Source organism: Corvus kubaryi, unplaced genomic scaffold (genome assembly GCF_017639235.1).
Source record: "Corvus kubaryi isolate FWS band 111438036 unplaced genomic scaffold, C.kubaryi_AGA036_p1.0 124, whole genome shotgun sequence".
Lineage (NCBI taxonomy): Eukaryota > Metazoa > Chordata > Aves > Passeriformes > Corvidae > Corvus > Corvus kubaryi.
Genome location: NW_024580659.1, coordinates 1,811,052 through 1,883,140, shown reverse-complemented (window position 1 = coordinate 1,883,140; position 72,089 = coordinate 1,811,052). Strand labels below are relative to the sequence as shown.

General features: G+C 42.9%; 1 protein-coding gene and 2 long non-coding RNA genes across 3 annotated transcripts in view; all 3 read right to left on the bottom strand.

Moving 5' to 3' along the window:
- SFMBT1 (Scm like with four mbt domains 1) overlaps window positions 1-3,119 on the bottom strand; it is a 117,593-nt gene extending 114,474 nt beyond the window's left edge. Inside the window, exon 1 of the mRNA XM_042019172.1 lies at window positions 2,936-3,119. The gene's annotated coding sequence lies outside the window, so the exon portion shown is untranslated. The remainder of the gene's footprint in view (window positions 1-2,935) is intronic.
- A 192-nt stretch (window positions 3,120-3,311) lies between these two features.
- Window positions 3,312-18,168, bottom strand: LOC121660124. Its single transcript, XR_006014551.1, has 7 exons — window positions 17,141-18,168; window positions 16,695-16,835; window positions 15,579-15,724; window positions 14,224-14,322; window positions 11,405-11,489; window positions 6,210-6,297; window positions 3,312-3,372 (listed from the first exon to the last, which is right to left on the bottom strand). It is a non-coding gene; the product is annotated as an uncharacterized LOC121660124 (long non-coding RNA).
- A 6,094-nt stretch (window positions 18,169-24,262) lies between these two features.
- On the bottom strand, window positions 24,263-52,029 carry LOC121659652. The gene is made up of 3 exons (XR_006014408.1): window positions 51,694-52,029; window positions 35,958-36,183; window positions 24,263-24,385 (listed from the first exon to the last, which is right to left on the bottom strand). It is a non-coding gene; the product is annotated as an uncharacterized LOC121659652 (long non-coding RNA).
- Between the last annotated feature and the right edge of the window lie 20,060 nt (window positions 52,030-72,089).

Here is a 72,089-nt window from a genome sequence, read left to right as displayed (position 1 = left end):
GTCTGTGCTTTGTGTGGGGTGTCGTAATGGTAAAAAGGAGTTGCACTGTTGTATTTGCTTTGTGCAGACATTTCATTATAGGCAGCTTTATGCATGGGCCATTCAGAATCTTGTGCCTTGTGTCAATAAAATCCAGGTTTCCTCATCTTTCCAGACCTTTCTTTAAGATATTTGCAGACTGTGGTGTTCAGCCTCACATGCAGATGTAGAAATTGGGCATCCAGAGGGTCCGAGCATCAAGAACCACCAGCCTATGGCTCAGGAGGTGGTGACCTGGAATTGTGTTTCATCCATCAGCTTTATTTCAGTATTCAGAAGGAAGAACTCCTCTTTGAAAAGAAAGCAAAAGTGCTTTTCCTTTATTCTTTTCCCAAGCATGGTTACACACACACACACAGAGGGTTGCAGGCAAACCAAAGCACTGGTTAGAATTTCCCCCTGAACACATCAAAGCAGGGATTGAGGAAGCAGCTGATCATGACAGCAAGTGGAGCAGATTGTCAAGGGAAAGAAATGTTTTGGACATTTCTAAAGCAGTATCTCACTCTGCACAGTCCTTTTTTGCTCCTTGCACTTTTGTGCTGCTGGGTCAGAACATAAAACTTCCTCCAGCTCTCACGAAAACTTTGGAATCTTTATCAAACCCCAAACTTTCAATGCAAGGCTTTTTCCTTTTCTCAGGAACTGTCATTTCTCATGCAAAGCAGAAAGCACCCACCACAGTCTGCAGTTCTGTAGGAACTCCCTTTCCCAGTGGAAAGAGCAGGTTTGAGCTGATTTTAAGCAATGCTTTTCCCTTGGCAGGGATCTGATATGCTATAAACCTACATTACTTGGGCTGGTTTTCTGTCAGTAGGAAGAGATGAGAAAATGTTCTTCATGGCCATAGTTATCACCTTCTGGGTAGAATTTCCAACACTACAATCCCCTTTTGAGTGCTCATCTGTTTAATGGATGAGCAGGATTGCCCTGTGCTAACAGACCCTAATCTGTTCAGCACAGTCCAATCGCTCCAATCTGAGAAAGCAGTCAATTTTATGGTAAAATACAGAAGTGCAAATATCTGAGATTATGAAATTTCATGCCTGTTCATGCTCCACTACTGACAGACTGAAACAGAAAATGCAAAAAACTTTCTTTACAGATCACCCATCCTACAAATCAGGTGCGACATCTACCTACAAAGTCCAGCAACACCAGTCTCCAAATGCATCTTGGGAACTAAGAAATGTGTTATTTTTCTCCTTTCTGTCCTATCTTTGTCTTCCAAGATCTCTCCAGATCTTGCTTCTAGCACTGTAACAAGCAATGGATGGATAAAGAGAGCAGGAAGCATCCCAAATATAACCCTGGTTCCATAGACTTGACAGCCAAAGAGGATCTGTAGGGATAATTTCATGTCTTGATGTAGTGATGAACCTTTGAATGCTGAAAATTAGTGGCAAACCTCATTAAAAATTGGTCTATTCTTTAAGAATAGGAAGAAGGACAGTGACAGCTCCTGCCCCAGGCGGTTGGGCTGTGGATGCTCCACACCAGCAGTGCTGGTTCCAGTGCTGGGTGCTGTGGTCTCACTGGTTCTCTCACTCTTTGTAGGGACAGGAAACTTTTCAGAAAACTGCCTCTCACTCAGCTCTGGGTTTGCTCAGCTCCTGCTGCAGCAGAATATAGCCCCAACCCCAGACACCAGCATGGTCTGGAGATACAAACAAAACTTACAGAGCCTTAGCAGCGCTCACCAGGGTTCATATTTCTACTGCAGGAAGAATTATGGACTACATTTTGTACAGCAGTTAATCTAAGAATACAATTCTGAATAACCTGATTTTGTATTTAAATAAACCAGTATTCCCCCTACCAGTGGTTCCTTCTTCTCCAATACAATGTAAATAACACTTTATACATTTCATTTTTATGGTGTCTCTGATTGTATCTTCCACTTCCCTTCAACAGCAAAAATTATTCATAAATAATAATACATCTTCCCAGAAAAAGGAGAACATTTAGATTATTTTTTCCTCCACTCTTTCAAACACCTTTACATTGTGTGACAATTACCCATTCACTGGACTCCTGCTGCTGGAACAATTTAATGATTTTATTTCCTTGCACTTCTCCAGCTCAGAGGGAAAGAAACCCAGTGCAACATACAGATACCTGTGAACTCAGTTCTGCCAGTGGCCAGTAAGGACAAGAACCCTGTGCAAGGGAATTGTGCCAATACAGGCTCCTTCCCAGGGAATGCTGAATGCACAGACCCACAGAGTTTCAGAAATTACTTTCCTGTCATTTCCACAGAGAAAATGTGTCTCCTGTCCGTGGGCCATTATCATGAATAATTATGAAATTTGAGGCATCTCTGAGCAGATCACACCTGGAAGGACTCTCTATCCCTTATATTCTATGAATGATACCATTAGTACAGTGACCAGAAATCTTCAGAGACAAATGTCACACAGAGGCCTCAAGTGTGGCAACATCAGGAAACATCAGGTGGCACCTTCAGCACATGTAATTCTGTGTGAGCAAACATATTACAGTTGGGTACCATTTTTTGTGCTAAAAAGCATAAAACGAACACAAAATTAGAAAGCACTGTGCTATTAGTCCCCACCCCAGTAGTCATTAACTTCTTTAAAATGCTCCAACAGCAACAGGCAGCTTTCAATTTTAAGTGATCACACATTTTCCTAGCAATGTACATAAATATTTTAAGAAAGTGTTATATTAGAGAATGATAATAAATAAATCGTGCTGAAAGCTCCTCTGATCACTGCACGGAAACACTTGCATGGATGCAAAAAACCACACTTGAAAGCCAAAGCTTAACTGCTGCAGGCAGGACTGGAGAAGCCTGTAAGACTTCATAATAGAGAGGTGTGGGAGACACCAGCACAGCCCAGCCTCCCAGGCAAGATGGACAAATGGAATTTACCTGGCAGTGGGACATGTTGTGACCTTACAAAACGCTCTGCTGAGTGTTGGTGAGCCTCAAGGGACTGGTGCTCAGGGAGCTGGGTCCCATCTAAGTGGTGGCATCTTGACAGCATGTGCCAAATCCTCAAGACAAAGAGTTTTCTTTCCTCTCCATCTCTTGCTGCAGCACCCCTCCAGCAGAAGAGAGCCGGAAAAAAAAAAAAAAAAGAAAAAAAAGAGAACATGTTATGCTATTAGTATAGCTACAGAGACATTTATAAACCAGCACAGAAAAGGGAGCTGCTTTTGAAGCCTGTTGTCTCTTGCAGCATTGCCAAGAATTGGAATCAGAAAGGGCTGATCATATTTATTTCCACAAAGAAACCCCCACCCACCTTGGGCTGAGTGTCTTTCAAGGAAACCAAAATTTTCTACTGCCAGTAACGGAGCTTACATCTGAAAATCAGAAGGGAACAAGAGAAAAGGTTTTTTGTCATGTGATGGACAACCTGCACTTCACCCAGACCAAGTGCTCTCGGTAGCTCAGAACACCCCAAAGGAAAAGATGCCTACATGGAAGGTCATCACTTTTCAGAAAAACTGGGGCCAGCTTCAGGTGCTGTGCAGGAGTACAGATCAACCCCTGCAGCTCTTCCAAGTGTGTCCCTGCATGGAGAAGCACCACCAGCTGCCTGCCCACCTTGCCTGGCTGTGCTGCTGCTTGCTCCTCCCCATGCACCTGTAAAGACTGAACAAGGCAGAAGGACCAGGGGGTTAAAACCACTCCAGCAGCAGCTGTGTTGGATAAAAGCATGGAGGATGTTCTTGCTTACATCAGTGTAAATCAGCAAAGCCTGATGTAAGACAGACAAAGATTCTGTCGGGGTGAACAAGGCTGGAATCAAGCTGACAACAATTAGGACTCTCACTATTTTTCTCCTCCGCTCCAGTTGTTTGTTCCCCGCCTGCTCCCTGCTTCTGACATGGCAACTAAAACATATCTGTTCACAGTCTCATGAATCCTTTCTTCAGAGCTTTCCTAGAAATGTTCAGATTTCAGATGGTCACAGGGTTTTGCCTTTAGATTTCAAGCTCCTCGGGGCAGAAACAATGTCAAATCAGTGTGCAGCATTGTGAATGCTAATGAGGCCACAGAAACACCGACTGTACATACAGTTAACACATCTCTTCTGAGCCACATCCTTTAAGCACTTTGTAATCCAAACTGCCAAGAATCAAGGGCAGGAGCAGGGGCGTCTTGCTCCTTCCATTAGATTTTACAGCTAACAGAGTACTTCTTCTGGTGTGCTGCAGCACATCCAGCTCATGCCCAGCCGTACACTGCTCTCTGTAATCAAGAAATCTTTCTTCCCCTCTGCCACACATCTTAAATCACTGACTTCAGTCACTTCCAATGTGCCACTCCCTGGCAAAAGTTAATAAGACTCCATAAAAATGCTGTAATATTACAACTTCTGGCAGTGGCCCATCTATACCAATCACCTCAATACAGGATTTTTGGCAGGTATTTACACTTAATTCTCTACTTAAACAGCTATTTTATTAACACTTCACATGTAGTTGCTTGGCATTTCCCTTGAGCAAGGATGAACTTGGAACAGACACCTCCTGTGGCAGTGGGTGCTGGGCTCAGAGCAGACACAGGGGACGGCAGCACCCAGAAATCCCAGCCTCCCACTCCAAAGGATGAAGAGCAGGAGATTGTCAGTGGAGCTACATCCCAACCTGACATCATAACTTTAGGTAGGCATGATGAGCAATCCTTCACTGAACCCCTCAGGATTTTGGGATGGGCAGCTGAAGACCGTGTTGTTCAGGAGCATTCCAGCCTCCCACATGGCAGAAGCTGAGTGAGCTCCTGTGCTGCTGAGGTGACCTTTTCTGCTGGCCTGAGTTCATTCTCACAGGTTCGAATGTTGGCACTTTAATATCAGAATCTAACGCAAGCCAGCAGTTCAAAGGTGAAAAGCATTTTACAACAGAATGAAAATCATAACAGTGTTCAGGAGACTCAAAATGACTCATTTCCCACTGGGAAATTATTGGTATTCCCTTTCCAGCAACTCTGCTGGTATCAGTGTCATTAAAAAGAGGGAATGGGAAGACAGATAAACAAAGTCTTAAAAAGCAAATATGTTCTGACTAGTGGTTATCACCACACTTAATAATTAGGGTTCTAATTAAGAGGATAAGTAACACACTAGCTATTAGCTTCTAGTAATTAGTGTTTTTTTCTCTAGATAATAACAAGCTAAAAAGAAAATAAAAAGACCTGAATCCATTTCAGCATTCACCCTGTCCACATCATGAAAACTTATTACACATATTAATCATGAGCACCATGGAGCAACACTTTCAGATTTTGGATGTAGCTCAGTGTTTAAACGTGAGGCTTTTTACATGAACAGATTGGACCTTGATGATGTCTAATGGGGTTACCTTTATAAGCACAAGTCAACTCCTTAAACCACCCAGCCTTAACTCTGGCATGCCAGAGATGCACACACAGAGATCCAGAGCTGGGCAGCACAATGCTGCCATAGCAGGGAGGAAGCACAAAGAAATTCTTGCTGAGAGCAGGGCAAACATTTTCCAGGGCAGTGCTCTCCTGGGTGGGAGAACTGGATTTAAATACCTGAAGCTAAGTCAGACAGGGAGTGAGGTTGAGTTGTCCCATATCCCTGTCAGGTTATGCTCAAGGATAATTTACCCCATGATTCACAGCCCTTCTGTCTGACACAGGATTTCCCTGTCTTCCTCCTCAAACCATGGCCCTCCAAGTGCTGTAAGAAGGAGAGAGCAGTGCCCAGGTCCAGCTGTGTTAAGGCTGGAAGAGGGGGGTGATTTCCTGGCAGGACACAGCAGAGGCTGCCCTGCCCCTGCATTGTGGTTCTGTTTGTGCACTGGGAGCCTCAGTGGTGATCAGATATCAAATATTGGTCAAGAGCTGAGCTACATTCTCTGCGTTGGCTTTTAAAACAAACCTTTGTGTGGGTAGATTAATACTCTCAGATTTGCCCATGGATAAGAATATCCATGCAGCTCTATTAGCTACAACAAATCAATAACATAAAATGCAGTGTCTTGCCAAAGCACCTTTTTTTTCCCAAACAATATGTCAAATTACTGTATCTGGACACAATGTAGAGGTGTGAGATACCACTGAAATAGAGCCCTGCCTGGGGTAAAAGAAAACCACTTTAGTTTAGTTACACAGCTGTGATCAACGACAATGAAGAAATCATTCCATCTTGGGTTGCTTTTAGATTTACCTGTTACATGAATCTTCTCCCGAACTGCTGAAAGCCCAGGAATGGTTCATTCTCTTCTGTTCTCTTCAGTGAACTGGACTTTCCTTGACTTTTAGAAAAAACACAACACTTGAAACAATGAAATCAAGAGTTATTATCTGCTAAGCCACATTCCTATGCTCTCATACATTTCAGTACCATTTTATGAGCAGACACACACACACACGTGCACATACATTGGTCCCACTGGGGAAATGGGGTTGTTTTAAAAAACCCACATAACTACGAGCAAATATCAGCTTCTTAGAGGGTTTCTTTTAATTGGTCTTAAAAATGCATCAGTTGCTAAATTTAAAATTGTTGGTAAGTAAACAGTAGGTAGCATTATAGAGAGCCACTTCATAAAATTCTAATTATCCCTTTCCTATTTGTTGTGACATGCCCTCACACAGATTATGGGTTTGGACTGGTGCCCAGTCCTCGGCTTTGAAAATGCAAAGCAAGCAGGAGAGGTTTGTGTAACCTCCACTTGGGTTTCTGGGCATGATGAGGACATTTTGTGAGGCTGCTGCAAGAGAAGGGAGCTCAGGCTGCCTCACCTGTTTCTCCTCACCCCAGAGCAATCAGCATTTACCCCCCACTGCATGGGCTGCAAAGCCGAGCTTCTCCAGACCCTTGCTGACAGAGCAGGGGTGATCCCTACAGAAATGCACTCCAAAATCATTAATTATGGGTATTTCTCTCCAGATACCCTCCATGGACCCCGGCAGCATCCCCTCCCTCTGGCCTGATGCTGTCCATGCCAGGCTGTTGGGTCAATGCAGAGTTACTCAGTCACTGTCCTGCCCTCTCATGGGACAGCAGTTCCTCTGGGTGTTCCCATCCACTCCCTGGGATGTTGGAGAGTGAAATTCAAAACACTCCTCTCAAGTCTTTCAAGTTCCAAGCACGAAGTAAGGAAGAGGAAAGCCCCAGTGGGTTTGGGATCATCCAAAGCCCCGATGTTGCTTTCAGATGAGCACTTTCTTTTCATGCCCCAATGTTTTGTGTCCAAGTGCACAGGGTGAAAGCCTTCCCAGCACATTGCAGAGACAATCTCCCCTCAACTCTGTGAGCTGAAGGTGGGGGCAGTGCCCTGAGCACGCTCTGGGCTCAGTGGTAGGTGCAGTGAGATGGGCAAGAGGGACACCCTGGCAACAACCACCCCATCGGCTCTAACACAGTGTTGTGTACTTAACCTCAAGGCTATTACCATTATCCAGCTTAGCCAAATGAATGTAGTAGAAAAACATTTACAGTTGCCAGAGGATTAATCTTCTGAATGATGCATGGATTTTAGAGAAATGCCTTTGATTTATATAATGCTATACTAGGGGGTATAATTTCAATTAGTAATTGCTAATTTTGATTTAGTGTGTTACATACTGGATACAGCAGGTTTATTATGGTTATGTTATCTAATTTATTATGATTTATATTTACTTTAATGGGAATATATATTAATCAATAGATACACTGATTAACTAGGGATTATTAACTATCCTGCAACCCTGGAATAACACAATCAGGCCAGTAACAGACACAGAGTATCGTCAGATGCTGTGACTGATGCATCTAATTCTGAATTTTACCATGGAATAAACACAAAAAGTAGGTAATGATTATCAGATTCATAAATGAATATATCTGTTTTAACAGGCAGCATGTCAGATGCAGTAGCAAAGCTACTTGCCCACAGAGTCCAATTCTTCTCCAAGTGAATGATTTATATATTTTAATATGAAATGTATCACTCACCAAACAGCTTCTTTCATTGTGTGATATATAAATCCCACCTGTCAAGCAAATTTTGATATTGTAATATATCCTGTTGTCTTGCTTCTTTCAAGGGAGTCTGTTTCTAATTTCTTACATGTTTCCTGTCTCAGACTGACATCAGCAGCATCTTTCATAACGTTACTGTCACGATGGCTACACAAAACCTCTGCTCAGTGCTTTGCACAGAGGCTTCTAACTAGCTGAGGTGCCCTGGGGACATGGGGACCTGGCTGAGATTCCTGTTGTGCTCTGCTCCTGGGCATGCCCCATGCTGCTGCCTGGCAGCACAGGAAGCTGCTAAAGGAATAAGGAATAGGAAGTTTTATCCAAAAAGACACTGTGCCTCAGTCTCTGATGAAAGGTGTGGAGAGCTGTAAGACTGAGAGAAGAAGGACAGAACCTCTGACCCCTCCAAGCCCTCAGGAAGGGCTGTTTGTGAGCCTGTTCCACTGTTTTGATTACAAAAACATGTACCAAGCTAATGTGGGAATAAGGGCTCTGTTTGGATCTTTGGTTTGAAAGAATATCTGCAAACTCCAGCTGTTTTTCCAGTTTCAGTGGCACTCTACTGCCTTGATGGACACTGCTTCTGCACTAACACCTGGGAAAGAGCTTGTGAAATTAGGCAAAGACCCCTTGCTGCAGAGGCAGGACAAGCATCCCTGGATGCTCCCAGCCTGTGTGTTATTTGACACACGTCAGTCAAAGGAGCAGGACATTCCCAGTGTCAGATGGAAGGAAACCAGCACCTGGCTGTGACAGTCATTGACAGCTCCAGTCACATCAGTAAGGGAAGGGTCATCCCCTTTTGCCATCCTTCCTCTAGGGACCTGCTTCCAGAGCTGCATTTCTCAGCCTCTTTTCTGCTCAGGACCATCCACATGTCCACCCACAGGAGCTGCAGCCCTCTGTGGATCTCCCGCCTCTGCAGTTCCCTGGATGGAGCTTTCCTCAGTCTGTAATGACTCAACACCCTATGGTCCCAAAACCTGCTTGTTTAATTGCTCCTCCAAAAGCTCCACAACCTGCCTATCCAGCCCTCTGCATTCTCTCAACCCCCAACAGCCAAGAAGCATCCCTAATACCCACCTTGCATTTTCTTTGCTGCAAAATTTACACCCTTTTGTCTTGCTCTTATGGAGAAGGAGGCAGGGGACAACAGGGATATAGCCCCATCACCTCTGGGATTGTGTTGTCAGAGCAGAGACATTTCTTTCCTCTGCTGAAACTCTGCTCTTGCTCATAGATCATTGTTTCTGACCCCTCCTCTTTCTTACTGCTGATCATTTTCCCTGGGATGAGAGGGGAGAGCAGACATTTGGCTGAATCACAACATGCAGAAGACCTACTGTACCAAAAGGGGAGAAGGAATAGTCACCTGTGGACTTCAGTGATTATAAATCATGTCAATGGCAGGGGGTCTCTGTCAGCTGAGACCAAAAATAAGGCTCCAAATTCAGCAAAATTAATTGGAAAACTTTGGAGAAACAGAGGAGAGGGCAAACCACCCTTTGATTACCAAACCCAAACTCCTTAACTCCTCCAAGGCAGATCTAGAAAAGACAAAATGTATTAATCAACAGAACTCCCAGGGCTGAGTGTGCCAAAAAAGCCACTATTTGCAGAGTAAGCAAAAGCATATGAAGAGCATATGTAGCAGAGGAAAACAGAGGCTAGTTCCAGCGATAAAAAATAGTCAAAATAAAACACCCCCAGAGTAAAGATTTGAAAACCATATGCAGGTTTCTAGGTAACCAGCCCAATTTTTCTGATGCACTGAGGGCTGACTAGTTCCCACTGAAATCAGTAAGGGGCTGTTGATTGCCTGGTACTTTTGAAAATCAGGCCAATCCTCCAGGAGCATGAGCAGGGGCCTGGAACGCCTGATTATGCCCCATTTGAAGTCTGATACGCAGCCTGATCCCATCTGAGCCTCGACAGCACTGTGCCTGCTGTTCAGAAACTGGTCTCTCAACATGCACATCCTCTGCAAGGATGAGAGCAGAACCTTCCTGCCACAATCAGACTGGGGATGGAAACCTCTCTTTCCATCACCACACACTCCACCCCCCTTACGAAACTGAATATAGCAGCTGCAATTATGAAAAGAGAAACCTTTCATAGATGCTGCAGCACATCATCAAACACTTTATGTCATATAATGCAGGGATAAAGCAATGGAAACTTAAATTTACAGGTAAATGAAACCTGCATGTAACCGTGACCTGTCCTAACCTACTCACAGGCAGACAGTGAGCAAAAGGTGAGGAAAGGGTGAGGCAAACAAAGTTAAATACAAGCCTGACAGAATATATTTCCTAATTTAAAAACCCCTCCAAATATTGGCTGTGAAGTTTTATCTTTCCAGTGCTGGCTACTGCTGTGCTTCAGTGAGCACTTTGGATTTGGGGCAGGTTCTCTGCTCACCCTTCTTCCCTTTATTCCCATTTGGTGCCCAGTGGCTGCATTGGGAATTGTGGTGTGTCCTTCCACGAGCACCTTCCCACCTGAGGCAAGCTCTGGCACCCACAGGCAGTGATTTACTGCTGAATCACACAACAGAACTGCCTATATCCTTTATAAATTCATAAATCCCAAGTAGGACAGTTTTCCCATTATGGCTCAGCTTTGTTTCAGTGTGTAACCCCCATTGCTGAAGGAGACACAATAAATCCTGGGGCTGTGAAATCCATTGTATTTATATATGAGGCTGCTTTTGGTCTCCATTTCCCAGTCACAAATAAACTGAGATCTTTTGAGTTTGCCACGGGGGTATTTATAGATTGCAGATGGTGGCACATAAAATCAGTTGGCTCCTATATTTTCTTTGGGACATTTTATTGTTTCCTGTAAGTCAATGAATATTTTTCCCATCCCACAGATTCTTTTCCATGTGAAAAAAGTCTGGATGATCTTAGGTTTTCTTCACACTCTTCCTTTATACTTGTAAGGCTGTGATTTATGCATGCACAGCCCTGCCCTTCTTGTAGCAGAGAGAAGCAGCATGAGAAACTGTTTTCATTATAATAAAATGGTTTTTTGTTTGTCACTTTTCTGTGTTCTACCTTCTAATGTCTCTCCTTGAAGTTACTTGGATAACATAATCACAGAAATCCCTATTATGCATTTATAAAAATGATCAGCCCAAGCATTTTTGAGAGTTTTGGGCAGTACCATTTTATCCAGAGGTGTTAGACACAGTTCCATCACAAAATGAGTATTTTCCCAAGTCCACCACAAGTATAAACCTGCAGGTTTTACAGGAGCTGCAGCCACAGAGTGGTAGACACTCCTCTGGTCCCCAACAGTTAAATATCAATAGTCTTAGAGGACCACAAGAAGGAAAATTAGAAAATCACTCCAAAACTTAAGAAGAAAATGAAGCCCATTAAACTCACCTGAGCTGTGAGCTGTTTGAAGGGAACTTCTCTCTTTCCAGATCCAATCAACAAGGTATGCTGGGGAATGGAGTCATTCTATAAACTTAAAATCAGATGAAGATTGTAAAACCCAACACAGATCACATCAGTAATTAACTTGATGGAAACAACAGCAAAACAAACTAGTATCTTTTCTTCCTTTACCTCCTACCAATTGTGTCTGTAGGCACAATTCAGAAGAGAGGGTCTATCTGTACACTGTGAGTGCTTTGGGATACAGTCAGATATCAGTGTCAGGTACCATGCATGGACTGGTCTGTGGTAGGGTGGGACATGGACAAGTTCCTGAAGAACAAACCCCCCCCCCCCAAACTTCTGTTTCTTTATGTCCTCCTCTGCTGCCCAAAGGGCATATCAGGATTTGCTCTAAGTTCAGCTCCATACCAGGACAGTTTAGCAGCAATCCTGTCAACAGCAGCTGTACCAGCAGGACTAATTTACTAGGTGCTGATGAAAAACTCAAGTGTTTGAAAAGTGCTGCTTTTTTTTTTTCAGTATTCACATGCTCAAAATAGCAATAAAGGTCAAGGATTTTTATTCGTCTTCTGTTAAATGCATTTATACTAAAAAACTTGAAACAAATTTTGCTTTTTGCTGAAACAGCTTTACGTTCAAATTACAGAAGTCTGATAAATGAGTTGTTGAATAGTGTAGCTTATTCTTATTTCTTGACTTATTTACTACTTTTCTGCAGTACTTTCTAAACCTTACAAATAATTCTATAACTCTCCACAATCGTATTTCTACATGTGAATTTTCGTAGGGAGATCTTGCCTGTCTGTATACAGGCTCGATCAGGATGTCTGAAGAGTACCTAGAGCATCAACACAGACATATCTGTTAAAAAAGAAGGCAAAAAGCACTAATTTCTTCTGCATCTGTCAACCAGAGCTGCTCATTATGCAGAACATCAGGGACAAGAGCAAGAGGAGAAATACAGGGTGGAGTATGTGCTCAGGTTAAGTGAGAAGTGATTAACATGTTTTCCCAGTCAGATTCTGACTGGTTTGAAGCTCTAGTAATCTGCTGGCATTTGATTAATCTTTTCATTTCTAGAGCAGCGGCTGTAAAGATCAGAATTTAGACAGGACTACAATTGATGCAAGATTAGCAGGCCTTGAGCTCCTCATATAAAGGATATAAAGCTGCTAACAGGGTATAAATAGGTGTAGCCACACAGGAGGCTGAGAAAGGCTGAAGATGCTGACCAGGGAGCAGCATCACAAATCCAGGCTCCAAGAGATAATTCCATAGCAGAGGGGTGTAGAAGGCTCTGTTTGCCTGGCCACAGATTCCCAGCTCTGCATTGGGAAAGAAAGCAGGAATGAAGAGGAAAAATAATAAGGGGAAGTTGAAATAATGGTTTGATTTACCAGCTGGTGCTCTGTGCTGTAGACAATACAGTTGTGCTGTAGATTAGTTTAGCTCAGGACATAAGATTGTTCAGGAGCTGATTTGCTCAGAGTATCCAGCCAGGAATACCTGGACACATTGCATCCCTTTCTAAAACACCAATGGCCTCTAGGAGAGCTGTTCTGACTCCCAGGACTGCCTCCCACCCCATGTCTGCTGCATCCCCTTTGTGTCCCACATGGCCCAGCACTTCAGTCACCACCCAAAGCATCCAGGCCAGCTCTTCCTTTTCGATTCCTGCTTCTCTCCAAGTGCACACAGAAACATGCAGACAGCAGGGGCTCAGCACCTCTGTCTCACCTTTATCCTCTGCCTCTCCAGCTGCCAGGGCATCTCCAGCTGCAGCAGACACAGACAGTAAAAGCTAGGACCAAGGGCAGGCAAAGGGAATACAGTTGGAATTTTGGGCTCGCTTTTTAGCCTCATCCTTCCCAGAGACAGTGCAGGCACCTTCAGGTCTCCTAATTGCAGACCTAAAAACCCTAACCTCACCTCCCAATAGTCAAGTGAAATTAGCTATTCTGTAAAGCTCAAAAATGCAGCAATTAGACTGAACTCACTTTTAAAGTCCCCACTAGCAACTGATCTCTGCAGGACAAGTGCAGTATTTCCCTCTGATTTTCAGGTATTTGTAGGGTACAACAATAGCAGGTGAAAGGCTCGGGTGCTTTGTACCAGAAATACTTTGCCCATGCGCTGTCATGTCCAGCTCACACAGAAATCCTATGTTTAGAGAAAAATGTTTTGATAAAGAGCCAAAATGATCTGTTGCAGGTAGAGAAACACTGCTGGAAACCCGGGGCGATGAGAGAGCTGAGCCCCCAGAGCCGCGGTGCTGTGCTTGGAGCACGACCTCCCTGCGCCAGCAATGGGGGAAAGGTTGCTTTCCTTGCCCTGCCTCGAAGCAGCTGATTGGAACACCAGCCTTTCTTTTCATAGGACAAGAAATTAGGTCAAAACTTTCTAGGAAATTTCTGCTGCCTGTTTCAGAAGGCAGTTCAAAAGATCAAAGGAGAGGAATTCTATAGAAACCCGTGTGCAACCTCGTGTGGAAGTGAGGCATTAACGGGAAGAAATCCTGTGCCTGAGCAGTGCTGAGCTGACAGCCAGGGGCTTACCTGGAACAAAACCTCGGCACAGCTCTGCAGCAGCAGAAGGGAAGGCAGAGAGAGCACGTAAACTTAAAGCAGCTCTTCCATCAGCACCTGCCCCAAGGACAGAGACACCACTCATTCCATTAGCACTGTGGAATCGTTCCTCTCTGCTCCCAGCTCCACCAGCAACTTGGCTGCAAAGAGCCTCTTCAGGCTTTTACCAACAGCAACAAATCTTTCCCGAGCAGTGCAGTTTTTATCAGTACTTACAGCTCTTCACTTGTGTTCGGTATTGAATTGTTCTTCCTTCCAAAGCTCTATTTTGATTAGGTGATCTCTTCCCTGAGACAAAAAAAAACCCTAAACACACTTAGGGCCAGATTTAAAAAAAACTATTAGACTCCTGCTTAATTTAAATGCATAACAGCAGGCAACTCAGCCTAATTCTCAACTAGAGCACACAGTCTCCTGATTTATACACACAAGTGGAATAGCTTTTGCAGATGCATATTTTGCTTTTTGCTTTATCCTCCTTGTTTTTTAATAACTTACCTTTACTTACGATTTTCTTAATTCAGGCTTAAATTAGACAAACAGTCATTTGGGACCAAGCCTGCATTGACCAATTTCCTCCAGTGGCTTTGAAACTGGAGTTCACTGGACTCCTTTTATCCCAAGTCACCTTGTGGTGTTTTAGGGCAGCCCTATCTTAGAGAGAGAACCTTGGTGTGAGTCATGGGGGCAAGAGAAGAGCAGAGGGTTTAACTCCACACGTTCTAAACTCCTCCCAGACTCCCAAAGGGAACACTGACTTGCACACTAAGAAGACTTTCATCACCGATAAATCTTCTTGCAATTTCCACACTGATCTCTCCATAGGTTCCTTTGATTCATGAGGTCGTTTGTCTGTTGACACTTGATTGAATTAACTACTCTAGAAGAGCATTACTGTCCCAGAGCAGGTAAGGGGGTTTTAACTCTTTTTTGATAGCTGTAGCTGAAACAAGTGGTTGGACATGAAGCTCATCTCTACATGATGGATAGATTTCAAAACGTTCCAGAGACAACTCTCTTTAGAACATTCAAAAGACACAAAGAGCTCCTTGATCAATGAACAGTGGGTATTTTTGCACAGAGGAGAAGATCAGGTTGCAGGATCTAATATTAGATAAATATCCTAAGCATGTAATTACCACTGATTGTAATTTGTGCTGCAATACAGCTTGGCTAGCATCAGTTCCCAAAACATTTCCACCTGATCATGCAGTTCTTTCTAAAAGGACCCCAGAATGCAGAAACTCAACAACTGGTCCTTGAAAGTATCCTTGAAAGATACTTGCAGGTTGGACTCTTAGTTGCCACAGTGTTACTCTTTCTTAACGCCCTTAAACAACAGAATTTCAACATCTACTTGTGTAAAAGTATGCTATTTAAGCTTTTATTTTATTCAATATTGTATTACGTCTTTTAAGACATGAGTTGTACTCCATCATTAATATTTTCCTGTTTTTTTCCTGGCATTGATTCCCTGACTTTTTTTTTTTTTTTCTTTTTTGGTTCACAGCTCACTCTCAAGGCCAAAACTCCACAGGCAGAATTTCTATCAATTTTAGTTGGAGTCTCACCTGATTAGAAGCTGCAGCAAAAAGTTTTATGATCGCACACAGAGCCGGAGGTTTCAGCTTTTCCTGACGGGTTTTTTCAGATTTGATTTCAGTCCAAAGTGTGTCTTGCTGGTTGGAATTAAAACCCAGTTCATTTTCAAAATTCCCTGTAAAGGAGAAGACATTGAAATAAAATGGTAAAAAAAAATCCCCCTAGACTAATATTGAGGTAATTTGAAACAGTTTTTTATTTAATTGTTTATGTTTCTTGTTTGACCTGACTGGATGACACAGCAGGAACAGCATTGCTTTCTAATAACAGCATTAATCACAGAATAAAAATATTTCTTGGTAATGTATAACAGTTCTTCTGAGCTGAAAACAAAAAGTAATGTTCATCTGCCTACAAGGTTTAAAGTAAATAAAAATGAAATACTCTATTGGGATTACACCATGGGAGATGATTGGGAATGCTGGCGTGATTTGACATGTAACAGCCCACTTTGCTGGTATTAGCAGGCTGTGAAATCGTATAAAAATGAAAAAAACAGAAGAAAAAATAATGAGTTTCATAAGAAAAATTCACTTTTTGATCTTTTCTCCAAAAGAAACTTTCTGTTCTGCATTTTGTCCCACACCACTTTTAGGGTTGTTAAGAAGGAGCCTTTTCACCAACAGCACTAATTAGTGGTGTGGTTTAACCTGGCAGCAGCCAAACACCACAGAGCCCTTTGCTCCCCACCACAGGATGGGGAGAGAATTGGGAAAAAGGTGAAATAGTTTTCTAGTTTAATAGGTCAGAAAAGGAAGGAATACCAATAATAGTGATAAAAGAATATACCAAACAAGTGGTGCCCAATGCAATCGCTCACCACCCGCTGGCCAATGCCCAGCCATCCCACTGGCCAACTCCCCATTTTTTTGTTCAGTATATCCCTTTCTGTTTTGTCCAGAACACATACACATCAATTTTACTTCACAGGCTCTTGAAGTGTTTTTGTGGAAATGATTCAAACTTTCTAAATGTGACACCAAAGTCTGTTGTTTCATGGGTCTGTTTATAAAACCAACGAGAAGCCGCAGAGAGCTGCAGCCTGACACCAGAGGAAGCAGAGGGGTTTCACAAGCCACACTGACCTGGCCACGTCTAAGAGCTGGGGGCATGTGCAGGAGGACACCCAGTAGCTGAAGGAGCTTGTTTGGACAATCATTTCCCACCTGCACTGACTAAAGGCTCCAGCACGACGGGAATAAAGGTTCTCTCAGCCTGAACTGCCACTTCACAAGGAGCCAACAGCAGGGAATCAATCCAGAATATTTTTGTAGGATAAAAAGGAAACAGACTCTTTTAGAACCATTGCATTCTCCCTCATGTCAGAGACACTTCATCAATGTTTTGTAAAAGCAAACCAAGTCATTTGGTTTGAAAAGCACCACATTAGTACATTCTGGCTTTCAAACATGCATTTTTCCAAAGTGAACATTTTTATGCATGCAGATATTTTGAAGGGCAAGATTAGGAGAAACAACACTTCTTATCCCTCCCCCATTTCACCTATCATCAGGATGGTGATCTTTAATACCAAATGCAAGTTCCACTTCAGTCAGCACTGAGGCAAATGAGTATTGTCTGCTGAGCAACTTCATTATTTCATCAGCAGCTCCTCTGTTTCGTTTGGAAGCTCCTGACCAAGGCACTCCTTCTGCCTGGAGCCTGGTTAGTGCATTCACCCTGGTGAGACCACAGCAAGAGGCACATGAGCAAAGGTCCTTAGAAATGGAAATTACTCATGAGCTTTTAATGCAAATGAGAAGAGGTCAATCAAAATAAGCACACAGAGAAAACTAATTGGAAGTGAAATATGGACTCAAATGATAAAATATAGCTCAATTTTATACAGCTCAGTGCTCACATGCATTTACTTCTAACATCCAAGGACAACAGTATGAAAACATCAGCCTAAGCAGCTGCTTTACACTTTTCTTTCTGTCTGTAGTGATACCTTTGAGGCACAAAGATCTCAGGTGGGTAACATTATTGCTTGAATCATTTCACCATAACTTCAAAATATTTTCTTTAATTAACATCACACTCGTGTAGGCATCACTGACTACAGTAACCTGTTAGCCTACAAACCTGAACTCATGTCAGAGATAAGGCTTTTGGACACAATGACAGTTTTTAAAATTTGGAAAAAAACACACAAGGGAAAAAAATACCAAAAAACCCATACAAAAACCTTCCCAAACGTTGTGAGGATGAGGGCAAGCAAGCCCACATGGTGTTTTGTTTCCACTTACGACCCACATGAAGCACAAAGGTATTTTAAATTAGGAATTTTTATGAGAGCAGTTTGTTTTAAAGGTTTAAAAATTTTGCAGTGAACCTTCCCAACAGACAACCTGTGTTCCTTGGATGGATGGAGGAAACTGGGGCTGCCAGCTCCTGCCCAGCCTGAAGGCACAGGGAGGTGCCCAAGCAGCAAAAGCAGCACCACTGAGCTGCAGGGCTTTCACCTCCCTCCAAAGACTGAAAGAATAAGAGAAACAACCAGCCATAATTATGTGAACTCTTCAGAAATTCAGGAAATTAATCAAACCTAAACCCAAACCTCTGTTTCACACTGGACCCACATCTATTTTAGAGTCCAACCTAAGGCATGAAATTATTTTATACAACTGAAATGCTGTAAGGGAAGGTGCTGCCCAGGCTGCCCCTGCCCCAGTCCTCCACAATGAAAAGGAATGACCAGACTGCAGCAATGCTGGGGCACAGAGAGGAAGCACTCCTCTGTTCTGCTAATAAGTCATGAGCTGACTTTCCTGCAGGTACACATGTAGCTGTTAAATAAAGCAAATAAGAGCACCAGGCTGGCAGAGCTGTCCTTCGGAGAGGTCACAAAGCACTCGCCTTTCCAGCAGGTGAAAATCATGGCAGGAGAAGGGGGCTTAGCACCTACAGAGACACCAATTGATGGTGGGGAATGTATAAGCATCTGTTTTCATGAGCCAGATAATTGGGTCCTTGGGAAGCAAACTAACAAGAAGATGAAAATCTCTAGAATTCAGATTTTGTTTTAAGCCACTCACTTTTTGCCAGCAATCATTTTATACAAGAGCAGTGACTGAGTACAGATGCAATTGTGGTTGTCCTGTCAAGGAACCATCTGTATTTCCTGGGTCCTGCTCCCCTCTAAGGGGCATAATTTCCCAGAGATCATGGTGTCAGAGCACTAACACTTTTTACTGTAATCTCTTTTTTCCACCTTTTCTTTCTCCCTGCACCTACTGAAATCTGTGTGAACACCTAAAAATACATATGACTTGGCAGATCTTTGCTGGGGCTCCTCACACATCAGCAGTCTGCCTAAGGCATTGTGTCCAAAAGCTGAACATCATTATAAGTTATCCAACTAGCTGGTAAAATGTTACTTCATTTTTGTTTCCATACATTGATTTCCCCCTTGATGTGACAGCCCAATCTCCCACTCACTCACTGTCAGCCACTGTTTTCCCTTGATGCTGACACTCAGTCATTCAGTCTTTTCAATATACACCTTCCTCAGCACTAAGTGTACACTTGCTCTGGGTTTGGCATGCTGGAATTACTCAGGAAAACTTCCTTTCTTTTGTTTAAAAATAATCGAAAATATTTCTTCATTGTTTAAGGAAATCACTTCCCCTTGGAGAATGACAGTGTGCTGTCTTTTATACATATACTGTATATTGCAAACAAGTACCTTGTATATATTTATATTATATGTACCCAATTTTTATGCCTTTTATAAATATAGAGGCAAAATCTTCAGTGACCACATGCAGTCACCATGGACCCCTGAGCACCCATCAGAAGTCTGCACTCAGCTGCTTGCCCAAGTTCCAGTAAGATGATGCCCACTTTACCCTTGATGTCTCTAAAATTCCCTAGCAGAAAAGATGTGCTTTCCTTGCCCAGCTAAAGCACCTATCCAGCTCAAGGCATGTATTTTTGCTGGGACTCAAGCTGGCAAACAAGGAGGCACTGAAAGCCACCTGCAGGTAATTGCATCTTAAAAGAAAATCAGCATTCATAGACTGAACATTGTGTATTTGTTTGATTTGACATCTCAATTCTTTGCAGAAAACTGGGAATGTGTAAAGCACTGATGCTTTGATTGCTAGGGCTGACTGTTCTCTGCATTGTGAAGTTGGTCTGATACGTTAAAGCATCACACCCAGGCTTTGGATGATGAGTTTTCTGTTAGAGACTGATGTTCCTTCCTTGAGCCTTGTACCTAAATAAAGCTTTTGAAAGGGTCTTTCTTTCTACGCTCCAGCAATCCCAGCCCAGCCATTCACTGAATGTTTAAAGCTGTCCTTACTCTTTATACAAGACAAAGAGTATGGGCATCTGAAGACCAGACTCAGCTTGGCTGCTGAGTTCAACCATCCACCACTGTGAAAGCACAAACATCACAAGCTGTCTTAAAAAAAAACCCAAAATAAAATAAAATAAAACAAAACAACATCAACACTCCAAACATTTTAAAGAAGGAGCAGGGGATTCCACTCCCACTGCTCACCTTGACACACCTTGAAAAGCTGCATTTTCTCAGGATAAACACTGAGTCAGTTTCAGATTATTAACTCCTTTATATTCCATTTACTAAATTTTCTGTAACATTCAGAAATCTTCCTCAAGGAAATAAGCAAACTGATCTTTTTCTTATAATACCTACTTTAGGTGAGTTCTGATCACTCTCTGCTCCCTAAAGGGCACTTGCCACAACCCAGTGAAAGAAAAACCAATTCAGGTATGGCTGGGCAGTGAATGTAACTGCTTTCTAATCATAGTAAGTGTGATTAGAGGCAATGGTTTAAGTGTCAGATCTGGAGAGCATCTTCATGGAAGTTCACTACAAAACATATCTTCATTAAACAATGACCTGACCCCACAACAGCACTTTCCAACATTTCTCTCTGCCACCACTGTCAAAATTTTAGGTTGCTTCTTGACAAATATGGATGAATATCTAAAAATTTCCCTTAATGGCTTGGGGTTTTTTTGGATTATGGTTCTGGAATCACTTAGCACTTAAAAAGCACTTGGTTAGAATTAAAAAAATGAGGCAAATTTCCCTGGTACAAACCTTTAGGCATTTTTAAGAAGAGGGTGCTATATATTAGCCTGAATTTTGTGCTTGTGACTGGGGGAGTATTGCATCACCCCCCATTTGCATTTCTCAAATGTGATTGCTCAGTATCATTCTGTAGCTGCAGCTTGTTAAGAGGAAATGGCCACTGTCAGGAAACAGAAGAAAATTCCAGTGCAATCACAGTAACCCACTCCTGGTGCCTTTTCCTTACACAAAACCAAGGGAGGATGGGCACTGGGGTCAGGCTGCCAGAACAGCCACCTGAGAGGCCTTGCAGTCTGGATCTGGTATTTACTTTAATCCAATATAGCCTCAGTTATGGGGGACTTGGCATGTTAGGAAAATCCCAGGTTTTATAAGATTTTTTACAAGGATGTGCTTTACTGTACAGAGACAGAGGGTGAACAAGAGTTCCTGTCACTGCTGCTGGCAACCAAGTCCAGCAAAGGATGTGTTTGACAGCAAAAGAGATTTCTGTAGTGGCCCTTTCAGCCTGAGGAAAATGATATTGAAATCTAAACCAAAAGACTGAAGGTCAGATTGCAAAAGAGCTGGTATTCCTAATTGTAAACAGATTTTGGAAGAGCTCCATCTATATGGGCTGACTACATCTCAGTTTCTGACCACAAAACCAAACATTAAACTTTTTTTAAAACTTCTGATGCCTCGAGCCATGCTAGAGCCTATATTAAAAAATCCTCTTAATATTTCAAGGTTTTCTCAGTGCCAAACTATTAAATGTGTAGACTGATTTCCTTAGAGCAAAATCCTTCCCCAAAAACCTGGACAGAATGTCAGTCAAAATAGTTAATTACTAACCAAAAAAACCCCAGTAATTGACTGCATGGGTTTTAATTGTATGAGATAGTGTTATCCTTGTGAGAACTCTCCAAGCTGAGGCTGGAGAACAATGGCTCCCTGAACACAAAAGCAGTTCCCAAATCACAGCGGAGATGGTAAGGCTGAATTTGACCTCACTTGCTCCAATAAAAATTCAGGTTATCTCCATTAAAATGAGCAAGAAAGAGGTAACAAAAGGGGTGACAATGAGAAGAGAAGGGTCCTTTTGAGGGGAATTTGCAAAAAGCTATAGCTAAAACTACATTGGGCCTTTCATCAGCAATGCTCTATAGGAGGTAAACAGTTTAGCACACTGCTAGCTACAAAAAGTTACTATAAAAGCACCTCAAAAGTGGTTAGTAGACAGATTTCTTGCATATTCTTTCTTCCCTGCCCAGCAGTAATTGGTCTCAAACAGGGAAAAGTGACAATGTAAGACCTCCACACCGGGTGACAGGTATTCCCACAAAGAACAGCAGTGCCCATTGTCAACAATTTATCTCAAGTTTCACGCCTGGATTTTTTTTCTAGAGGCCCTGCATTTATATAAGAATCATCAGGAGAGTGTTTTAAAACTATTATTAAGGCTCAGAGTTGTGGGGGAAAGCTCTGAAGCGCAACACAGAATAAAAACTGCATTGCCAGTGCTCGAAGCCCATAAGACGACTTAAAAGGCCCCACCAGCTCCTTGCTGTGCATCACATTCAGTGCCACCTCCCTTTTCTCACACACATTGTTTTAGAAGTGTTTAAAGGTTAGTGGGTTTGCCTAGGTGTCCATAAAGCAAGCTCAGGTGCCCCTCAAAAGGTGCCTGTGGGGACCTTACCCAGAGGCTGGACAAGCTGAAGCAGCAATTAGTAGAAGCAGCATAGTATCTTTAGATTTTTGCTAGTCCCAGCAACATGAAACTTCAAAAGTGAGAGGTTGTTTATCCCCTCTTGGTTATGCTCTTTGGTTCAGTGTGGGGTTTGATTGTTTCCTTAACAATCTGACACACATCCACGAGTTTAAAATAGCAAACAATGCGTCCATCTTCCCTGGCAAAAACTGCGCACACAGAACATTTGAATCCCATGCAGTCATAGGCCAAATCTACACCCTGTTCTGTGCTGGACTATGACTAATTTTGAATGATTTGGGTTTTTTTTCCTTTTATTGCGGACAAACTGTTAAAACACACCCATATTTTACTACATAGGTGGCCCTTCTCTCAGTACAGCACACCCCAAACCCACAGATAAAAGGCTCAATAGATACTTACAGCGTTGCCTCCACTGGGTGAAAAGCTGAACAATTAATAAATAAACAATTAATAAACAATTATCAGTGCTGATGTGACTGATATAGAGATGTTCTCTGCACGGGACAGTTTCTACATCTGGAAGCACACAGTAATAAAATTTATACATGTGCTACATGTCAGCAGCAACTGAAATGACATGAGGCTAACAAGCGGCAGATTTGACTGCGGCTCAGTTACTTCATTAAAACAGCTGTTAATTTAAACTGAAAGGAGAATCCATTCTTTTGGCTGCCCACCAGAAGTGCTTCCCACACAAGGGAAGAAGCTACAGCTCTGCTCATCAGTTCAAAAGTTCATTTGAATGATGCACAGGAGAACACTAACACAAGGAAATGCAAAGGAAACCCTGTTTGTAGCTGGTTCCACGATGGGATTCCATTAGGAAAAGACTGACATGAATATTTCAAACTAAGAAAATTTCAAGCAGAAGCAGAACATCTTGAACAGATCACTTGAAATTTTGTTCACAACTCTTCTGGCTCATGCTGCCATCCTGGTGGCTCTGCAGTCCTGTACTTCAAGTCACTATTCTCCTTTATGACCAAGCTGTGTATTTTAGGTAGTAAAACAGGTAATTGTTCCCCTCTGTTGGACACTGCAGAGTATTTAGAGAGCCCCATATAACAGTTTACCACAGGATGCACAGTTTGGGCAGGGACACTTGCTCAGGCAAGAGACTGAAGACAGAGAGACTCCCCACTAATGTCTCAGGATGTTCTCTTCTGCTTTGCCAGTATATCCAAATAAAAAGTTTTCAAGTTTTTGATGAAAACAGAAAAAGGAAAAGAAAAAGTCCCCAATGAAATCCCACTGAAACGTGCAGGAAAGGACACTTTTTGACCAGAAGATTTCAAACCACCAGTATCTACCACAAACCCCCTGAAAGTTACTGTGTGTTCTGCTGTAAATTAGAACATAGAAAAAAATCCCTCTTATTCATCCTCACATATACACAGAGGCTCTAAAGTGGAGGCAGAGATCTCATGAAGATCAACCAGGATTTATTTCCGCAATTCATCTGACACATGCAGCAAAGGAGCAGAGATCCATTGGAGGAAACAGCAGAGATTGTAGAACAGGGCTACCAGAGGATGATCTCCATGTGCCAGCTTGGTGCAGTTTAGGAAATAAGACACAGCTTTTCACATAACTGTTCACACACACAACTACACTCAGCTAAATTTAAGCACACATTAACAGCAGTTGAGTGCTCCAACCCTTCTCAAGCTGGACAGAGATTGCAGGAGAAAGAGGGAGTGACTCAATTACCCAAAGGCAGCTCTTGGCAGGGCTGAGCTTCCCATCAGGGGGATTAGACAGGCAGGAGAAAAGCAGTGTAGCAAAGAAAAACAAAATGAAAAGAAACGGAGATGAAACAAGATTCTCCTATTGATTTGCACTGAAAGATGAATTACTTACTTATTACTGCAGTTGTAAATGAAAGCTGTGCCAAAAGGGTGTAGCTTCTAGAGGAAACCAAATTAAATATATTTTCTTCTTTCCTTTATGTGGAGAATGTGCATGTCTTCAGAAAGTTACTGAGGCAAGAGCTGAAAAACAAATAAAACAAAATAAATGTGTCCTGCATAGGACACATCTGAGTGTATGAATAAATTACACATTCAATATACGAGAGTGCATGACTCCAGCAGAGCTACAGCCAGAGCCATGCACTGCTCACACCTCAGGGCACAACAGTATTTCCACACAAAAGCAGGATTGCCAACAAAAACCAGACAAGTTGGCACCTCAAAGTCCAGATTGCTGGCAGGTGCTGAACCTCCTCCTTGCACAGAACACCTGCCCTGGGAAGCTGCCAGTCTGATACCCAGATGTGAGCCAAGTGTGAGAGATCCTAACCTTGACCTCTGAAATCACAGGCAGGCTCCTCTGTGGGTTACAAGAGGAGAGGCCACAAGGGGAACAACTTCTGCAGCATCCACTGGGGCCAGCGCCAGGGGAGGATTCCCACCTCTCCCCCTCAGCCTGCTGCTCACTCCAGCACTGCTGCTCTGCTCTGTCGGTGCTCCTGCATGACTTTTCATAAGTGAAGCCACATCCTTTAGTGATCCTGAGCCTGACTCATAAAACACATTGTACCCTCACAAATGACCTGAAACTAAGTTGGCTTTGGTGCCGAGGAGCCTTCCTGTGGCTGAGAGAGAACGCCCAGCTGATGTGGAATGCAGGGAGTCCCCTCTCCAAGAGAAAAGAAGTTTCTAACCCAGAACAGCAAGATAATGGACTTCAAAGCTGTGGGGTTTATGCATGGAAAACCTGTCACTGGTGCAGGACTGAAACCTGCTTATCTTGGCCTTTCACATGGTGTAATTTGACAGGGCACGTAGCACATCTAAAGGGAAGGAGATGGAAATGCATCTAACTGTACTGAATTTGTTTACTTATTTATTTTTAAATAGTGACAGGACTTACTCTCTTCAGCTCATGAGCAGCCCCTGTAGAAGTGGATTAGTACACAGGGCACAGCAGGTGGTAGAAAGTAAAATCCTTTACCAGGTTTGCCCACACTGGTCAGAAATATATTTGTAAGTTGAAGAAATCATTATACTCCTGAGAGTCCTTGGGCAGGAAATGAGTTTATCATTTGCTAGCAAATGATTTTGACCTTTCTGGCAAAGGTTAGAGGACAGATATATTAACTGGAGTAATTTAAGTCAAGTGTAAAGTAACTAAGAGTTACATGGCCTTGGGGAAGAGTCTGGAGTCTTAGTTGCTGGAGATGTTTCAGCATTTGATGAAGTTTACTACTTTAAGAACAAAATTATCATCATAAATTTCTGGGGTCTTACCTGGATGGGACTGTGACAGTTTAAAGCTCTGAATAAAGTTTATTGCCCACTTCATCTGTCACTTGATACCCATAGCACAACACTGTGCCAGGCTGCCAGGGCTTTGTTGGCAGCTCTAATGAGGGCCATCTTTGGGATCACGAAGCCAGCACTTGCACTCCACTATTGAGGTGAGAACTCAGGTCCTCAAATGGCTGCATGAAGAGTGCCAGACAGAAATATTCCAACAGATTCCTCAGTTTCCCCTTGTAATCTGAGACTTGTTACAACAAGCAGGAGCTCTTACAATGGTCCACTGCCACCTACATGTCCCACTGCACAAGCAGCACATGAACAACAGCACAGTTTTCTCAAAAAAAAGCTTTTTTAACAACCCACTCCCCCTCCTGAAAAAGCCTCACTAAAAACTTTTCCCAAGATCTAAGCTCCTCACTTTTCTGTGTTTCCTTCTGCTCCCACATAATTCTAGGTGCAAGAGGAAATGTATGCAACTGGATTTCTACCTGACTTCTCCAATAGATAAGGTCTGGACAGATCAGAAGCTATTATTATCCAAATGATCAAGAAGTGGTTTTCTAATTTCATTGCTTTGTTAGGATATGAGACTACTTCCATTTGAACACACTTTACTATAATACCCAAGCTAAGGGCTTGTTGAAGCAATACCTAAATTAGTATCAAAGTTCATCACCTTAAACAGTATATCATTGCTTTTTCAAAATCTCAAATGGAAAGCAAAAATCCCTGTTGTGCTCAGATGCCTTGAACTTTGTTAATTCTTCATGTGCTACCCAGATTATTGCTCCTGATGTCAAATGAACATGTGTGGTCCTCTGCTCTCCCTCTGCAACAGAATGAGAACCAGCTTATCTCATATCAGCTTCTAGAAGAGCTCAGCTCTCTGAGATTACCCACAATGTGCTCTATTTTCTGAGCTAAATTAATATTTAGGGGAAAAAATAACATGAGAGATGCAAATTACTGAAAAACAACCAGTTGGCAAGTTAGCCCAGGATAAAACACTGATATTTGAAGGCAATGCACAGAACAGCTCAATGTTCAGGCCTGCTAACACGGCTTCAGAGGGTTATCTAGAAATAGGAAAGGCAGAAACAGAAGCTTGGGAACATGATGACTCAACTCTTACCCAAAATATCAGCTAGCCAAGCCAGGGACTGACATTTCTTCCTAATGCTGAGAAAAGGCATCCAGGGAAGGAGGTTATGTGGTGATATTCTAAAAGGGGCCTGAGTTCTCCCATGGTTTGCAGCTAAATGATTTTATTTTCAGGCTAGACTCCCAGTCTTGTACCCAACACAACGAGGACATTTACACAGACTATGGAAAATCCATCTCTTCTCTATTTCACAGCAGGGATTTAAAATAAGTCTTCCCTTTTCCAGGAAGTGCTTTCCCATAGAACAGGAGTGTGTCCCGAGGCTGTGCAAGCCACCAAGCACATCCTCTTGGTGAGCATGAAATGCCTCTAGAGAAGCCCCAAAAAGTGACTTCTTCACCACTCTGCAGCCCAGGGAAGCAGGAAAGCAAACTCCAGGGCCTCTCTTCCAAGCCTCTCTGCCTGGAGCTCATCCAGTTTGTAACACAGACCAACAGTGGCTGGGCTGGCAGAGGAAGGAAAGTCCTCTGGCCTGATTAGAGCATCTACTTAACAGGCAGGACACCGAGGGGTTGGTTCTGCTTCATGAATATTCAAGTTCTTTAGACAAAATGAAAGGGCACTAATGAAAGGCTGAGAACACCCCTGCAGCCTCTGCCCATGGTGGCTTGAACATTGGCTGCTGAGGTCCTTTGGGGTAGGATTTTGTCCAATCTTCAGCAAAGGCCATCACCCCAAAGTGCACAATCTGAGGAGTACCTTCACTGCTTCCCATCTCTCACCCTCACACTTCTGTATAAATCCAGCTCTTTATTTCCTTTGCTACTCTGATGTTCAAGACATGTTTAAAAATGGGAATGACTTCTTTCCAGACTGCATCAAGGATTTGATCCAAATTAATTTGGGTTTTTTTATCTTAATGAAAGGAAGTATTTTATAAAATCCAGTCAAAATGGACTTTTTCTTTCCAGCTATGGAAAAGATTCACATGACAGTAATTCAGACTTCCTGAGACTACAGACAAAAAGGAGAAAAAGAAAAATGCTTTAATAACAGTAACAATATTTACAGTTTAAAACTAGTTTTCGATCTCAGTGTTATTCATGTTTTGTCTCAGAGAGTGAAACTGATGCACCATCCAGTAACTCACATTGAAGCCCACAGCAGAACACAACCATGACTCAAATGCTGTAGATCATGCTGCCCTTAACACCATTTGTCAGTGCTCCAACAATTTTCTGTAGTCAAACATGAGATGAAGCCCAAACCACACTTCATAAGATACTATCATCACTCTTTTGACTGCTCACAGATTGAAACCCCCTGGTTTTTTCTATAACAAAGTATCTGTTCCTCAGAACCATGTGTTATATCACAGTTCTAACCTAAAGAAAATTCCAGTTTGCATTCAATGAAAGACCAAGTGGGAAAAGGAAGAGTTTTCGAGATCTGCATCAAGATCTTGCCATACATTTCTCTGTTCTGAGCTACTCCAGCATTCAGCATTTTCTATTGGCCCTTACTAGTGGTTCCTCTATTCATCTGAAAATTCAAGACAGGTGTGTATTGAAAGATTGAGTCCTGATGTTACCAAGGCCCCAGTTTTCACTTTTTGGAAAGTGTTATGAATGTGGAAAAAAAAGTCACAGGTAGCATCTTCTCCCTGTGATCTCTGCAGCAGCTACAACAATCCCATCCACCCCAACAGCTGCCTCCAGTGGCTTCCACCTTCTCCCAGAAATCATGAGCCTATTGTATATATCTAGAATTTAGAATGTATTTCTGAATTGTAGAATGGTTTGGGCTGGAAGGGGCCTTAATGACCATCCAATTCCAAGCCCCTGCCACGGGCAGGGACAGCTTCCACTATCCCAGGCTTCTCCAAGCCCTGTCCAACCTGGCCTGGAACACTCCCAGGGATGGGGTGGCCACAGCTTCTCTGGGCAACCTGTGCCAGGGCCTCCCCACCCTCACAGTAAAAAATTTCTTCCCACTATCCAACCTAAACCTGCTCTCCTTCAGTTTGAAGCCATTCCCCTTATCCTGCCACAAGGAAGGGCTTTAGAGCAATGAGCAGCTCCCTCATCACAGAGAAGGACTAAAGACCGAGACTGAGATCTCCTTTTTAAAGACAAGCAAGTCGGGAGGCAGGTAGCTCAGCCACAGCACAGATCACCACAAACCAACCTGCCAGGAATTAAAAATCCATGTTCCAGTTGGGAACATACCTTCTTTCCCTCCAAAGCTGCAGCCCCTTGCTGACTACCCTTCACTTCCAAACAGCCATGAGGATGCAAACTCAGGATTCGCTTCCTGGCTTGGTCATAACGACCCCGAAACTCGCTGACAATTCCCGCAGGAATTCTCACAATCCCAAGGAGCGGAGCTGCCCTCTCCCGGGAGCAGTGGAGGCAGCAGGGCAGCCTCCCACAGCCAAACACATCATTAGCAGGTGGGGAAAGCTGGCGGAATGGGAAATTAATGCATCGGGCAGCCTCCTCCAGATGGACTGCCCGGCTTTCCCATTTACGGTTCCACTAAAATTGTACTATGGGATTAGGATTCAGCTTCAGCAGCATTTCTTCCACAGGCTTCAGAAAGAGGTCATTTTGCATCAATTTCTTCACAGGTTTTCCAGATAGGAACCGACATGGATTGTTAGGTTAAATTAATAGGGCAAAGATTAAGCGAATGCTTTGTCAGAACAAGAGCTTACAGAGGAGTTTACCGGGACTGAAAAAACACAACCTGAACAGGTACCTGGTGCTGTTCATGGCAGAAGTGTGTTTGCACTTAGGATTTTCCCAAATCTCCTGTTAATTTACGAGAAAGAAAAAGGATTCCTGATCTGTGAATGATGAAGGGGAAGGAAATCAGCCTGCAGCTGTAACCCAAAACACAGCAAAACCCTGAGCTCGTTGAAAGCAGAGTTTTCATTGCTACATGTTTTTATTACACCAGACTTGAAGCAGAGAACTGGGGGACAGATTAGTGGCAATATCGTAATACAACTTCAGCAGCATCAGCCAGCCCTTCCAGGTCCCTGCTCCCCTTTTGGGATACACTAGCGTAGACAAAAGTGAGGAGTTAGCTCAAAAAGGCTGCAGCATAAAAAAATATGGGTTTGCTTTTTTTTTTCCCTGAATACACATATGTGATGTTTTTAAAGTAGTGATAAAAATCTGGGATTTCCAGAAACATTTCCCTACTAAGTTGTCGCCAGAAATCAGAAGGTGGATGATTTCTGCAATTTGAAGAGTGGGAAATGGCAGCCAGTATGCTAATTAGGAAGAGTTCTAGGAAAAACATCTAAAGCAAAGCCCACCAGGAATAAGATGGGTATATGTTTTTAAGATTAAAAAAAAAAGTATTTAAATTGCCTACCATAGCCTCTGATGGTTTTGTTTCTTATGGGGATTTTTTGTTTTGTTTTAAAAGAAAGTTACTTTTCTCTAATAACTTCTTCTTCTGCAGGCACTTGGGATGAGGACAATCAGGTGAGTCACTTCCTGAATATTCCTGCATCCATATGGCATGTACAGGAAATCCATTAGAATTAGTATTTCTTTACATGGTTATTTATTTGAGTAAGCCCTTGCCTCAAAGTGCTGGTGTTGTTCTCTTAACATAATAATTCTGAAAAATTACCCTTTTCTTCAACACCCCATAAGCAAGGAACATAGTGCTGCTCTGTGAAGAACCATTGCTCTGGCCCCTTGCAAAGAAAGTACGAGACTTCAGAGCATGTTTCCCCCAACAACAGATGCCTCTCTACATTTCAGAAGCTGCAGATGCCATTTTCAAGAGAGGGGGGGAAAAATGTCAGCTACCACTTGTAATTATTAAAAATTCATTTGTATCTGACTGCTTATTGCTCCCATGTATATTTGGACATAGTGCCATTCATTGCCTGACTAACCATAGCTGCCTCCTGACTTCCAGTCTGCTTGGGATTTTTGACAGGGCACCTGATGAGACATACACATAATTAGTGAGTGTTTTGCATATAACTGGATACAAGAGCTAGATCCTCACTTAGATTCAAGCCAAAGTCACTCTGCTGGGCACAACTCAGCTAAGAAAATTGCTGAGGATCTCCAGTAGAAATTTCTCATTTTTGTTTGATTCCATTGGAATTAATTTCTATGAAGAGAAATCAGGGGGTTTTTATTGTGGTTTGTTCATAATCAGGTTCAGTAAAGACTCTAGACAAATGGGCTTGGAACAGGTTTGGAAAGATGTGAGTAGGTTGTACTCTTCATGTTTAGTTTGTGGGTATCATTTTTCTCAAGAACTCCCTGTAAGCTGTGGGAAGGAGCCCAGTGAACATCACATGGAGAGACTGATCTTGCCAGGACCAGCAGCTTTGCCAGACACAGCTCACACAGGACGGAGGGACCACAGCAATTCCTGACCTTTGCCTTTCATCTTCTCTTTCCTCCTTCTCCTCCCCAGCTGGCATCCTCCCTTAACTGGCCAGTAGAGTCCAGAACTGGACTCTCAAGGAGGGGAAGGACTAGGCAAAAAGGCACAGAGCTGGCAGCAGAAGCTGGAAAGCAGAAGCAGAAACGGCAGAAGAACCAGAAGACCTTAAAGCCTCAAAGAAAACGGGATCTTATTTTGCCTGCCACCAGCAGATGGGATGCAGTGCTGCTCACAGGAGAGAGAGAGAGAAGGAGAACCAGAACAATAGCTACTCTCTGGATTTAAGGAAAGTTGATAAACCTGGCTGTCTCCTCCTCATCTTGCCCAAAACGGACTCAGTGGCCAGGAAACCTTTCAAGGAGCAAAGCATTAGCAGCAGGTGGTGCCATCTGTCCTACTCTAATTCCTTCTTGCTCAAACAATTGATGTCCCAGTTAGTGAGGAAGGTAAAAAACCAACAACAAACCCCCAACCCTAACTGCCAAATAGCCAGGGAGTGGGAGAATGGCAGTCAAGGAGACAGAATGCTAATTTTAGCTGAATAACATGAAATAAAAATAGTGTTAATAATAATAAAGAACTATGAAAATGTAACTGCTCAATGATGCCCTCTCTCTATGGTCTCCTCTTTTGCACCTGTGCCTGAAGATGTGTGATTAGACAGAAAAGCAAACCACAATCTGGTTTTACCCTGAGCTGAAATGCAAAGGCCAGGGCAGTCTTGGGAGAGGCTGCATCACATCCTGCCCTACTGTGCATTGCTGTTATCACTGTCCAGCTGGAGGTTCCCATGGTGCCACCTCTATGAAACATGGGCAGACACTGCCTGGCACATCATCCCTCTGTCACCTGGGGCTGAGGCACATCAGCCAGGTTTGCCTCATTTTCATCACTGTTGCTTTAGCTCTGGGCAATGTAAGGGATTTTCTTGTCAAATCTACCTTGCATGTCACAGACTATCCTTTCCTATCTCTATTTTAATATGCAACCATGTATTAAGCTCTCTGGAAAATGCTGAACAATAAATATCAGCTCTGCACTATAAGCAAGACCCTGTTGCAACCTCAGCAAAATTATCCAAGAGCTCTTTGTTTCTGCAGTGCATGTTGCAGTAGAGAGGCAATTTCTTCCACTTGGACTAAATCAGCTTGAAAGAAATAATGGTTCATTCTCCTGAGCTCAGGACTGACTTTTGAAGCAGATATCAAAACAAACACTTACATACGAAGTGAATTTCATGTTATAACAAAGCAGCAATCCAGCAATCCCCCCCTTCAATTTATGAACTGCAAGAGTTAGAACTAAGTTATGAGAAAAATAAAGGGATTCACTTCTGAAAGAGAAGGAAGAAATGACAGAAAGTATTTGGCACAGTTAAAATGAGTTTTATTTTGAAGCCATTCAGAATTCAGAACTAGGAAGAATACCTTAGTGAGGCAAATAAAGAATTTGCTGGCACCATGAGGAGAAACCTCCTACCTCAACAAATAAAACAGGGTTTGATTCAATCTCCCCCATGTTGTAATGAATAATATTCTTCCAGGTCTGTGTTTCCACTGATAATGATTGTGCTTGACATGCTCACGTTGCAGACATTCTGCACAGATTGCATTTTGCACAGGTTGAGTTCAGAGGAACCAAGGATGCCACCACGCTGCCACTGCACCTCCCAGACGTGGCCACACGAGCACTGAACTAGGAAATGCCATTTGATACAGGGCATGTATCGAGATAAAGCCAGGAGAGAAAGGATGGTCCAAGGGTTGGGGGAGGAAGGGTGGAGAAGGTAATTCCCCTTCTGTGCTGTATACTTCCTAAAAGTGATGCCTGAGCACACTAGAAAAGCAATGGTGGCCACATGCTCCTTTGCAAGTGGAAATAATGGAAAAAAGGACTAAACCAGCAGTTTCTGACTGGTGAGGAAGGAAAAGACCACTAGACTAGAGGGGGTTCTACACACCAAACCAGTGCCGTTCCTGAAACAGTTCCACAACAGGAATTTATTGCAGAGATTAATTCAGTTTCTGATTTTAATTTTCACATAGCACCACAAACACCCTTTACCCACCCTCTGGGTATCCCTTCTCCAGAAACAGATGACATTTAGCAAAAGCCATTGCATGCACTCACTGCTGCTTGCACTTGATTTTTACACACACAATTTCTAGATCTTAAACCTACCTGATAATTTCAGATCTGTGTGGTTTCAAATGTGATTTGTGTTTAAGAATTCAAGTGTGTTCCCAGTGTGACATATTTTAATACCCCTCCCAGACAAGAATTCAGGCTGAAAGAGCCATTTCCATTCGCTCTTGCTCTGAGCAGGACCAGAGGCCACTGGGCTGGAGCACAGCCTGAACCTCCAATATTTGGCACAATTTTTCTCAGGCCAAAACTTCACATTCAGTTTAGAGAGGGTGACAGCACAAGAAAGAGTCATCGAATTCCACAGAGATGCCCACAGCTGTCCTGAGGTTCCTCCTGTGCTGCTGAAGTATGGAGTATGACTGAAGGAACAAGGGGATGTTGCACTCAAGTTTTCCAATTCTCAGCTGGCCACGCCACAAAACTCCTGAGGTCTCTGACCAGGGTGTGATAGTGACAAGTCTCAGGAGCCTTCATGCTTGGTATTTCTCACTCTTCCTTTCTGGCATTGATGGCAATTCTCAGCCCAAAGCAGCTCTGACACTTTCTAACGGAGCAGGAACATAATGCAGACCCTCCTCTTATCACAAGCTGGGCTTAACCCAGCAGCCCTCGTTCACTGGGGGATGCTCTGCTCCCCATGTCACCACAGAGGTGCAGCTCACAGCATTTTCACTAAGACACACAGGGATGGGACTTGCGTGCTGCCTGTGGGGAAGTCCTGAGCACAAATACCTCCTGTTCTCTCTCCTTCCCCTATGAGCACAACTGTTCACAGCTCAGCAGCAAAGGAGGGAAACAGGAGACACTAGTAACCAAGCACATCTCACTTCCAGGCACTGAAAGACATAAATAATAACAAGCATAAAGACATTCTCTGGTCCATCTGTATTGCAAGCACTGGAATATGAAAGCTTCAGACCTGCTTTCAAAGCCCTTGGGCAAAAAGAAGTGATCCAACCTAAGGCTGTTCTGTGCATCAGTGGTGAAGCCATGAGAAGACAACATTTTCCTTTCTGCTGTCATTTTGAAGTCTGTTTACTTGTAACCTTAAAAGGAAGTGAATTACCTCAAAAGAAAAAAAAAAAAAAAAGAAGAAGAAGAAAAAGAAGGATGACTGCCTGATCTTCCAGAACACCTCAATACCAGATAAATGTTCCTCCTACAGAAACGCGTATTAGAGCTTTTGGATGGCATCTTTCATTCTGTGAATTGCCCAATTACTTCAGAGAGATGTTGTGGCATTGTTGAATGCTGATAGAAACTCATTGATCTGTTCCCAGACTTCCCAGCACACAAAGGATGGGAAACACTCCTGGCTCCGAGTTTCTATAATGTGCCTTATTGATCCTGTGAAATGCCAAACTCTGCACTTATTTACAAACATGCTGCACTGCAAAGCCCCCATGCATAGAAAACGCCCTGCCCAATTTATTTCCTTTTTACTGAAACATTTTGTATGAAAAATTAAATCAGCTCTAAGTAATAGACATGGATTTTTGCTTATGTTTACCATGCAATTTTACCCAGAGAGAACTAAATGGGGATTTGTAGAATGCAGTGATTTTTCAGCTCAGAAAATCACTTATTTATATTATTAGCATAGGTTTAATAAACTTGTTCAGATCTGTCTTAGGAATGTTGGGCTCCATGTGGTTATTGATCACTTTGCCTGGGGCTCCAGAGCTCTCCCTTCACCTGCAGAGGCTGTCCATACAGGACACACAGGAATCAGTGATCCTGGTGTTCCCAGACCTGCACTGTACAACCACTTTGCTCACACACACAGAATTTATTTGAACTTCCATAAAGCCACTTTTCCTGCAAAAGTCCAGGTTAATACGAGTCAGGAAAACACTCAGTTGCCACAAAAAACTTATCACTCACTTTTAGGGCTCTTTCAAGCTGCTTTAATGCCTTCCCAAGCTTATTTACCTAACACAGTGCCTGATCAGTAGCATTCCAAGGTCTGGTTTTTGTCTTTTCACTTAGGCAATTTCTAGCCAGAAAGATTTTGTTCTCTGGCACATGCCTGTTCTCTTCATACTCAAAGTTTTCACTGATACTACTTCAATCTCAAAGTGTGATGTTTTTGCCAACACACTTCTGCTTGTACTGTTTATCTGTTCCCTGCTACTGTCTGTCTTACCAGCAAGACTACTTAGGGCTAGTAAAGAACTGACTTTTCCTAACAACTTCACTTACTTAGCCATAATTCTGAAGCAGAATGATGTCCTTTCATCTATACTAGACGTAAAAGAATTGTGTTCATCAGGCTTGGTAAGACACTTCTCTAAAAAACCACAGAAAGCAGATCTGACTGAGAATGTATCATTTTCCACAGATGGCTTTGGAACAGATCAAGATTTGCCCCGTACTTATTTTTATCAAATTAATAGGTATCACAGCCTTCACAGTACCCCCCTGAGTAGAAAGCTGCCCAATGGGCCACATTTGCTTTCATTACACCTGCAACAGACTGTGAAGAAAGTAAGGCAGGAAGCAGCCACAACATCCTAATGGTTTTATTCCAGTGTTTCCACAGGCTCTCATCAGAACAAAGAGTACTCTGCAACACTGAGCAGGTGCTCCTCTCTACAGGGTAAATACCATGATTTCTCCTACCTTCCTCTGAGGCCGAGATTGGTCCCCAGACTGGCACATCCTCCATAAAGCTGTTTTGGGACACGCAAGTCACCTGCTCCAATCCTCTGCAGAGCTCAGACACTTCTGGGTGTTGCCTCTGCACTTTCTCCTTCCAAGCACAGGGTGCTCAGGGTCTCCCTCAGGGCTGTTGGCACACACAGACTTCCACAAGGTAGCAGTGGAGGTCAGCAGCTTTCCTCAGCAGCTGAAAGGAGAAAGATAATAACATCAAGTGGGAAATCATAGAAACACTCATAGAATGGTTTGGGTTGGAAAGAAACTCAAAGACCATCTCCTTCCAATCCCCTGCCACAGGCAGGCACACCTTCCACCATCCCAGGTTCCTCCAAGAGCCATCCAACCCGGCCTTGAATACCTCCAAGGATGGGGCAGCCACAGCTTCTCTGGGCAAGTGCCTCATCACCCGCCCAGTAAAGGATTTTTCTCTAATATCTACTCTAAACCTACTCTCTTCCGTGTGGTCATTCCCCCTTGTCCTGTCCCCCCATGCTCTTGTAATGAACCAGTCTGGGGTTTGCTGAAGAGAAACAGAACAGAGGGGTAAAAGGAAGGAAACCACCCCAAGTCCTAAAGAACACCATCCCCCTGCACACATCAAGGGGCACTGATTTGTTCAGTGCAATCGACCAGAGAAGCAAACACTTACCCCATACGTCTGTTTCTAAACTAGAAGAAACAGGTTAATGTGCAACTGATTCATAAGCCATGTGCTGGCCCTCTCCCCAGGGATGCATTTCACCCTGGAGTTTAATTAAACTCTCCTCCTTAGGCAAACAGTGTGTTTTTAAGAGATTCTGAGAACAGTTTTTTATTCCCAGTTGATTTTCTTCCATTGTTGTATGTAGTCTTTTCTTATTTATATCACACCTTTTGTGTATTCCATAAGCAAATCTAAGTACCAAACCATTAGTATACTGTAGCTGCACAGGCTCTTTCCAAAAATTTACAGTCCCAGCCAAATCCTGCCTGAATACAGAAAGTAAAGATCAATTTTTCCACATCTGAACCAGACTGGATTTAATTCCATCCAACACATTCAAATGACAGCTTGGGAAACACAAGATTCTGTAAGGTCCTGAGTTGAATTACAACCAGTATTAAGGCAGTGGACTGGAGATGTCAATTGTGGAATATCCTCCTAATGTTTATTAACTTCTCTGTCAATGAGAATCACTGCTCTGACAACAGACTGGCTGGTGAAAAATCATTGTCCATCTGTTCACAGCTCACATCCCAGGGTAAAGGACTTGCTTTCTTTGCTGAAGTGTAAAAAGTCATTTGAGTTTGAAAAGCACTAGAAATGCCTCTGCTATCACATGCAGTGAGTCACGAAGCTCAGACTGTTTTACAGGGGCACTGTCACAGCATATCAGGAAAAATCAGCCATTTAAGGACTTCAAAATCTCCCACTCTGGAGCCCAGGCTGAGGCCGCCACACGCACGGCTGGAGCCTAACAAAGGTCAGCTCCTTTAGTGTCATGTCACCGTGCCAGGCACTGCTGCAGCCACTCTGAAACACTCCCCACATCCCAAACCACCTCCAGAACACTGGGTCAGCCCATGCCATGTGCTTTGCTCACCAGCAGGGTAAGAAAACCCTGTTTCAGCATCCCCACAGTGCTCCTCGAAACACTCTGCAAAAACCACGCGGCAGCCAGAAATGAGTCATGAAGGACTCCAGCTTCTGATGTTTGTATCGCCATGTACAGGTGAGTAAACCAACATCCTCTGGACAAAAATCACCACTGAGAAGCCTGGTACGCCCAGTCTAAATAATTGACTGCGTGTAGAGTTTAGAAGATTAATAAATTAACTGTGTGCTGCACTCCCTGCAAACCTTCAGGCCCCAGAACTAGACAGTTCGCATCAGGTGCACTGACAGGATAATACTAATTAGATAACAAAACAACAATGTAAAGCAAATGATGTCTAGATAAAAAAAAAATACCATGGATGTTGGAGGTTTTCTCTGTGGGGAGAACACAGGCTTGTGCATTTTTCTGGAGAGAAGTAAGGAATGACTTATCTAACTGAAACTACAGGGGTGTAGACGGAAGCGAGCAGGAAAGACAGACGGTAATTCTGTGAGCTGGAAAGTGGCCAGGATGCTGGGGTTAGCAGCTACACATTTTCAAAAGCATCATGAGATCTTATGTGATTACAAACCATCAAGAACCTGGTTCTAATTCTTATCCAAGTTACATTTGGCAGCAGAGCAAGGCAGCAGTCCAAGGCACTGCATTCATTTGGGCTGAAGGACAGAAGTCACCTATACCCCACATCCCCGTCCTTTACTTCAACTTCTTTTGGATGTTTCTCGTCTAACACTAGGAATGCCTTGGAGAGCAAGTCACTGGTGAGATGCCACATCCCTAAAGCTGTAAAACCCTTGGCAACCACCCCCTCAAGCAGGACTTGCTGTAAACAACTGCGGGAGGGTTCATGAGCACCGCCTGAGCAGCCAAAGCAGCGCTGCAGGGGGTGCAGAGGAGTCACCTCTGCTGCTGGTATCCCAAAAAATGCCCACATATGCAGGTGCCCTTGTGCAGTCCTCTCTGAACAATGTACAGACATCACCTTCTTTGGGTACCAACAGCAGCATCACAGCAGTAAACAAGCAACAATTCTCTCCCCCAATCCTGAAAAAGCCAAATCCCATTTCATTGGATCTACCACAGCTGCAAGGATCCTTTTGCTCACAGAGAGCATAGATTGTGCTACCCCCAAGGTATGGTGCTTGTTTCTGCTTCTCATGCTCTTACTACACATTCCCCCAAGTTCTATTTGGAAAGACTCTTAGTTAAACTTACAACATTTATGGTAAGTAGCCAGGATACCATTACTGTTAGAACTGCAAGAGACTATCACAAGAGTTAAAATGAAATGCCAATACCACAATTTGCTGTTTACAATACAGTGCATGGGATTTGCAGACATGATATAGCAGTAGCACAGCAGTTCAAGTGTATTAAATGTGCCATAAACATCTAAATTGCTGGTGGTGTTTTTTAAAGGATCAAAAAGACCAAAGCAAATATCATGCCCCTTAATTGGGAACAATTGCAGAACATTTGCAGAAACCCAGGAGAGTATCTAGACCCATGGGCCCAGCTAACAAGGACTGCAGGGATGAAGCAGAGAGAACACCTTGCTCAGCAGAGAGTCTTCCCATTACATCCCAGTATGTACAGGATACACATTTATCAATAACCAGAAGAGTTGCAGGCCTGGATTTCAAAATACAGCAACTATTTGAGATCCTTGTCTGATGGCATTTGAGCTGATTTGGGTTTCCCCCAGAACAAACCATGAGCTTTAACAGAGTTTGTTGGGATATGCATGTTGATCTCCTGAACACGCTGCTGGAGTGGTGGAGTTTTTAAGTGTATGCTTCCTCAATCATTAGTTATTTGCATATTTGTTTCCCTTTCTGCTTCAAAAGCAAGTCTCCCTTATCTCATAAGATCAGATCCACTTTAGAACAACTAAGATTAAAACAAAAAAGTTTTTTTTTTTATCTACCGTTACACTATTCTAAGCTTTAAACTTCCTAGCAGCTACCTTTATGTTTCTTTCCAAACTTCAGCTTCACACATCATCCAGACAAATAATTTTAAAATAGTTAACACTACAGAAACATCGAAGCTGCCATAGAAAAGGCTTTTGAGCTTGAAGCATAACAGGGCACAATTTCATACAGGCTTGGAGATTGTTTTTGGCACTCTCAGCACCTGAGGCACCAACAAGGACCAAGGTGCACCTGGACAACCAAATGAGCCCCAGCCAAAGAAAAGGGTCCAAACCCCACCCTGAGGGATGCACATTTTACAGTCTTTTGTGTGCTGGGTGAAGAATCAGTGACACTTTATTTGGAAAATTACATTCCAGGTTAGGAGATGGTGGAACGAGAAAGAATTTCAGGGCACTGCACAGGATTTTCTCTGAAGAATGGATACAAGACCTGTTATTCAGCATTTCAGGAGGCATTTGCCCTTGAAAGTGCTGTTGAGAATGACAATGTTCAGGACAATCCAAATTCTGGGATGTTTTTGGCCCCAGATAATATTAAGGAGGAGAAAAAAATAAATTGAAAGGCAAGCACATTCTCTTAATAAAAATCTTCTTATCTCTTCTCTATAAATTCTTGCTCTCGGGTCTTGGTCATTTTTAAAATCACATCAGGCACCAACCTGCTACACAAGTAACAAACCTCCAGGCAGTTATTATTCAACACTGGACTTAAAATTAATGTAACAATTTTTAGGTACCTCCAAGCAAAACAAAAAACACATTTCCTAAAATTTCCTACTTCAAAAAGGAAACAAATACACCTGTCTTCTTTCGGAAGCAGCAGAAAGGCAGCAGACAAGTTGTGCTGTGAGAAAAAATAAAGAAATCAACGTACAGATGATGACTTCTTGTAGGCCTTCTCACTGGCTGCAGCACTTTTCACTTGGCTGAATCCCACCTTCCACAGAAGCAATGATACCTCCAACAAGGGCATCAGCCAGAGAGGATTGGAGTGCATGTGACCACCCAAAAATACAAGTAATTAAATCATAAAATATCCTGAGCTGGAAGGGACTCACAAGGATCACCAAAGTCCAACTCCTGTCCCTGTGCAGGACACCCCAAAATCCCCCCACGTGCCTGAGAGCTTTGTCCAAACACTTCTTGAGCTTTGTAAGGCTTGGGACTGTGTCCATTCCCTGGGGAGCCTGTTCAGCCCCCCACCATTCCTGGGGAAAGAACCTTTTCCTGACTGAGGGACTGCTAAGGGACAACAGCCCAACAGGCATTCAGTAGAGGTTGGTGGGTTTTATCCAAGGTGAGGGAAGAAACAAAGCCTATCAATACACATTTGAACAAGACAGAGAGAGAAAGAATCAGAGGGCCAGTCCGGCCCTCATCAGACACTCTGCTCAAGAAGGGTTTGTTGACATTCTTTTGCCCTGAAAACTGATGCAATTTTCACTCCTCCCAGCAACATTACACTCTACTTTTGGGGTTCTTTTCAGGATCAGATACAGCAATGAGTTGCACACACACTCTCACAGGGGCTGAGTGCCATCCTGGAGGGCTGGAGATGGCCAGGGAAGGGAAGGGCAGCTGCTATGAGTGACACTGGCACAGCATTAAGAGCCAGAGAGACACCAGCCCTCCTGACCCACCTGCATTGTGCTGCTGCACAGGCAGCTCAATTTCCAGGGATTAAGAGGTGTGCTGTAGAGAAAACTTTGCACTTCTCCAAAGTCCTAAAATCCTTTTTTTAAAAAAATCTATCATATCCAAGGTTTCTCTGAGAACAAACCAGCATTTACTAGAAAGAAACTTTGATTGCAAGAGCAAGCTGAGCGATAAAAGAGACACCTGCGTTTGCTCCTCATTCCACCCAAGATGAAATTCCTCTACATACAAATCCTCTTCCCAAAAGGAATGTTCTGGGAAGCAGCCTCTTATCTAGCACAGGGGGACCTGTTTGAGCTGTTCCTAAAGAAGGTACAGCTCCCCTAAAAACCACTCAGATGATAAAATGTGTCCTTTCTGTCATGTTAATTATGGAGAAGGTGGCACAAGGACCACAAGCCTCAGCAGGTGTCAGTGTGTAGCATCAATAGAAGACAATCTTGTGGAAAAAGCCCTCCCTGGGCTGCCCATTTAAGTTGCTGCTTGGCTTCCAATTTCTCTGAGAGCAGATTAACCTCAGAAGCAGCTCTGCCAGAGCGACAGATCGGCTTCAGAGGAGGCAGACAGGCAACCCAGGTACCAGGAGCAGAAAACATGGGCTTGCTCCTGATTCACTCAGTTCCCAGACAGGAATATTGTCCTTGCTGGCTGCTCTGCAAGACGCTACACGCCTTTCTCTGTGCCAACACACAGTGACATTTTATTCAGAAATTCAGCAGCATCTGCTGCTTCAGTGGCCAAGTTTCTGCCTCAGCAAAACTTGGACTGGATTTTAGCTAAGTGGCCAGACAGGTGATAACACTGTGAAGTCTCCATCCTCCTTCCAGTGCTGGCTTTTCACAGGCATACAAAGGGGCTAACACCTAATTCTGTAGGTGTGGAAAAGCTGTGCACTTCAGCTTCCTGTGTGTACCACAGGCACCAGAGATGATGTGCTGCTTGACTTCAGGGAATAGCTGAGTGTGTGTGAGGAGAGCCAAGGTCAGCAGAAAGGGAAAAGAGGGAATGCCAGAAATAGGCCTTAGGCACCCCAGAGATCCATAAAAAGTGGGAAAGCTCTGGGTGGGAGAATGTACCACAATCTGTTGTTGCATTTGCTCTACGCATGCTGAGGATGAAGGGAAATCCAAGTACAGCAGCTTTTCTCCACCAAGTTTTGTAGGAAAAAAAGGGGAGAAAACTGTGTCCACAGACAACCAAGAGCGTTACCAGGCAGAGAAGTAAAAGCAGCAGGTACCTAGTGCCACAACCCCACAAAGAGGTGTGAGTCACTGGGCTGGAAAAGTACACAAAAACTGTCCTGGAAAAGGTTTTATCCAGCTACATAATTTTACTGTGTTTTGAAGAAGTTTGGGCCATCTTAAAATCAAACAGATGCTATTGAGAGAAAAGAGCCTGTGGGCACCAAACGATTTAGCTTATTTTAATGCTTTAGCTTAGCAAAGTCAGCAGTCAGGCTGAGGGCAGCAGTCATGGTGTGAACACAAAGCAGAGGTACCGAGACCTGCTTTCCAGGCAATAGAGCCTCCAAGATGTTAACAAAATTTGTGTCTGCCAAAAATACCAGTGTTTTCTAGGGAATTCTTCAATTATTTTCTTTGCTCACAGTCCCTATATCCACAGTGAAAACATTCATTGGAGTGGGAAGGGCATGACAGGGGAGGAAGAACGAGGACAGGTAAAACTCCAAAAATTTTCGTTTTCAATCCTTAGGTTCTCCAAGAAGTGATACAAATACTCCAAAGCCCCCAGAAGCAGTAAGTGCTTTTCAGCAAATGAGGTCTTAGGTGGATGTCATCACTCAGATCACAGCCAAATACTTCCAGACTAATACCTGGAATCTTGGCAAGGCTGGCCAATGCTCACACTGTGCAGCAGATACCCTGATTTATGTCTGCAGGAGACAAGAGAAGCCATGGCCTCCTCACTTCTCCTGTCATAAAGTCCCTCTTTCAAGGAAAATTCAAGGAAAGAGTGTTTGGGAAGACTTTGCAAACAGCTGACTGTGGAGAACACAAAGCAGGCAGAAACCAGGAGGGGTTTTGCATGCACAAATCCTGAGCTGGTAACATGCTGGATGGAGGGAGCTCCCTCTCCCTCAGCAGAATCTCAAGAGCTTGTCCCTCCAGACAGCTCTTGCTTGCCCTCTGTGAAGTGGGGAGGCTTGACTCCATCCACAACCCCAGAAATAAAAGGCAAAACCAGAGAGGCCATTCTGGTTTTTGGGTAGGCTGTGAGACTGCAGCTGCACCCGGCCCCTGGCCCAGAGGCCTCCTCTCGGCTCCTCACAGGGCACTGGCGGCCGCAGCGCTGCCAGCACCCTGCTCACAGCACGTGGTTCCAGTTATTCCCTTCTAACCCCTCTGCCTTCACATTACACAGGACCAATATAATGAACTCAGGTCCACTGTAAGTGGACAGGAGCAGAACTTGATCCAAAAGCTGCAAGACCCTGCAGTTCCCATTGAGGTAAAGCCTTGGCGTGAAGGCCTAAATCCCAGAGGCTGGCAGATGCTGAATTGCACATGTGTAGGATTAAGTCACATCAAACTCCAGGCTCCCATGTATAAACATTTAACAGCCACCTCTGCAAACACAGATTGAAAACATAGGCAAAGAAATGTAAAAACCAGGAGTGTCTTCAGCGTGTGCAGCTGGGGCTGCCTGGCACACGGCAGTCACGGAGCCCTGCGCCGCTTCGGCAGAGCCTCCACCACCACCACTCCATCCCACTCTCCTTGAAACACTCCTGAAAACAAAGACTCAGCTCAGACCTGCCAAGTCTCCTTTATTTGGATGGAAACTCACTCACGCTTGGCAGCAGCTTGGTGCAATTTGAAGCTGGCTCAGACCTAAAGTGAAAAGATTAATGGGATATTTGAAATCTCACTCCCATTTCTCCTCAGATCTCACTTATGTAAAAGCTCTGATGTTGGTTGCTGAGCTCCTTAAAACATAATCTGCACAATGTGCCACAGTAAATAAACAGATTTAAACAGCAAGTCTGTTTAAAAGGAGTTTATTTAGAAAGCACACGCATCACTAAAGAGAGCTTACTTCTTATCTAACTCCAAGCACTTTGGAGGCAATCCTTCAGGGGTGTCCTGCAGGCAGGGCCAGATTAATTTTGTTTGCAGCAATTATTTTCAGGATGCTCTCCACTCATATTAAGAGGCTGAAAGTTCAGTTAGCTTCTTGGCTTGGGGATTAGAGAAAAGCTGGAGACATTAAAAAAAACTTTGGGCCAAACTTCCCCAGCAGTGTGTCCTTCCCTTCCCTGCTGGGGCTGATTTGCCTTCAGCAGGGGATGCAGTGAGAGGATCTGATGGACCACAGCTTCATCATTCTCAGCAGTGGCCTCACCCACACAAGTTGAGACCTCCAAAGAGTGCCTGAATTTACTGAACTCCCACATGCACATTTACTTGTCCAAGAGGAAGAACTGGAGTTGTTCTTCCTGCCGAGAGGCTGGAGAGGACCTCAGCAATCAGCCACAGACATGTTCTGAACACCAGCTAGCACAGGACCAGCCACACCATCCATTTTTGAAATCCAGACCTCACCCCAGTGACAAGTTGTACCATTCGCACATAAATCCCAAGTGTCCAAGTTCAAATAACAGACAGCACGTGGTCAAAAGCCTCTAGCAACACTTCAGGCCAGCAGAGACTCTGAATTCCCTCTGGAAATCAGGGGGAAATTGATATTCTTCCTCACTCTGGAAGTGCCTGAAGGAGCCCATTGAAGCCTGCTTATGGTCACCATAGGCTCTAAACCCTCGAGAGGAAGGGGGGTTTGGATTGAAAGGAAAGATGACAACCTCAGCCTGTGAGATTCCTTCCTGCCTTCCTGGTTTTCTGTGCCCTGTACAAAACACCAGGCAGCACTGCCCAACTGATTGAGGCAGCTCCTGAATGTTGCTTTATCTTTTCTGCTGCCAAAGCCTGTGGCTGCAGATCTGAGTGCACCCTTGGTACCAGGCTGCTGCTGCCTATGTGCCTCTGGAGTAGGGAATCACCAGCTACAGCAAACAGCAACTGTTGTACAAGTGGTTTAGTGTTTCAATAGTGGCAAAAATACTTGAGAAAGTAGGTGCTTCCACTGTTTCAGGAAATTAATTCCATGCGGCACTGTGTTACCCCTCTTGCCAAACGCAGCATTGTGAAAGTGCATTGCAAACACTGAGTGTCTGCTGTGAGCATCAAAACACACTTAGACCCTATTTCATGTGTAACCCTTGGCCCACGAAACACGAGGCTGATGGCTGAGGGGTGTGAAGAAACAGTCCCCACAGCAACTGAGGAATAAAAGCAAAGAGCTGCATCCAAACTACGCAGCCCTCTGGCAGATCAGCAGGAGTGGGACGCCCATCATGACACCCCCTCTCACTGGAGAGGACAAAGTGTGGCCCAGGATGGCCACCCTGCTAGTTCTGGGGGTCAGTGCATGGAATACTGATCAGAAGGTATCATGCAAATTAAAAAATCACTTCATTTGCTACGTTTGCACAGTAATTTTGAAAAGCCACAATGCTTTGGCATCTGTCCTCTGCAGCTTGTTTTTGTCCTTACAAAAAATTTGTCCTACAAATGTTTCCACTGTAACATTCCCCAGTGAGTATTTCTTACTACTACAAGCACAAAAAGCTGGATTAAATGTTGAATGGGATTCTCAACACACAAACAATGAGGCTGCTGAGCACAGGCTGTTTTTCTTACATTATTCTACTAGTAACTTTCTTGGAAGCCCTTTTGGCTTTCAGATTTAAGGCATACAGCACAGTTCCTCCTGCCTGCAGACAGAAAGGCTGAGCTGAAGTCTGTCTGCCTCTAATTTGATTTTAGCATCTTTACACATTAGATTATTTACTGTAACAAGGGACAGACATTCAGACAGACCCATTGTTCAAAAAAATCAAGTCAAACATCTTAAAGCCATCTCTGGCCATGTGAAATAATTAGATTAAAACACTCTGTAAAAGCAGAGGTCAATGACACTGAGTTATGCCATTATGGCCTTTCATAGATGACTTGGTCAAATAAAGAAATATCATGATTTTTCCACTGCAGCATCACATCTCTGGGTGATGCTTTCTATGAATTTTCAGTGCCATGAGCCTTTCCACTCTCAAGGTGACAGCATTATGTGCTCTGACGCCTCTCACCGTTACCCTACACGTTTCAGCGTCTGCAAGCTGGCAAACACAACAGTTTGTACTTTGGATTTAATGCTGCAAGTCCAAGTTGTTCAGTTCCAGGGAGAGAAATACCCTCCAAACCTGCTGCTACCAGTAGTATCCCCAAACACCACTTGTGTGGTGAGCTGAAAGAAAAAATGCAGGATTTCTAGTCTTTGGCCTCTCATTTTCACTCAGTTTCCTAGAATGACACAGGACTAGCACCAGAATTTTGCAGGGAGCACACAGAAGGCACTGAGCAGCCACCCTGAGCCAAGGCAGCACACGGAGATGTAAAACTGCACATAAATTGCGTTCAGATGAACCCCTTCAGTGGAAGGTTTTGGACCTTGGAATTACTGTGCTTTAGGCCCTTGAATAAACTCAAATATCTGGATTCCAGCTACCTGCTCATTCTTCCTGGACTTTCTTCCTGTGGCATCCCTGCAGCAGCTGCAGCTTCTTCCAGGGGTGTTTGGGGACCACCCAGCTCACTGAGCACCAGGTTTTTAGTTAGTTACAGGAAAGAGTAATACATCCAAATGAACACACAAAAGCAATGTGTACAGTCCCTTTTTCTTCCTTACCTGACACATTTCAGCTTCTGAAAGCCTCTCCAATTCCTGCAGTGATATCCCCAAGCACAGCTGCTCATTTGTGCTTACATCACCTGTATTTCTAGGTAGGGTCTGTTTTGTAAACCAGATACTTTTGAGCCCATTTCCTTAATTCTGCCAGACTGGCAATTATATCCATTCATCTACTGACTGTTCCCACACTCCCTGATGTATTTTTTTCAAGACTGTAGCATCTTTGTATCTATCAGGAATAACAGGCTGTTCTGAATTAGTCAATCCACCCAATACAGCAATACCTAAAACATTATCCCCAAATTCTTTATGACATACATAGCTTCTTTTAGCAAATAAATTTTTTGACAAAGCCAAATAGCAATGTGGCACAGACCTCTTGCTGACATCACCCAACCTTGAAGTTTCTTTGTATTGTTTACTGCTAGTAGGCAAAAGTCTTCCACAGAGCAAAACACGAGTAGTAAGAAGTTCCAATAGGAGCATAAGACTTGAGCTGACAATGAGTAATTTCCCCCTTGGGGAACACAGGGGACAATACAATACAATGAGTACAATAAGTTCATGATTTGTATCAATAATGCAGCAGCAAGATGTCAAAGCTTTAGGTGTTATAAATTCAAAGACACAAAAGAAGAGCTCTCTATAAACAAAATTTCTGAAATGCTTCATTATGTGACTGTGCCGGAAATAGGCACCGAGGTGCCTTTCTGGCTGTGTAATAGGATTTATACCTGCAGCAATCCAAGCAGCACTGAGACACATCTGCTTCTTTCTAATGGCCTCTGCTAAGGCAGCCCTGGAGAGTCTTGTTCAGAGCAAGACGCTGTCACAACTGTTATTATCCTGAACCATAGCAGACACCGACCCCCTGGCCTAAACCTGAAGTCCTGAAGCAGCTTGCTATAAGTTTGATGAAACTGTGTGCAGCCAGGGAGGGGGTCAGTGAACCAAAATCTATAATCCTTTATGAAACATTCAGTCCTCTGCAGCTTTCAGAATTGTCTGAAGAAAAAATCTGGTACAAAAAGCCAAAATGTCACACATTAAAAGTGTGCAGCTGTAGCTTGTTAACAGAGGTTGTTAACAGAGGTTGTTCACAGACCTTTAAGCAGGTAACAGACATGAACAATTTTCTGGACAAGGTAAGACATGCAAACATGTGGTGGCTTACAAGTATGTTCAAAGAGAGCCTTTTCCTATTTTTAAACAGTGTCCCAACCATATATGAAAAATTCCTGACTGGATCCTTCAAACACAAGTGACACTTGAAAGCTGGCACGTCTGTCCAGACCCTGCTATAAAGGGCCCACTGGAATTTACCAGTTCTCTTTTCTGTGTTACCACCAGCACAAAACCATCAGAGAATCCAAATGCACGTTGCAGCAGCCAATCCCCCTCCCTGCACTCCAGAATGCATAACCTGTGTTTGGACTATAAAGCTTTGGAGCAAGAACTGAATCTTTTCCTTTTAACTTTCACAGAGTAGTTAGTATAATGAGGTCCAGGAATGCTGATTCTACCAATTGCCATAAAGCAATTAAAATCCTGCCATGACTTCATTCAGTCTTTTTGCTACTGATTTACTACAATCAGCTCTAAAGTCCTCATGAGTCTGCCTGTGAGCATTAACAAATCTCAGGAATAGCAACACAAATCCTAGAAAAGACAAACATCTTTTGATATCTTGAATGTTAGAGATGTTCCTCTCCATAGAGCAGTGACAATGAGTTGAACAAAAACCATCTGAGTGAGCCCCATGAAATGAAAGAATACCTTTAGGCAGGCACTTCTCAAGATTTTTCTTTTGGGCTTTTTAAGCTCTTCTCCACATTCAAAGTTGATGCCAAGTTTTGAGAACCCTTGTCTAGATGGATCAGCCCATTCCTGTCTGTCCCCATTTCCACATCACCCTTACAGCACCACAGTTGGAAGGACATGGCTCTGTTTATCAGTGGCTCTTCAGATGAAAAAATTAAGACATTTTCTTCACATCAGCTGAGTGGTTTGAACTCTGGAGAGGGAAAGGCAGGTGTGCTAAATTCCATTTACATTACCAGCCTACTATTCCTACATTACCAGCCACACAGTTTTCAGCATTAGGCATTTGATTTTTTTGGGCCAATTATTCTGTTTGTGGTTCATGGTCAGCCCTTTCAGCAGGAGCATCAAGAGCCACTCAAGAGCATTTGGGTCATCACCCTCCATGCACAGCACCAGGCACCCACAGCTCCTACTCCAGGAATAAGATAGACAACGTGGAGAGTACTTTTGTGAGCTCTGCCCTAGGTTTTCACTTGTTCACTAGTGTCTGCACAGGTTTTATGCGACTTTTTACTTAAGAGTACAATAAAAGTAGTTACCATAGCAATTTTCACATTACTTGATGCTTGTGCTACCTCTGAGAGTCAAAGCAACTTTTAATAGAAATTCTTACCAACACACCATGTGAATCTTCTCGGTTTTTTTATAGTTTTGGAGGAAAAAAGAGATCTTAAACCTCCTGAGATTTCAGAAACATGTTGAGAAGTGGTGCCTTTGTTTCAAGGGCAACACTGTCTACTGCACAGTAGAAACTCAATGCATTTCAGAGGAGACAGAAGAAAGTGGCTCATTCCAGAAGTATTCATCATCCACAAAGAAGATGGAAAAATGTCTGCCAAAAAGAACCTCTTGCTCCTTCAAAGATACAGCATGCTTAAAGAGAAGTTTTGTTTCCATGGTGACTGAATTTGGAGTAAGAACATCCCCTGCATCAGACATTGCTAAATCAAAAATCCAGTTGCCTTTGTTCATGCAGAGAGCTGGATTTTTAACCCTGCCTTGCCCAAACAAACAATTAATTAGTGTTTTGCTCTCTAATTTTGCTGTGTAAAGCTTATTTTTGTAAATGAAGCAGGAAAAAGCAAGAAGGTAGAGCTAAATATGAGAAACCTGATCTTGCAATCCTAATAATTAGAAATAGCTCTAGTTTTCAATAGCATACCAGCATTTTTTAAAAACGCTTATTAAAAATATTAGCAACAAGTTGTCCATGAAATGCAGTTACCATCACGCCCAGGCCAATGATGTACAAGCTCTTCTTTGTTTTCCTTTCCTCTCAGATATAACAGATAACCCTCCCTCAATCAATCTCACTCTTACTGAGGAATGGGAAGAAAAGGATCTGCTCTGGGAAGGTGTCTCTGGTGATGTGCAGCGATCCATTTTTGCCGCTGAAACTGAAGGTCCAGTTTTAGCACTTGGGTTTTGGTTCACTGAAAGAAAGATCTGAAACAGCCACTAAAGCTGGGCCCCTTCCTGGGAGCTGTAAAGGATCTATGTCCTACAAAAGTTATGGGAGCAATATGGCAGTTAAAACAAAAATAAGTCCAGAACGGCTCAATATACAATAATAAATAAATTGTGCTTGAGATGCAGAAACCAGAGTTAACTTAAAAGGCTACTTTACAGTTGCTCTTGCTTTTCTGCCAACATTTGCCAAGTTGCACAATTCTCAGTGTAGAGAAATTTCTTTTTTCTGCCCAACAAAATGCTCCAGCATTTCTTTCTATATTAAAGAAACAATGCCAGCTGCAAGCAAGAAACCCAGTAAAACAATGGACATTGGATGTTTCCATTTAAATGTATCTGAAGGATGAGAGTCATCATTACTGAAGTTGCACAGCTCTTTCCATTATAAGGCCCTTTGTCAGTTATTTATGCTGTTGCCAAGCTCTAGGGTGAAAGTTTACACGCTGGGCACATGCGTCCAGCAGCTTCTTTTTTTTTTAGTTTTCAGCTAAAACAATACAGCTGTTTCTGAATCAAAATGAAGGAGGCAGTGTGCTGCTTTGCCCACAATAAAAAGCTTTCAACCTTCACCACATTTGGCTCTGCCCACCCTGCAGTTGGGAACACAACTCAAAGCTTTGGCAGCTACTGGCACAATAACACCACTTCCCACCATCTCCACAAAAATCGACCTAAATTTAGCCACTTTGCTAGCTTTGGGGAAAAAAACCTCCACTGGTTGTGCCTACAAAAATAAGGATTCAGGATCTTTTTCCTGAAGAGTTGCACTCTACATTTTAAGGCCAAAGTGCAATCTTTTGTTTGACTACTGTCAACAGTCCTGTGTTGCACACAACCAAGCAGGCAGGAGCCTGACACTGAATAAAACATCTCGCTCTCACATCCCTTGGCTCTGACTGCTTTTCAATAGCACGCTGCCCATCAGTAATTCTCACCAGACTGAATGTAAAAACAAACAAAAAGAGAAAGGAACAGAAACCATCAAGCCCGATTAACTTGAAAATTCAAAAGGTTCTTCATCAATTTCTGAAGGTAGGAATTTCTCACAACCAGCTTCAGCAGAACCTGCCATAGGAGAAATACTCAAGGCTTTATTTTCATTTGGAGCAGCAAAATGAGTATTTCAATTAACTTTGTGTGCAAAAACTACAGTTTTAAGTCCTCCCAAAAATAACGTTCATCTACTTTTATCAAGTTAAATGAAATGTTTTCATTCAAATGCTGCCTACAAACAAGCCTTATTAAGTCAAATCTTGTGATAGCAACAGTTTAAGTCTTCAGAACACAGGATGATGAATTGACTCCTCTCTCACTTAACAACAGGTGTGTAACAAGGTGGAACCAAGGGGTCTCTGGAGATCCCTGCCTCTCTCAGATGGCTACTGAATGTGGCTAACACCATATAGCTCACTCCCAGGCAGTAGTAACTAGATGAAATTAGTCTTACCTGAAGATTAATTTATTAAAACCACTGGATATCGACCACTTCTTCTCCCAAGATAAGGAACTGCAGGATGAAAGCTTGGCTCTCCTCTGTTCTGCCTGTGCTCATGGCCCGATGTCAGGGATTCCAGCTGCCAGTATCAGCTTGACTTGTGTTGCTTTCATCATACTTTAAAGGGTTTTCTTTAGAACTGCAACATGAAACACTTGAATACATGAAATTCAGTAACAGTTTATTAGCACTGAGAAGCATTTCTGGATCCTGCACCGTTAGGGCCTGGGAGGAGGAAAGGTTTCCACCACGTCACAAAGTGCAGAAGGGGTCCGGGGTAGGGATATGGCCCTTTTACAAGTCTCAGTCACAACTGTCACCTTTAAAAAGATAAAAGAAAGGAAGCAAATAAAACCTCTTTCTCTCTATACATGCCACTAATGTGCAAGCATGTGCCACAACTCCACTGCAAGGGAGCAAAACCAATCCATTCCATTGGTATGCATAGGCACAAAGTGAATTTTGCCTCTAATTTCCACCACAGGGGTTCAAGCTACTCTGTCTCTCAGCCTCTTCCTCTGATCCTGTGACTTGAGCTCCTTATGGCTGTCCACTTTAAAATGAGAGCTGGATCTTTTGTTTTATATTCCCAGTCAAATAGCGCCAGGTAAGGGTAAATCCAGCATTGATATGCTGATCTATTTTGAGGTAGGCATTGTATCACAAGCTGATGTTCAGATTAAAAAATTATTAAGTTTTCTTTTTATCCCAATCTGCTACACACAGACAGACTAGAAGCTCAGGGTTGTCCCTTTCATCCCCAATTTATGTCACAAGAAGATGACAAAAAAATTAGAAATATTCAGCACAGCATTCTTTTAGGCTTTCTTTTCCACTTTTCCTAAGTTCCATGTACTTGAACAAGGAGATGAATACATCAAGCACTAGAGCTTAATAAAGATTTCCAATTACTATGTTTTCCTCTTCAATCTTAAAACTGACATTTATGATTTAAAAAAAAAAAAGTTATTAGAAGGTTCAAATAGAAGAAAACATTTGAGATCCATTGTACATAAGCCAAGAATTTAAAATATGAGACTCGGAGGAGAGGAGCATTGTAATTTCAAATCAACTAAACCCAGCGGTCAATAGGTTATAAATTGCTAAATAAGATGCCTGTTCCTACAAGCTCTCTCCATGATTTACTCATTAGCACTTAGGAAACAATAAGAATTTGTGAACACACTCAGCAGAGCCTGTTCCTCACAGCAGCCTCTACAAGCCTCTGACAACTGGCCCTTCTGAAGGATGAGGGCAGGATGGCAAGCAGCGAGCTGGAAATGGAGTTTTGTGTCACTCAGCCCTATCAGAGCCTGCAGACTGCAAGGAATGAGATGGCTTTGAGCAGTGCCATATCTCCAGCAGCCCTTCAGCCTGTCAGCGTCTTGGCACGGGCAGCCAGCAATTCCACAAGAGCCATTACTCGTCCTGCAGATCCAAGAGGCTTTCCAGGCTTGCTGGTGCTCTCCTTCCAGTTATTCTGATCCCCAGAGCACTGTGATTTTCTGCCAATTCTGCATACACTGCTGTTTCCAAAAATTCCAGTTCAATGTTTACACGTGTTTCACAATGATCACTCCTAACAACCATTGAGAGAGAGACAATATTACCATGTTTTAATTTCCTACGAACTGCTGGCTAAGGCTGCATAGAAAGTTGTGAGTGCCAGATGGTCCAATTTATTTTATTTATTCTTTCAGCATCTTTATGGAGTCATAGGCACTTTACACATTTTGCCATTTAAAATCATAAGCGCTTTGCCATCACCCCCAAAACCCTGCCAACTGCCTTGGCTGTTACCTTTGCTGTATCACCAGTACCAGTCAACACCACAGGGTTGCCAGCACCATGGCTGAGGCGCAGTTAAGAGAACTGCAAACCCCAAACCGAAACACCTCTTAGACAAACTGACTGCCAAGGAAAGCAGGATCAGTCACATCTTTTACTGGGAAATGCTCTCACTGGCCATGGACAGTGAAAGTCAAGTATACAAAGCACAGAACAGTCAGCAGCATTTACTTTGCCACAGCTCAGATAATGACATATTTCATAGAGACAAGCAGAAACACTGGGAGCTACTATTTTTATCTCCCATTGGCTCTAGCTTGGCTGACTCAAGAAGATGGGTCACTGAGATCAATCACTGATAAATAGTGGAAGGACCATCAGCTGGAAGTGATCCCCTTGATAACAGACAGGAAATACTGATATACTCCTATCTTACTTTGAACTCTGCCTGTAAAGAAAGACTTCTTGTCAACAGCCAACTTAAAAAAAAACCCCAGAAAGTTATGAAAAGGACATTTGAATTCACAGCTCCAATCTGCAAATGTGGAGGTAAATAGTGAGTGTTTTTCTGAGCAGCAGTGGGCTGCAGCAGTTTGCTGAGGCAGGATCTACCTCCCCATCCAAGAATAATGGAAAATGTTTACTAGTCTTTTAATTTCAGTACCTTTTATTTTCTGTCTGAGAATTCCCATGACAGATCCCACAACACAGAAGAAAAGCTGCTTTCCAGCCAGTTGCAAATCTAGCCAACATGAGAGTGGGATCCTTTACCATCTGCTACCTGGAAGCAGTTCAACATGCCTCATTTCTGCAGGAAAAATTATGAAGGCAATTGTTGTGTTACTCACAGTTATATTTAACAACAAAAACTCTAAAAGATCATTTTCACCCAGTCCCAGGCTTCCTGGAGCCCACTGTCATAGCTGTCTCTCTTCCCAGGCACAACTTGTTCTGGAACTGTCCTCACCCTCTCGGTGGCCAGACCTTCTGCATGTTACCAGCTCCAAACCCAAACAGTTTCTCTGCCTGCTAATTTGGGGGCAGCTAGAACAGAGTCCTAGTCAGAAGGCTGTGACAAACATCCCAGTAATTAAAAAAATTCCAGTTATTTTATTTGGGATTTTAATTGGACTTTTTCTTCTTTAATTCGTTTTGGCACTTACGGAACTATTAGACTTTAGAATTAATCGTTTAATGCCATGGAGAAAGCAGGCAGCTATGTCACTGAGGTCATCAGCCATGGAGAGCATCTGGTTTTATTATTCATTGTGTCATTTCAGTTATCTTTTGTCACCTTTGTTGCTCAAGTCACTTTACTGTGCTGTGCATTTACCCAATAGTCAACCAACAGAATTCTTTCCTGCCATAAGACAAAACAATGTCACAACACAGGCCAGTCACTCAGGAAGAGGAACAGCTTCCACTTGGTTTATATGGAAAACAGTAATTTGGAACAGCCTTAACATGTGAAATAGCTCAGATCAGATAGCATAATTATCAGCCTGTGCTCCTTGGAGGCCAGTAACTTGTTCAGCATCTCACCTAGTAAGAAAGCTTGGCTCCCTGAAAAAAAGTGCTAATGAACTAAAACTCCATTTTGAAAAAACAGTATCTGCACAGGAGAGTTGAAAGAGTTGTTTTTTGGGGTTTTATTCTGAAGCATTTAATTTATTTGAACAAAACACCTCATTCTAGCTGTAATTACAGTTTGACCAACTATACTGCTGCTTCCCAGGGAACTACAGATCTGCAGCACAGAGTCAGCCACAGTGCCTGGATGAACTTTCTCCCCCACACTCCCCCAGCTGTTTCATTTTTTGGGAAGAGCTCTAAATCAGCTGTCTGACCAGCCTTCTCCAGTTAAGCCATACTGGATACAGCTTTACAGTCCAATTGCAAATCCACTGCCCGGGGAAGCTGCTAATCCAGAGCCCTGCAGCTGTATCATAATCTGAATTAACACCTCTGAACTGCTGAAGATGTAGAAATATTATTACTCATTTGATAGATGATTGAAAGGAGTTTTCAAAGCAGGCAAAGTCAAAGCGCTGTGTACATGTTATTTCTTGAGACTTTTTATGTAGATGTCACTGGGAAGAGTAGGGGAATAGAACAGGGATCAGTAGCTTCCCAGCTCAGACCATTCCCTCACAGGACTCCTGGGTTGCAAAGAGAAAATAACTTCTTTTTAATGTAAAGACAGCACTTAAATGACTCTTCCTGTAAGCATTGAGCAGGTGTTTAGAGATTACCTCAGTTAAATGGTCATGGAGAATGGAATAAGGAGAGCAGTGCTGAGATCTGTCTTCCTGTTGCACAGGAAGGATGATTTGGGGGTCGTTTCTAGACAAGCTACAGTTGAGCCTGGGTGTTATTTAGTCAGGAATCCTGAAAAACCCTTCAGTTGCTGTGTGGGGGTGGCAGAGGAGTGCAAGTATTTGGAGCCAGGTGGGTTACAGCTGAGGCCTCTCCCTCTGCCCCATCCCTGCACCCTCGGAGGAGCCAAGACTGGCACAAGGTGACTGCAGGAGAACACCAGAGACACGGGCATTGTGCTCTTTGATTCAGAGACAGCTCCCAGCAGCTGGCACTGTGGGGTCCCAGGAACCCCCACTGCCACATCTGCCAAAGAATACCCAGTGCAGGATCCCTGAGGATCTCAGAGCCCCTGGATCATATTGCCACCATGATGGAAAATTAAATCATGCTCAGAATTGCAGAACAGGAAAGCATTATCTGTATTACTGGTATTATAGTGGGCTTCACTTTATCCTTTCAAAAATCCTCGTGGGCATCAGCTTCACGATCTTTCCCACTGCTAGTACAGTCCAAGTAATGCAGCTTTGCATGTGGGACATTTTCTGTGATTCAAGGAGCCACCCTTGCCTCCTGGCATAGCCCAGCAAAATCCACAGCTACCAGGGCTCTGGGACAACTGCAGCTCTTGCAAGTGTGACATTCTGCCTTGGGGAGGGAGAAAACCCATCTACCACACAGTGACTGTATCTCCCAAACACATCTTCTCCTGGGGTGGGCTGGGCAGACAGATCTGGGTTCTGTTCCTAATAAAAGGCTGTTGCTCCCACACTAGTCTCTCTCCAAAGACAATGGGAAGGCACCATCTCTCCAGAAATGCCACATCCTCAGGCCACACTGGGGCACTTCTGGGATATCTGATCCATAAGCACCAAGTCTGAATGTATAATCTGTGTTGGCCTGTCTTCACAGCTCAGGGGGATGTCACAGGAGGAAAGCATGGTAGAAAGGGATATTTTCAACAAGTGGCTGGGCTGTGGCAGGGGGAGCAGAGTGGTGGAAGGGGGTGTTTCTGTGTCTCCGGTCCATGGGTGAACAGCCATGGGGGATTCAGAGCTCAAAGGATAACCCTCTCCAGGGGAACCTGGCTGCTGGCTGGGCTCTTCTTGGAGCTGCAACTCTGCTGAGCCAGCCTAGAGTCAATGTCTATACACTCATACGTGGTTTTGTTGTGTTCTTCTAGCTACAGGTGAGCATCTGCTCTGTTTTCAGAGAAAAAGGTATTTCCCACTAGCAGAAGCCAAATCTGTGGATGACAAAAACAGGCAGAACTAAGAGATCCTGAAATGCCCTGCCCTCTTACACACATTAGTGCTCCTCTTGCAAACCAGCACTTCTCAGCAGTGAATGGAAATGTTTTAAGTCACATTCTGGACTTCTGTTACACGCACAGGGTATTGCTCACCTGCCACATTTTGTCCCAATTTACCAGTTTGGACAGATCACCTTGAAAAGACCCTTCTGGTGCAGAGCAATGGCTCTGCTCAGAGCCTCCACACTCAAACACTCAGCCAGGCTGTTAGCTCAAATCCTCAGCCAAGGGGCTTGAGATCACATTGGGGTTTTTTTGGTTTGGGGTTTTTTTTGCTTTTAGTTCCTGAACATTTGCAGGACAAAAACATGATTTTCCCTCCCTGACACCTTCCTCGTGGCACAGCTATATCAGCTGCTCCTGCATGCCTGTTAAAGTGTCTATAAAGAAAACTCGTGGTATAAAACAGCTGCACAAACACCTCTGAGGGATGTTTCACAACGACTGTTATATGTAACATCTCAGGCACAGAAGGAGCTACAGTTTTCACTATGTCAAACCTCATATTCTGCACTCACAAATGGTGGAATAATTTATTTTGTCACAGTCTGATGAGGCTCCAGAGCCAACATTCCCCTGACCCACATACTCCCTTCTGAGCCATTCTGAGGGATGGATCTAAAGATCTGTATTTTTTAATTACTTTTTAGCCTGTGATTAAGATAACTTGGAATAAACTCAAGGGAAAATGAGGGGAGAAAAATTAACTCTTGAGAAAACCGCAAGTTGCTAACATGAAGTATACTCATTTCTTAAATTAAAAAAGAAAGATGTTATGCCTCATCCCCTGGAGCTGCCTCCCCAGTCTGAAAGCCAGGCTGTACCATTTAACTTTTTGACTTCCTAGAAATTCAAAAATTTCCATTTGAATTTTGTGAACAAGTTTTAGCTGCTGACCCAAGCTCACAGAGCAGACATCTCTGTCTTGCCCTTTGTGAAACAACAGAGACACGGTATTACCTCACTCACCCTTCCTGTTTCATTTGTACTGCTTATTCCTTTTTTTAAAGATAAGAGTATCAATGATCACTATGTCAGCACTGAGATTTCTGGATTCTGGATGCAGTAGTATCAGGGAGCTACAGCCAGACATGCTGAGCTGCAGAGACTTGAAGAATAGATATTTGTAGAGCCCAGAGGCATTGTTATTGGCAAACAAAATCAACAGGTGCTTCATGAATTCACATACATGACAGATACTCTATCTCTGGCAGAGTTCACACACGATAAAATAATTGATTTATCTCAGGGAAAAATGTGTTATTTTCTTCAGAAGCAAATGACAAAAGTTAATGATGCATCTGATGTTACATTGTTATTTTGATTTCTTTTTTAAATCAGTAAAGACACTTCTTCTGAATTAGTTTTATTTATAGCTGTTCAAACCAAACCAGACAGGAATTTAAATTGTGGAGTTTCAGATCTTTGTAGAAATCTCTAATTCATTATGCTACTTTGAACCAGGTTGGTTCAACTTCCCAGTTCTTCCATTCCTCAGAACTATACAGCACTCACCACAAACTCTGAAATCACCCAGCTCCAAAGACAGGCAGAGCAAGCCTGAATACAAGCCTGCAGTGCATTGCCTATGGAGGATGTAGCTGTGGTCATTTGACCACCAAAGAAACCCAGAGAACCTTCAAACTGTTACATTAATGCTGCCAACGTGACATTTCAGAAATACAGATGCTTTCTAAAGACACTGTTGAACACCAGTGTGCTTTGTGCCATTAACTCTTGTGGGAGCCCTCACTCCAAAGCACCTTGTCTTGGGTTAGGGAAGGGTGATTTCCCTTTCCAACTATGCAGCTGGATGCCTCTATATCAGGTCTGCAGCAAAATCCCAAAGACATTGACCCAGTAGCCCAAAGTCCTGGTGACAAGACAGCTGCCTCCAAGTGGCAATTCCTGGCTTCCTCTGGCTGGATCATTCCATAAAAAGAAGTGACTTGGAGCTCAAGGCAGACACCTTTCCACAACCACAGAACACATAAGAAACCTTCACAGAGGTTTGGCTTTTCTAACATTTAAAACACAGCACAGTCATGAGAAGTAGCTCTGTCCCTGTCTCCAGACATGGCTGCTCTTTCTCTCAGCATTTCAATGACCATGTTAACTTTCAGGTTTGTAAACTGTCTTTTCATCTGGGGGTGAATTAACCCCACCAACCTGGCAGCACATCAAACATTTAATAAACATAGACTCTTACACCCTCACCCTAAGCACTGTGTGTTGTCAGGCTTTAGCAGGACTTGGCCTTTTGCTTCTAATATTTAAATCTAGCTTTTAAAAAAAGAGGTAAGTGTTCAATTTAAAAGGTAATTCTGTAATCCTGTCTCATTTTATCCCTTGCTTTAAACAAAGCCTGATTTAACTGGACTGGTTTTCTTTTCCTTGTACCATTCAGAAGCACTTAGAACGTAGAGATGTCCAGGAACAGCTGGAGTGTGTGAAACCAAGTGCTCACTGTTTAATTTTTACTGACACTAATAACCCTGAATCCAGCAGACCAGCCTACAACTTTACTTGGAGAGACAGGCTATAAGAGAAGGTAATGGGATGGAGCATAAATGAATGAGGGGCTGTCCTCAATTAAAATTTGTAAAAAAATCAGGGATCATAAAAGTAGTAAAACAACAATTGATTTTACCACTGTGTACTGGCTGAGAGAAGGGAGAGTGTCATTGGCATGGAAGGATAGGAAATGATACTGCAGAAGTGAATCTGTGTAAAGCTATTGCAGGGGAAGCTGGAGAGAAGCTTGCTACTCAAAGGTTTTTCTTTGCAAAGATCAGGATTTCTCAGCAGACAGTAAATGTACCAAAAAAAACCCCTATACACACTCTGCCTGCCACACCTGTTTCCATTATATCCATCAGGAAAAAAATATCAAGTCAAAGGCTCTATCAAACTTGTCAAAACAAGATGATGTTCCTCTGTGTCAGCCTCATCAATCACCGCTGACACTGCAGGAAATGCAGTACTCGGTTTCTCATGGATAATAAACACTTTTTATATCTGACATTGATTTCCCACTTGTCATTTTTGTATTAATACCTCAGCCCAAAATGGAAGAAGGAGAGTAAAGAAAGGCAGAGATGAGATTCTTAGTGGATGTATTTGTATTTGATGTTGCTGATAATAATAATGGCCCCATCTGATGAATAAGGTAAACCCTACTGGCCAGGACAATAGGTCTTCAGTGTTGTAAGGCTTTTATAAGGCCATCTATTTTAATCTTTTTGTCAGAGTTAGGAGAGGACATGAAAGATAATAAATAGAGGTGGGAGAAACCTCTGGTTCCCAAACTAGTTATATATTTGTTCAAAGTTGAAAAGGCTGGCTACATCTCATTGTGTTTTGGGATTCATGATACTTTATCAGTGACTGCTGTGAATTAGGAAAATGGCTGTAAGCTTCTCTCCTATGGAGACAGCATTTGTAGAACTACACTCTGTGCTCTGCAAACACCTCAGTGTAACCTGGCCCTACATCCCCAAAACAAAGCTATGAAATCAAAACTCAGGTCACTAAGGCACAGGGCTCCTTGTGGCATTTCTGTGCTGAGATGCAGCAATAACCCACATCTGCTTTTGGCAGGATGTTTCACTTGGGGCAAATAACTCATCCTTGACTGCTGGGTTTTCCCCATCTGTATAGGAAGGAAAATTATACCTGACAGCAAGAGGGCAAACGTTTGTGAAGTGGTCAGAATTGTTCCGACAGACCTGGCTCCTGCCAAACGCAGGAAAATCAATTAATCCATCTCAGTGCCAATCCATCTCAGTTGCAATCAATCAAGTAATTAGCTGTCTGAATGCTATTTTCTATCGGTTACACATATATTTCTCACCTTGTTTTAAAACAAGCATGGTTTACTTGGGGGGAAGGGGTGTTGTAAACCCCACAAAAGACGGAAATTCAATTTCACGCTAGTTTTTCTCCCTCACAACATGCTTATTCATCTCTAATCTCTTTCTGGTATCAAGCCAGGCACCAGGGAAATGCACACTGAGGTTAATTTCTACACTCAATACCTTGATATCCTTTGAATGAAAGAACAGACCAAGTAATGATTAAGATGCAAACACGTGGCTTTTTGGGGAAGCAAACGGTTGGAAGCTGCTGTCAAACCACCCAAAAATGTTTCTGCTATGATTCTGGGCAGCTGGTGTGCTGTGGCTGCTGGTTATTGGAATAATCCTTGTCTTACTGCTGCCTCAGTCATCTTTTGTTTCTCCCACCATCAGTACAGGAATTTTCACAGGAATGTGCTTTTGTTCTGTGTCTTGTTTTACATAAAGGGTCCTTAATTCAGGCTGCTACATGCTAAATATTAATGTTTAGCATTTTCATGTCTTCCATTATGGTCATTCTGTGTTGGCTTGTGCTGCTGTAAGGGAAAAACAATCAGCTGTGTGCCTCCAGGGTAATTCTGGTCTTCGCAGAAGGAAGAAACTGAAATTTAAATTCAACACCTCCTAAGCCAGGCCATTTCTGCTGACTCAGGTGTGTGTGTGATGAGCAGCTGCCCTGGGGAATCCAGCACTGCTCTCACACCCTCACACTCCCCCAGGTAGAGAAGAACCCTTCCTGCTCTAACCCAGCACAGAATCCAGGGACGGCTGTGCCAGGGCACGAGGATTTTACGGGGGCATCAAAGATGGGTGGTGCAGATGGGCTGGCAGCTGGAGTTACTATAAAAGCTGGAGTATTAATGCTGCAGAGACCCCTACTTTAAAAAAGACCAAATCTGCAGCCCTGTGGTCTCTAACTCACAGCCTGGGGACCTATTTTCCCAGCAGATTCTTAAGAGGCTGTGGCACATAGCAAAGTCACAATAACCAGGGGAGGCTCAGGATAAAGTGGCAGCACATAAAGGTAATTCAGCTATGTAAATAGTGCTCCAGGAAACACAATCCCTCTTCTTTAAGTGTGTAGCAGAAGGCTTCATTAAAAGTTTGTTTTGAAGTAATTTTTCTGCTCTTTGTTCTCTCTCAGTTCCTTTAAAGTTGTTTGGGCTTTTTTCCCCTTGAAAACAAATCATACTTAGAATAAAGAGACCGCTGACCTACCTTCTCACAGCTGTGTTATACTTAATTGTGAGACATGTCAAATGAAATTCAGGAGTGATCATCACCAAGACAGGCTGTGAAAACTCCTACTGCTCAAACTCCTGAGCCTCCCATTCGAAACCATCAGAATAATCTCTTTGAAAGATCCAAGCAGGATGTCCAATGACTGAATTTTTCTTTGGAGACACATCAGAGCAATGCTCCTCACCTGCTGCTCAGACCTCTTGGCACAGTCCCTCAGCTACTTGGCCACTCTCCTTTGCTGTGGTTTTGGTGCACTGCCAGCACCAAATAAACCTGTGAGTATGACAAAGTTCAAGTCGAATTTGAACCCCTTAAGCAAAAAATTCCATAATCCATGAGTCTATCAGGTTGCAAATGTACACAGCTGATGTGAGAAAATCAAAGTTAGTGAAGACTTAGGAGATGCATCCAGTCCTATAGCTGAGAAGTGAAATATTGACAATGAAGAGCTGGAAGACTTTATTCCATTTGCTTATTTAGATAGTATTGTAAAAAAAACCCTCCAATTTCTTGCTCTTACATTAAAAAAACACATTCAGAATGTGTTACAGAGTTCATGTTTAAGCAGACCTTTTCTTAAGACTGCATGTTTTTCCTTTGTGCAGCACCGGACACTCCAAAACACAACACAGGCTGTTAGTGAATTTCCAAGCTCATTTTAAGAGGCTTTTGCTTATATTGCATTATTTCTCTCTTCATTGACTGTCTCAGTGGTCTCTTGAATGAAACACCTGACACTCGCAGGGGTGGCGAATCTTCTAGCAAGCAGCGTACAAAAGATAATATTAAACACCAACTGTCAACTTTTTTTTGACCTCTGAGAGGGTGGAGGAAAAGGGTCTGTTTGTATGATGATGCAAAGTAAACACTGGGCATCAGGAATATTTGCTCAGCCAATAACCAGGTACCACCACACCTGGAACAGGGAAGCAGCTGAGGCTGACGAGCTGCTTTTGCTTTCTTTGAGGGGGGCTTCAATCTGGAGAAGGAGGAAGCTATAAAAGAGAGCATGATTTAAAACAATCCCTTCAAGTGAGCAGCAGCCAGAGAGGCTCACTGGATGGGATGAGTTGCGTGGGGAGTCTGTGGACTCAGATCTGAACCTGGGCCTCTGGGAGGAGCTCTGGGAGAAGGGGCAGGAGGCAGACAGGCCCCTCAGGGAGTGCTCTGAGCACTGCTCGTTGAGTGAAGGTGCTTGGCCTCAGCCAGCGAGGCCAGAAGCACAAAACAAACCTAGCTGGCCCCTCCACAGATTCTGGCACTAGCAATGCTCCGGGTGAGCATTTCAGTGAGAAAAAGCAACCCCTACTCCTGATCTTGTGACTGTGCTGAGCGTCTCAGCCCAGAGGAGAACACTCATGCCTCAGCCCCACTGTCTCTCCCTTGCTCTGGCAGCTCATGAAATATCCTGTGGATGTTTCATCCTGTGAAACGTCCTCCCTCACCACTGCCACGATTTAAACTGCTGATTGCCCAGACATGGCTGCTAATGAGTCCCCTGGTATTTACAGACACTGTTCATTTGGAGCAGTGTTACCTCGTGGATAATTTTTCCAGCATAAGCAGGACTGATGCACACCAGGGCATACCTGACAATCATTGTTTCTGTCACCCATTTGTACAATGACCACACTGAAAATTCAGGTGAAAAATGTCATTCTTGTTAGAGAGAGAACACAGCTCTGCCACGGGTGTACCAAGGAACATTGGTTTAGGTTATTTGAAAGTGGGATTTGTCCAACCTGTCCCGCCTTTCACCATATCAAAATTGACACCAACCAAAAGAAACTCATCTCTCTCACATTCATTTTTGAGAAGACTTGGTACATTTCTGCTGTTCTCCAGTTGTACAGCAGCCAGAACCAAAATAATTTTTTCAGCATGTGTAATAATAGTTTTAAACAGATTTCTCACGAGATATATCACTGTCTCAATAAAGAAAGGCTATTATTTTCTAAATACATTGCTCTGTATCCATATTTACCATCCTTCACCAAATCTATTTCATCTCTGTCAATTTTTAGAGTCCTCAGTAGACAACAACCAAGAAAGTTAATGGGAAATAGTTAATCCTAACAACAAGCTTCTCCATTCAGGATAGAACATGACAATAAATACTGATTTGGAGGAATTCCATTTTAAAACATCCCATCCTGTGCCTTACACCTACACCCAGTGGAGCAGCAGGGCCCAGGTGAGCGCCAGGTATGTTTTACATCCTTGTTCCCATTTCTGCCCCAGGAAAGACAAGGGCATTGCCTCCTGTGTGTATAAAATGAAGAGCACATCCTCCCATTTATGCCAGTCTGAGCCATCTCAGATAAAAATACTGAACCCAAAGCTCTGCTCAGATCTTACTCCTGCTGGATTTCCTGTTCAGTTTGGCTAACACAGGAGATTCCACTCGAATAAACAACCAAATATTGATATTTATGCAAATTGAACAAGCGGTGACGTAAACTTTTGAAGTTTGCTTGTGTGTGCTTCCAAACCAATAAACACTATATTTACTTTGAACCTTCTATCTCAAACACCAAGAAAAAGATGCCTTTCAAGTAAACAAATGTAATTCAAATCAAGACAGCACATGCAGTGTGAAATCTTCTACCACATCATAAGGCAGCAAGTACAGTATAGCTCAGCTGTACACCGCTAATGCCAAGATTTTGTAGTAAAAACATTGACAGACCCTTAATTATTATAGTGCCTCCTGGCAGTGCTATAATTAGATTGAACATAACTATTAGTCATCTTAATTAGTACACACATTCCTTGTTTAGCACAATAAAAATTACAAAGCAAGGATGCCACTTAATTAGGTGACCTGGGAATTGACGCCTACCTATATTTCACTTTTATTTTAAGTGTCCTTACCGAGATTAAATCTAATATTTATAACCAAGAATGGGTATTTATATGGCACTCCACCTGTATATAAAATCACCTGTTAAATTAATATGTATTAAATACCTCAAGGACATTTCTGAAGTTATGCCAGCAGTTCATTTGGAATTGTATTCCAAGGAAAGAAATACATCACAATTTTAGAAACTCAAGGTTAATTGCATATTCTAATAAGTGTCTTACATACCATAAATTTAAAAGAAAAGGAAGTGCATTCAGTTAAATCCCCATCAGTCTTCCAGTTCTCCTGATGGTGTCTCATCATGTCCTAGTGAAGTGCTTGGACCTCTTTAAACCCTCTACCACAAACATTGTCTGAGGGCTCCACTAAGTAGCCACAACTTCAGAGAAATGTTTTTTAATTCAGAATCTCATTCATCACACGTTTTAAACGAGTGGAAATTTGGTATAAGTAATCTCTGGTACGGTCAAAACCTGCATTTCACAAGCACCCTAACTCCTGCAGTGCTGACAAGCTGTCTGGGGACTTTTATTGGATTTTGGGTCTCTGTCTTCACCTCAGAAGGTGGCAGAGCAAGGGGATCTGGACACTTTCCCATTTCACAGGTCAACCAAGGAGTTATTTATCTGAGACTTATTGAAGCTTGTGGTCGAAAATGGGACCAGCTGTTTGTTTCACAGCATCAGACAACGATGCTACAGAATTGTTAATTATGTTTAACAATTTTAATTGCACTAGATTCATACACAGGAGTCTTGAAAATAAAATGTGCCCACTTTGCCATCCACAGATACACCACATCTAGCAGGAGACACAGAATAAAGCAGCTAAGAGGCTGTGGTGTGCACTTTAGCTGTGTGAAAGCACTGACACCACCCTGTGTTGCAGCCCTGAGTGGGCAGAGAGCCTTTCAGGCCACAATGAACAGCTCCAGTGTGATACAACAGCACTGTGCAATAAAACTGCTGCTCAGAACAAGAGCCCACAAGAACAATGAAGACAAAACAAAAAAGTCATGACATTTGGTATAGAAACCAACGGTGTTTTCTTGCCAGGTACCTGCTGACATTGCCAGACTCCAACTTCCTCCCTCCAGCCCAGAAAGCTCACCACAGCACTTAGCAATCTGTTCACACCATCATTAAACCCATTATCCCTTAGTGATGGAAAAGTCCCTACAAATGCCACAGTGCCACTGCTCTGTGACAAATCCCCCTCTCTCTAAGTGGTGAGCATTTAGTATTTACTACCACAGATTAATTTGAATTTAAAGAAAAAAAAAAAGAAGGAAAAAAATTGCTTCTGTAGGCAGACTATGGTAAATATCAATATGTTTCATCAGAGCTCCTCTTTCATTAGTTCTAGACCAATTACAGCAACTATTTCTTCTCTGGGATAATTCATCAAGCTATTAATTAGAATATGGAAAACATGAAATTCTCTCTTACTTCCTCAGTGCAAAGGACTTTCCAATGATAATTGTTACAGATAAGGAGAAAATGGAAAAGTTATTGTTTGCCACAGATTAAGAGACTTGCCAAAAAATGTAGAAGAGTTGATATTCAATGTAGCCAGCAACAGAAAAATAATAAACATGTAAACAATTTAAGGCAACAACAATATAAGTGCAGGAACTAATTTTTCTTACCATGACTAGTTCTCCAATTTCTTCTACTTCATCAGACTGGAAATTTTCAAACCACAGGCTCCCCAGGAAATATTTCTGGCTACTTCAGGAAAATCCTTCAGTGACGTGGCCCCAAGGTGATGATGTCAGGGTCCAAATCCTTTTGAAAAGCTGCTCTGTGATTTCTTGTGCCCCCATGAATAGTGAGAAGAGGCAATTACTGTGAGTGCTCTGTCCATTATCCCCAGATAGCCTGACTTCTGCTGGAAAAGTCTGCAGATATAAGTTTGTAACAGGGGCAGATAAAGAGATGTCACAGGGCTTTGGCACACACAGGAGGTGAAGTTGGCACCATCTCTCAGATCTGATGAAAGAGCACAGGTCAGTCTGCATTGGATCACATTGCATTTGCCAACTTTCCTTCATAAACTGATAGTCTGCCAAAAGAAAAGGAAACAAATGATAAAAGGCCAAGGCTCATGAGAAGTAATGATGCCACAGACAAGAGACACCTGAGTAGGCTGTGAGGGAGACTCGACTGATCCTCCCAAAACTCAGCAAGTATTGACTCCGTTTTTTCTAGGTGCACACAATTCTCATTCCTTCCCAGTGCTGTCCATGCTGTGCAGCCCTGGCCACGGCGCAGTGCACCTGAGGGGGCTCGTCAGGGGAGCCCAAGGTACCACACACTTATCATTTTGAACATCTCCTCAGTCCTCACATCTTCCTTCCTGCATCTCCTCATTCCTGAACCAGACTGGTTATGTCCTGTCACAGCTCTCCTCTCCAGTCTCCAACAACAGCTTTTTGGGTCACATTGCTCAGTTCTGACTCAGAACTGGCTCTCCCATTGACGCTGACAACATAGAGAAGGCTCTGCTTCTCTCTCCCCCCATGATTCTGCTTCTGTTCTTCCAGGCGACCATCAGAAATACCTTCTCATGGCTCAGGTAACAAACTACTTTTCCCTTCACATTGTTCCTCCAAAATTATACTTAAGAAAGGGGAAAGCGGTGCCTGACACTGAGGGTGAGGAAAAGAATGAGGAACAGCCCCACAAGCAGCAAGGATGAGAAAGGTGCAGTAACATCACCTCCACTCAACTTTATAATTTATTTCTCAACTTCAAGACTCTAGTCTTGACAAATTCTGAAAGATTAAATAACAAGGGAGCAGGTGATTTGTTACATGAGGAGACATTCTTCTCCAAAACTGAAACTTGTTCAGAAAGAGTTCGCTGTCACCTCCACCAAGAACAGCATTTTGCAACTGGGAAGAACTGAACGAGCAACACAGACTCCGCTTTTCCACTCAAAATACATGCACTTATTTTTGAAATATAGGACTGAAGGATTTTTCCTTATGAAAGGTTTATTCATAATAAATAAAAGAAAAATAGTTTCAAGCAGAACTGCCTTCCAAATTAGAGCTTGACTTCAGCGTTTTCCATTTTATGACTACAGCCTCTTGCTTTTATTAAGAGCAGTTGAAATTTCAATTTACTCGCGGTTGGATATGTTTCTTCATTCAGCCCAAAAAAAAATATTCCATTTATTGAAATGTTTCAGTTTCAGATCATTCCAAGCTAATATTTGTTCAGCTCAGCTCAACTGAAAACCAGAAGCATATCTGTGCTTAAATATAGTGGAATAATTTCTTCCATCCCTGTATCTATGTCAGCCTAATCAGGTCACCAGTGGGAACTGTTGACTGGTAGAAACACGAGGCTTTCTCTTTATGAAAAATGACTGACCTTACTTTAAAGCAATTCAGTTTGTGTCAACATTGCCTTTCTCATTAAATAATAGGCTCTAAGTGGCACATCCATTCTTCTTCAGCATAGACAAGAGCTCTTCAGGCAAGTTCTGGGATTCTATTTTTAGGCATCTCATAGTAATAACCTGCTCAGTGCACTGTTTGGAGTATGTCTACAATAATTATTCCTTGTCTGCTCTGTTGTATTGGTCAGCCCCAGAGAGAGCCCATAAAAATGTTAGATCTGCACCTTTACTTGGATGCAGAAAGAATTTCAAATAAATGTAAACATTTGGTAGCACTCAGATAGCTGTAAATAATACCACAGCAACAAGTTCATTAAACATACACATCCCTCTGTCTGAAAATGCTGAACACCTTCAGCATAATTCTTCCTTGTTTAGTTGCTGAGATGACTCTTCAACCACTTCTCACTAATTCTCCCACATTTGCTATTTCCTCTATATATTACCTGGCCAGTCATGCAAGTATTGGAGATGATAACACAGGTAATTTCATCTGTCAGAACCAAATGAGCAGCGAGAGGAAATATTTGATTCATTTGTTGTTTTTCTTTTTTAATATTTCTTTTTTCCTTTCTTCCCCCCCACCCCCCCTTTTTAAAATTTATTTTCTCATTATGGCCATTTCAAATCATCTCAGGCTGCTTTGTAAGAGGGTCCTCAGTCCAGATCTCAAGGTGATATGCTTTACATTAACCCTGTCAGTATTCCCAGCAATTCCTTAGTATTTCCTGTTGTGATTACATAGCTCTCAGGAAATGCACTCCCCTGGAACTAAACATTAGAAAGATGCAAAACCAGCCTAAGAGGACCTAATAAACATATTTAAATACATATTTATACCACCCACATTATTCGAGCAGGTCATTAAATCCTTGCTCTGTGTATTGGCGACTAAAGATAGAACAGAGGCTTATTCAGACTGTTCTGTAGTGACGAGTCATCCCTACTGGGAAATCTTGTGAGATATCAGTGCTGTTGTAGCACACAAACAGCTCATCAGAGCTTTTTAATGATTTAGTAATGTAGTCAATCTGGTGGCATTTTAGCAGTGGTTATCAGAGGGCTGCAGTTAATAGTGTTGACTGTAGGGTCTAATATCCTCATGTGCCCTTTGCAGTGTTCCACAGGCCAGACTGGCACTGCTTTGCCTGGACCAAAGCCTTAGTATAACAAACCAATGCCTGTCTGCATCAGAGAGCTGTCTCCAGCCCCCTACAGACATTATTTATAGGATCCCTTAGGGTTCTTGATCAGGTCTAGTGCCGTGTCACGTCACTACACCACCCTTCCTCCAGGTGATGCTGTTTATCAGCATGATGCGATTTGTCATTTCTAGGTTGATGACATCCAGCTCTGTGACTTTTCAAAGCTTAGTGTTGCATATGCTGTCACACCATTTCAAACATATTGAACTAAAGCAAAACTGCTTTCACTAGAAGTCAAATAAAAGAAGGTCTCTTAATGGATCTGGGAACTTCAGAACACACTGCTGTCTCCCAGGCTAAACTCTCTAAGTAGAAAAATAACTTAAAGCCCTGTGTCAAGAGTAAGTGCGTTAAAATTGCCTCAGCATGGTTCAGATAAATCTGACAGCAACATAATACTTTAAGAAGAGATTCTGATTCCTGCTCCACTGGGTCAGAGCGAGTCCCAGTGGGAAGAGCAGTGCAAGGGCAGAGGAGCAGTGCAAGGGCAGAAGAGCAGGCAGCCCAGCCACCTGCCTCAGCCAGAGCCCAGCCAGAGGTGGAAGCAGCAGCAGCTGGACAATCTAAGTCATACTATACACATTTTCCTGGAGCAGCCCATGGGTCGTTCCTCAGGATTCAGCCTGGATGGACACAGGGCTGTGCAGCAGCACAAGGCACCCTCTGGCAGTGCTCAGGGAGGGCTCAGGTGCTTCATCACAACATCTGGGTATCAGCCACAGGAACTAACCTGAGAGCTTGAGCCAAAGGAGGAAATGCCAAGACCAGGACATTTTTAGTCCCATTCCTAATAAAAATACCACTGCTACAATAAAACCTCCCTGCTTGTGACTTCAACAGTTCCATGGCTAAAACAGGGACAGGCACAAGAGCACTCCCCAAGCCCTACCAGCAGGGAAAAGTTAGACTCTTCACTAAGGTGAAGTAGAAGGAACCAGTACAAAAGCAATGAAAGGATGAAAGAAATCCGGGTTTGAACTGATGGGGCCAAAGCAGTAAGTCAGTGAAGTGATGTGATTTGCTGATCTCTGTCTGCAGTATCAACAAGAATTAATCCCTTTTTCTTTTTTTTTTTGCTAATTTTTCTTAAAAAATGAGTATTTCTTTCACCTCAAATAAGTCTCCAATACTTTCAGTCAGGTTGCAGTCTAATAGAGTGAGGATACTAAAGCAATAAATAATTAAAAAGACTGTTTCTAAGATTGTCAGTACTGATTACACACCAAAGCAATCTTCTGATAAGCATGAGTGAAAAGGAGACCATAATATTTGGCAACACGAAACAAAGCTCTGATTCATTAAAGATTGACGACAAGGCCTAAATCTGTTGTGTGATATGCACATATTTATCACACTGATACTAAGTGGAATGGAAAAGTTTCCTAAGACCCAATGATGATAATCTAGTCTATCAGTTTTAAAAAACTAGTCTATTTTCTTTTTAGTGTAGAGTTATAAAAACTGTGCAAGAGGATACTGCTGCTTAGATTAATCTCCTCAGCTTTTAAAACAAACTTGAATTTAAAAGGTTGCAAAATCCTTACTAATTTTAAAAGTTGAAGTTTGTCCAATTCCCCATGAACAGTACCTAGTTAAACACCTGTTTAATCAAATCAATCAAATCTTCAGAAAATCAAAGCTGTAGGGTACAGATTACTCCTAATCCTGGAGACACTAAAAGTCTCCAGGTGTCAGCACGACAGTTAAATTTCTAGGGCTGAAATCTGAACTATAAAGACAAAAAAGTAATTGCATCAGAAGAAATATATGGAGAAAACTTAATTAAGATGCAGAGAAAACCAGAGCTGTTCTGAATTTTAAGAATAAAATGGCATTTTTTCATCTCCAGCTGAAACACTGACGCACCTTGTAGTTATTTGCCTGAACAGTGAAGAGATGTGCAAGAAGAAATGTAGCAATTGTCATTGATCTCTAGGATCTTACAAAGATGTTATTTGTGATTTCTGAAAGTGTGAAATGCCTGGTGACAAAGGCAGCAGACCTTACTTACTGGAAAAGAGGGGCTATTTCTGCACCCCAATTTTTCTAAGCACAGCCAGCAGAGATGCCTTGAGAGGCTCCCTGGGCTGATTGTTGCTCGGCTACAGGGGGAAAAAAAAGTAACACAGGTTTTGGTTGTGCAAGGTTAAACATGAGGTTTGCAAGGCCTCGGTGTGAGCATCAAATTAGCTCAGGCTGGAAAGAGTATATGTGTGTGCCAGTTCTTTAGCACAGCAGAAGCCACAAGATGCTCTGCATGACCAAAATTCTACATATGCTATTCCTGAAGCTCAATTATCTCCAGCAGCGTTAAATTATCCCTCATGAAAAAGCAGCGAGTACATAAAAACAAA